Raw genomic sequence first — 72,089 nt, forward strand, 5'->3', positions numbered from 1 at the left:
ATGAAAATGAGATTTGGATAAGGCCAGAACTTAGTGAGGATGCTCACATTTGGCTGTTAAGAAGAATTAGTGATAATGATCAGCTTTTTAATGTAAAAACATGCAATTCTTTCATAAAACACTTCCAGGTGTGTTTAGCTATAGCTCTGTTAGGAAGGCATTTCCTTCAAGAATGACTTCGTTGTGCTACCTCACGGTGGATTTGTTGCTGCCTTCATGACCTGGAAAATACATTGCATTAACTCCCTTGACCAAAGAGAATGGTCCCTAGTTTCTACCTTCTATAGACCATGAAAGGCGGAAATGAATAAGAAAACCTGCTGCTTAAAGCAATTTTGCAAACAATGACTGTGGAATACAATACTTATTTCTAAGAGTAGGATAACCATTTTCATTAATTTTGCAGGAATTTTCCCTTTTGGGCCTACACAACAGTTACCAATTCTTTGTTCCTTTGTTAGCTTCCCCCAAATTGGGTTTCATTCTTAAAAATGCTATGCCTGTTGTTACCACCATATGAATAATTTTAGATCCCTATATTTTGCTGCAATCCAATGGAGAGAAAGTGAGGAAAAAAGGATTCCCCTGCTCCCACTTTTGGAACCCTCAGAAAACCCAAAAATGTTTGCCTTTATTTCTGAATAGGAAAACTAATTTCATGGCATTTAAAACACTATCAAAAAGGGGATATACTTGAAAAATATGTATCCAAAGGAAAAAGAAGAAACAGCATTTGAATTTCTTTACTATTCCATGGTTCCTACTGAAATCTGAAAATTAATTTCTTACTAATATTCCAGATAGTTTATCACAGACACAAGAAGACTTTTCTTTTGAAAACTGTGTGTATACCAAAAATGGAGAGTTTCCATTTCAATGAGCAGTAACATTTTGAAAAAAACAGACATAATTTTTCCTTTGTTTTTGGGAAAAAAAAAAAAATGTCCATTTGCATTACCATTTTGATATTTTTTTTTTTTTCAGTAGAATGAAAAAAACTAGCAACACAAAACGGCGGAAGAGTAAATAATTGAAAGCAAAGTGGAATTATAAATCAAAATGACAGAAAATTTAAGTATGTTAATTTGAAACATCTGTATGTTACTGAATTTTATTTTGCCAATGGAATTAGTTTGACAAAATTAAGTTTAATATTTTCTTTCCAAACACATTGATTTTGATAGAAATACTTTCTCATAGAACTCTTTTAAAATATAATTCTCTGACAATTTCTAACTCTTCTGGAGTTTACCACATCTTGATATAAGGAGAAAAAAATTTAAGTAGAATTAAAAACCATTGAGCAGCCTTTTTTTTTTTTTTATAAAAAGCTTATTCATATCTGTTCAGAATATTTTTTCCCCCTAAACTCAAGAGTTATTTAACCACTAAAGTAGCAATGTCTTTTCTATAGACCATAGAAGGTGTTCATTAGTTAGAATTTACATGGAGCTAGATAACCCATTACTCCTTGCTGACCATACTCTTTTAAAATTGTCATTATTTATTTAACCTTAAAAGTATGCAGTTTGCTTGATAGTCACACAGTCATTTATAGGAGAGAAGATTTTAGATGCTGTTCTTCTAAACAAAGACAATCACTAAAAGACACTAAGCTACTTAAATATTAACTGCTACTTCTTATTAAAAAAACTCCAAAACGTTAAAATAACAAATAACCTTAATGCATATATAAAAAGCATCTGATGTGTTACAGGTCAAACAGTAGGAACCACAGCCTTGCACTTCCACCAGGACACAATGATTTTTTTAAGGTTCATATTTTAACTTTCCAATGGAAAGAAGAAAAAAACTGTCTTCACGTTCAGACTATTTCACAAAATTAACATGTGTCCTTTTCCAAGTCTTCCTAAATCCTTACAAAGACAAGTCGTGGAATATGAATTTTCTAAGATTTCTTAAAAATAAACCATAAAAAATTGTTAAATGTAGGTTTCTTCCTGTACTATGGAGAGGCTGCTACTTTTTTTATTTCCCTCATTTCTTATCTTGCTTTGCCAACAGCTAGAACAACTAGTATTTCTCCAATTATACACTGTAATTCCCAGTCTTCAACTACGTACGCATCTCTTCACCTCACCTGCATCATTTCCTTCCTAAATTCTTTGGGTGCTTTGGGATGGAATTTCTTGAGTGCTGGATAAGATTCTTAAATCTGGGAGCCTATTCCCAAGTTATTGAAAAAACAGAAAGCAAAAAGCTCTTCTTCACTCTATCGAATCCATTTTTACTTAACTTAGATAACTACTCACAATTCTGTAGCGTTCATACTCTATTTCAGCTCAAGACAGAAAAATGTTTAAAGGCAGAATTGATTGAGTATTTTTCTTAAAAGGATTCTATACTGAAGTGATTCATCTTCTGGGGAAATGCTGTGGTATTTTCCCAAGAATTATATATGGTATTTATCAGAAAACGAAAATTCCACTACATGTACAATATATTAAATATTTATGGGATTTCAATGTATATGCATACATGACAAGTATAAATAGACAGCATCTTATATTTGTCTGAGAGGAGCAGACATCAAAGAAGGTCCTCAGCAGGACAGAGAAAGCTCTTTTCTGGCCCCTTGCTGTAGATGAAGCCATGATTTTTTTGTCCTGTAAATCTGTTTAGCCACCTACCGCAAACACTGCTATTATTTTTGGATTTGCCTTAACGCTCAATGACAAACACTTTTTCATATGCAAGCATTCTGCACATACAAGTTTAACTGGTTGATTATAGTGTCTTCATAAGTTTGTGGGGGATTATGACAGAATTGTAAGAAAGATGATTTGGAAAAGATATACAAGGCATTACTGGTTGATGGAAGATAGAGTATATGTAAATATTGTATATGATACTTTGAATAATGTTGAAGTACCTAAAGTAGGTTTAAAGCCTTTTTCTAAAAATGTATCAAAGAGAAAATGATTAATTGATGCAATATGTTTCAGAGATGCTGTACCTGACCTGGGAGACAAAGGCTAATCTAGATTCAAGTAACCTGGTAGAACTCTATTGACTTCCAGAACACCTTGACTTCATATCTTAGGGTTCTGTAGGGGTTTAATTGTTTATCTTCAACAGTGGAAAAATACCATCTTCCCATTATTCATTCATTGAAACTGAGCCATTAGAACATCATGGAAAACCTCAATGTTCAAAAAGTATTTGCTAATAAAGATGGAAGTTTTTATCAGCTAGTAACATGGAATTTAAGTTAGCTAAAAATATTTCACCACCCTTATTTTTTTCTTTCTTTTTCTTTTTTTTTTTTTTTAAATCAGCAGACCAAATATAATTATATTCCCTGGTTTTCAAAGTTTTTGAATCTATAGTTCTTTACTTCTGAAGTACACAGAAGTTTAATTTCCTCCTCCATTTCCTATTTTAGAATTTCTTTTGAAATGCAGCTTAGTACATTTTATGTTTTAATCTACATCCTGAGCTGAAGTAATTCAAGATAGAATTGAGCACTATCCTAAAATAAAGAAGTGTTCTTCTTAAGGTCTCTTTTGTTCTCTGTCTCTTTATTTCACTGAACCTGGAAACAGTCATGTGTGAATGAGATATAGTCTAATGAACCTGTACTTTTTAGTACTCAGAATTAAAAAGAAAGGTAAAAATACTAGTTAAGACAGTCTTTAGTTCAGAATTGATATTGAGACATACACTGTAAATAAGCAAAGACTGTTGTGTCATTTTTTGTAGAGTCTTTGCCCTGTTGATTAATTTCAAGAATATGTTGGTTAAACCCCAGAACTGTTTTATGGAAATTCTTTCATGACATTATCCATACCTGTTATCTGAACAGTTATTGTTGTTTTTTCCACTCTGATAAGAATTTGCAGTTGAGCTGATCCTGGATTGTCTAACTTAACCTTTATCAAATGGAGCCACCTTCAGGAAGGCCTGTGGATATGTGAATATTTGTCATTCTACATGTCCAGAGAAGCACCCTGGCATCTTCAGTTGTGAGAAATATTCAGGGACTTAAGACAAAAGAAAACAATGAGACACAGTTGCTAATCCATAACCATACTGCAGTATTTCATATATCATAACTCTGTGTTTATATGAATTACAGGAATTTTAAATTAAAATTCCACACACTTTGTTATTCCTTATTACCCAAGCTTTGCTTGTACAAACATAAATATAAATTCTTGAAGGAAATGGGATATAATACTAGACTTACACAAAAGGAAATTAAAAAATGTACATTTTTAAATGAGAGGTCAGGATTGTTTTCACAGTAAGAGCTTTTATGTTTTTACAGGCAGAAATAGTGAAATGGCATTCTATGTCTGCATAAATAATATACAGAAACTATTATGTTGATGGAGACAGTCGTTAATTATTTAATAGATTAATTTCTTCCTAAAGTCCAGCTGCTCCTGTGTTTCACAGAATGATCTCAATATTTAGATAGATGTTGCCTAAAAGAATAATTGTCATTAGCTCTTCCTTAACGGTTAGCTGTGAATGGCTTCTTGTGCCACTGAGTATCGTCATTGGATAGTGACTAAGGGCTATTTATCATGTAAAAACTTTCCCTGTTCACAGTTGATTTTCTTGGAACAAATGACTACTTCATGAAAACCTTTCATATTTGTCTTTCCAAGTAAAAATAACTAAAACTAGGAAAAAGGAGCTGAGAGGCACTGATGGGATAATACATGGTACCCTTCCTTAGCTACAAGAATGTAATTCTTTTTCTGTAGTTACAGTTAAAGAAAAATAACTTTTTCTTTATTTTTACCCCATAAAGGGACTGTGACTGACTTCCTGTAGCTTTAATCCTGTATTTGATGCCTGTATGCTGCAAGTTGGCATAATGTAAGGAAGAGCTGAAAAAGACAGAAAGAACAAGAATGGGGAAAAAAAGGTATCTAACCATAGGTATGGAAAACCAGTATCTCAGTCATTGTAAATGTGGCAAACAATAGGATTAATGGAAGACTTATAGCAATCCTGTAAATTAGAGGCCATCAGTATAGTCTGATTTCTTGCATCTGCAGGGAAATGGAGGAAGAAACTTGATCATCATTAATTTCTCAGTACTGTAAAACTGATGGAATTAAGAACACAGTAATATGAAAAAAAAAAGCCTTGGTTTAGCAGAATGTAGACCAGGGAATAGAGAGGAAGTTTTGAGTGATTTCCCAGAAATTATGGCCAAAAGGAATATCTGGTTGATATTCTCTGCTGTTCTTTATATTCTTGTTTTTCTATAGGGATGCTACAATGGACAAGACCTCATTGTATTAATCCCTATAGAAAGAGAACAAAAAGATGTTCTATAACTCTGAGTGTTTACAAACAAAATGTAGCTGAAAAACAAAGGCTAAGTAGAAGCAGAAAGAAAATGAGTCCAGTGAAATACTGAAACAAAGTTAATCAGAAACAAACAACAAAAAGGACAGTGACCTATGCAGGGTGTGGATTGCTGTTGCTATATGACCTGGGCACGCATTCTCTGCAGTACTGTACTGCATGAAAACTCATACTAGGACCTTTAACAGTCATTTCCAATGGAGGTGGTCAAACTTGAAGGAAGGACCATTCATGTCAGCACTGTCTGGCTTCCATATCAATTAAAAGTAATTAAAAAGGGAGAGAAGAATTTCTCAAAATCTTTCTTTAATTGATAAAAGAACAACAGATAGGTCTAAAAGCAACAGTTCCTTGTAGAGACAAGAGGATATGAAGAAACAGAATAAAACTGAACAGATGGAAACAACAGTGCCATCAGTACCAGAATGAGAGTATAACCGAAACATCTATTGAGTACTTTGCTGTTAGACTGAAATGCTCATAGAGTGCCGATTCAAGAGATAGATATCATATCTGAAACAACTACAAATATAAATGCAGATTTAATACCCAAGTACTTCAGAAAGTTATCTGTCTGTACAAAAATTGATCAGAAATTTGGTGTCATCTCTTTTTCATCCATTACATGTCAAACATTTCCATTTCATTATCATTGTATGTTTCATACAGATAGATCTCACAAAATAGTTATGAGCTGTATTACAGGTTTTAATGACTCATTTCCATACTTGTTTCCATTACCTGAGAAAAGAAGTAATAGCAAGTGTTCCACAACTGTTCCATCAAATACTGCAAAGCTTTCAGCAGAGGTCATGATAATAAAGTGAACATGGATGTAATCCAGTCCAGAAAGTAAGAAAAATAAATTCTTGACAATAAGTGTCCCAAATATCAGTCTGAAATGGCCAGTGAATTAGTTCATCTTGTGTGTCTGCTGTGCCTTGTTAAGTATTTAATTTTGTATTACATTGCTTTTTAGGTTTCTTCCTGAGATACACTATCAAATTATTTTATTCTGTTGGCAGAACATGTGTTTCTCTTGTTATTTGCACTTGAAATGTATGAGTACCTTAATTAACCTCTTGCTAAGTAAAGATGCTTTTCTTTGCTGATCAAGATTTCATTTATCTTCTACCCACAACAGAAAAAGGAAAATTCTGGCTTTAAAAATTTATGATCTGATTATTGCTATCAACAACAAAAAAGAAACATTAAAATAATAGAATTTTTCTTCAGTTCAGACTATTTTGTATGCTGTCTTCTTTACATCTCCAACATGCCATTGGAAGATACTCTCATGTCTTATGATACAATTAACCAGAAGTAATTTCATACAACACATTATTTTGCAACACATATTGACATTATAGTTATTCTGATGTTTCTTTTTGAGCAAGTGTCTTGCCCATGGGTGGTGACTCACTGAAAAGAAAGCACAGCCCGATACATTAGATACAAAGTACATTAGAGACAAAGCAGTATCTAATGTATGAATGAGCAATAAATTGAACAGAATTCATTCAAGGAAGACCTTCAGAAAAAACAGCACATAGAATGCCATAACTTATGTCACACATTATGTTCCAAGAGAACACATCACACATTACTGGAGTTTGAAATTTTACATAAAAAGAATGAACTCCCACCAACTCTTTTCTCCAATGGAAAGTAAATCTGTGCATGCATCACACTGACTAGAGATTTAAGCCTGGTTTATTAACAGAATTCTGTCCATCTGCCTCACCTAGTATGGGCCAATGGATTAAGCTCTTGTTCTGCAATATGGTGTCTAGATTCCTTTTCCATCCTACCAGACCGAGATCACAGTGTTGGGTCCATTTGTTACACATAAATAAAGACGTCTGAATTTTTATAGGTTCTTTAAAATATTACAGTTCTTCCCTGTCACCCTCACAGACAACTTTGCAGAGGGCTAAGTTCAAAAGAGTCATGAACAAGAGCAAACTGAGTCATTTAGTACATCTAGTACTGTGGCCTAGTGAAAGTAAATATATTTGCCAAAGTTTCTGCTGTCAAGATAGGTGGAAGTATTCCATGTAAAGGCACTTTGTACTTCCCAAACTTCAGCTTTTTTCAGATGAGATCAAGATATATTAAGAGGACTGATTCAGTGAATTTCCACCTGCCTCTTTCCCTCCACATCCCTTCTCCAAGCTCCAGAGCATTACCATTCAAAATCAACTGAACCTCAACTGGCTTAAGGTAATTACTTTAGATCTGAGTCACAAAAATGTACATAAAGTCTGGAAGAGGATCTCGTGGCCTCCTGACTTTGGCTCAGATACCCACATTCTGCCCAGGATATAGTTGAGCACCAAAACATTTTTCTGCATCTGGCCCATGTGTGCTTTTTGATAGAGCTGTCAGTACTTTAGCTGGAAGGGAACTGGAATTTTGAGATGACTGACGATGTGATAAAATGAATTTTGCAGTTTAACAGCTTAGCAATTCATCAATTTCCTGCAAAACCAAAACCATATAATTTTCTATGTATCACTTGCAGTTAAATAGGAAATGTAGACTTTATGGAAAACTGGCCATCTGAAAATTGTATAAACAATACTAAATGTTAGCCCTGCTGCTTTCCAAATGAAGGTAACTGCTTACCTTGACTGGGTAGCCTGTAACTAATAAAGAGCTAGTAAGGTGAAGCACAATGGGCTCAAGACAACAAGTAAAGTAGCATTCTCCTTTATGGATGATGGGAATTGCTCGTCCAGTTGAGACTACACAGTACCGACCTCCTACTTCCATGCCTTTCTGCCCTTGTTGCTGTTGAGAGACTCAAGAAAGGGAAGGGTATACAGAAAACTGATTTATCAGATGCCTTATTTGGGCAGACTAGATCCCTTCCTTGGTCACACCTGAAACTTTGAGCTGAATCCTGAGGGTTAATTAAATAGGAAGACTAAATAACTGATTTGTTCCTCAGTTAAATTCTTTGTGAAGATGTCATAGGGATTCCGGAGAGTTGGACTTTTAATTACAAAGGCTTAGAAATAATGTGGCTTATAATTCTCACAGAATCATTATTTCAGATGAGGTATCTGTCTTATTTTCTTCAACATATTGGTCATATTCCCTGATTTTTTTCATCTGAGTTCCTTCATAGAATGTGATGTTTTTTCCTGCACTCCTACATTCGCTGTTCCCCAGCCTCAGGCACACCATGTCCTTCATATCTCTCTCTGCATGTATATTTACTCTACACCAATCAATCAAAGAATCAAGTAATAACATCTTTCATAAACCCCCAGAATATCAGTACAAAATGCCACCAAAAAAATCTCACTAGACAAAATGAGTAGGTGTAATTTCTCTATCTGACAAACTATTTAGCTAGCCTGACCTTTATTAGAAGTAAATGATCATAACAGCCAGAGGAAGCCTGAAAAAATGTAATTTTTTCAATCAAATGAGTATGTAAGAGAGTAACAGGTGAACACCAGCTCTGCTGAAGTCATCAGCACTTCCAAACACTTTTTTTGCCTTTGTAAACAATCTGAAATAAAGATGTACAGGAAAATGCACTATTCAGCAGCTAACAAATGATTAAAACAGTCCTGAAAGGTCAGTATTTTATAGTTCCGTATGTTGCAGATTCTGGCAGGGAGAAGGTCTGTTTTAAATAGTATTGCTAATACTTATCACCCATAACCCTGAGTACTAAAGCAATAATATTTCTTAGCATAAACCTCATATAGTCTTGGGGTAGGTGAGGATGCTAGTGACGATCCTGAATCAGACATTATATAAACCTGAATATTTTTTTACTATTCATTCAAAAATACATATGAAAGAAGGTTAAGAACTATGTAGAACACCAAACATTCTTCTAATTGTTTTTTTTTTTCCATACAAAATGGAGTGGCTATCCATAGGCTTGTCATTATTGACTCTTCTGATTGGAATAAAGATAGGTTTCATTATATTAGCTTTATTTCCCTTGCTACTTCAGTTTGAGTGATTTTAGGCTAGAAGAAGCTGATAAAAGGAAGCTATGTAAACTTGCAAATCAAAGTATGACAATGCTCTATGGCTAAAGATTGGAGGGAAAATCTCCAAAGAGAAAACTCATTAACAATCCATAATCTTTGCAGAAGTGGGAGTTTTTCTGAAAAATAGGTACCAGTTAAATCTTCAGTTTAACTACTGAGTTAAGTGCAGGTGCACTTAATGATGTCTAATGAATGAATGGCTCTTTTCATGTAAGTGACTACATTAAGCTATCATTGTTGTCTGTCTCTTCCAGTACATATGCTACAAATACCACACTTTCTCTTAGAAAATGGATCAAAGTTTTTATTTAAATCAAAGACATTCTTCCTTTCTATGGAGCATTTCTGTGAGTAGTTATGAAGAACAGGTGAAAGATATGAGGAAATCAAATGACAGACATAGAAAAATAGATATTTTATTTCAAGGGCTGGAAGTAAGGTCCAACACAATAACGCTGAAAAAGTTAAATTGCACACTTCAGAAAGAATTCACTGAAGTTTTCTGGTCAGAATGTAGATGGAGTCCACCAAAAGTAGATTTTCTCATTTATATTTCCTCCTTTTCCTTTGCTTAGAGAAGGACAGAAGGTCCAGTAAGACTGATTATTTTCTAACTACCAAAGACCATAGTTGTGTTAATTTAAAAAAGAACAATTAGAAATAATACAAGCATATTTTGCTAATATTGTCACTAGTGGCTAATTTTATCCCCATAAAGAAAAAAGTTTTCAAGTTCACAGGAAGGCTTTTTTTTTTTCAATAGAGGAACAAAAAATTAATTTCAAATTTGGCAAAGTTCTATGTGATTAACTGGGGAAACAGTTTTTCTGGGTAGTGTATGTGAAAGCAGATCAAACCCTGCACAACCAAGTAGAATCATATACCATCATGTGCAAGAGTCCAGGCCAATATGCAGAGGATGGAAAAAGAAGAACACAAACTCAAGAGGGGTGATTTGCAGACATTTGTTGATGAAAATATGGAAGGGTTCACATTGTCAGAGTGGTATCTCCCAGGCAACCACTCCTTAAACAGAAATGACAACAAATACAAGGTGATGCTGCTATCTATGGCATATTGATAACATTCTATTTCTTTATTCATTTGCTTGGCTAAAACTTGTATTCCTGCCGGAAACATGAACATGGTTTGTAATTGCTCAATATTTAAGTATCTGGATATAGAATACAACTAGACTTCAACCAGCTGTATACAATCTACATCTTTATATTATAATTCCCCTAGAAATCTACAATCCAGTCCAAAATGTAAATGGAATAAAAAAGCACATATATTTATGGAATAATGAATATAATGTGTATATATGCATGTACATGTTTAAGCCCATATCTAAGATATAGATACATCTGAGATACAGATTTTTTTTTTTTTTTTCACTTATGTACATGCTTATCGTGGTTTAAGCCCAGCTGGTAACAAAGCACCATGAAGCTGCTTCCTCACTCCTCGACGCCCAGCCCTGGTGGGGTGAGCAGAAAATACAAAGAAATGTTTGTGGGTCGAGACAAGGACCGGGAGGCATCATTCACCACTTACGGTCTTGAGCAAAAGACAGACTCGACTTGGGGAAAAAACAAAATCAATTTAATTTACTACAAATCAAATCAAAACAAGGATAATGAGAAATAAAAACTAAATCTTAAAACACTTTCCCCCCACCACCCCCCCGCCTTCCCGGCTCAACTCCGCTCCCGGTTTTCTCTCCCTCCTCCCCCCAGCAGCACAGGGGGACGGGGAATGGGGGTTGGGGTCAGTTCCTCACACGTTGTCTCTGCTGCTCCTCCCTGCTCAGGGGGAGGACTCCTCACTCCTCTCCTGTTTCACCGTGGGGTCCCTCCCATGGGAGACAGTCATCCATGAACTTCTCTGGCATGAGGTCCTTCCCACGGGCTGCAGTTCTTCATGAACTTCCCTGGCATGGGTCCTTTCCATGGGCTGCAGTCCTTCAGTCACAGCCTGCTCCAGTGCGGGCTTTCCCACGGAGTCATGGCCGCCTTCAGGGGCATCCACCCACTCTGGTGTGGGCTCCTCCCTGGGCCGCAGGTGGGCATCTGCTCCCCTGCTCCCCTCCACGGCCTGGGGGGGGACAGCCTGCCGTCTCACCACGGGCTGCAGGGGCATCCCCTCCTCAGGCACACCTCCTCCCCTCCTTCTCTACTGTCCATGTTGCCGACAAAGATGTTAAACAGTGCTGCTCCCAATACCAACCCTTGAGGAACTCCATTCATCACTGCTCGCCACTTGAACATCGAGCCGTTGACCATAACTCTTTGACTGTGACCATCCAGCCAATTCCTTATTGACGGAGTGGTCCATCCATCAAATCCATGTCTCTCCAATCTAGAGACAATGATGTTGTGCAGGACAGTGTCAAATGCTTTGCACAAGTCCAGGTAGATGATGTCAGTTGCTCTTCCCTTATCCACCAATGCTGTAACCCCGTTGTAGAAGGCCACCAAATTTGTCAGGCACGATTTGCCCTTAGTGAAGCCCTGTTGGCTGTCGCCAATCACCTCCTTATTTTCCATGTGCCTTAGCATAGTTTCCAGGAGGATCCACTCCACGACCTTGCCAGGCACAGACATGAGACTGACTGGCCAGTAGATCTCCGGGTCTTCCTTTTTTCCCTTTTTTAAAAATGAGGGTTATGTTTCCCCTTTTCCAGGCAGTGGGACTTCCCCAGACTGCCATGACTTCTCAAATATGATGGATAGTGGCATAGCCACTTCATCCGCCAGTTCCTCAGGATCCACTGATGCATCTCATCAGGTGCCATGGACTTGTGCACCTTCAGGTTCCTTAGACGGTCTTGAACTTGATCCTCTCCTACAGTGGGTGGTTCTTCATTCTCCCAGTCCCTGCCTTTGCCTTCTGTGACTTGGGTGGTGTGGCTGGAGCACTTCATGGTGAAGGCTGAGGCAAAAAAGCTGTTGAGTACCTCAGCTTTCTCCATGTTCCGGGTAACCAGGTCTCCCGTTTCCTTCTGGAAAGGACCCACATTTTCCCTAGTCTTCCTTTTATCACCAGCGTACCTATAGAAGCTTTTCTTGTTGCCCTTGATATCCCTGGCCAAAGTTAATTCTATCAGGGCTTCAGCTTTCCTAACCTGATCACTGGCTGCTCAGACAATTTCTTTGTGTTCCTCCCAGGCTACCTGTCCTTGCTTCCACCCTCTGTAGGCTTCCTTTTTGTGTTTGAGTGTGTCCAGGAGCTCCTTGTTCATCCACGCAGGCCTCCCGGTGTTTTTGCCTGCCTTCCTCTTTGCTGGGATGCATCACTCCTGAGCTTGGAGGAGGTGACCCTTGAATATTAACCAGCTTTCTTGGTCCTCTCTTCCCTCCAGGGCTGTATCCCATGGTACTCTACCAAGCAGATCCCTGAAGTGGCCAAAGGCTGCTCTCCTGAAGTCCAGGGTAGTGAGCTTGCTGTGCACCCTCCTCGCTGCCCAAAGGATCTTGAACTCCACCATTTCATGGTTACTGCAGCCAAGGCTGCCCTTGAGCTTCACATTGCAGATGGGTTTTGAATACCTCTAAGGATGGAGATTCCACCACCTCCCTGGGCAACCTGTGCCAGTACTCAGTCACCCTCACAGTGAAAAAGTGTTTCCTAATTTCAGACAGAACCTCCTGTATTTCAGTTTGTGCCTCTGGTCTGTCACTGGGCACCACCAAAAGGAGCCTGGATTCATCTTCTTTGCACTCTTACTTCAGGTATTTATATATATTGATGAGAACCCCCTAGGCCTTCTCTTCTTGAGGCTGAACAGTCCCAGCTCTCCCAGCCTTTCCTCATAGGAGAGATGCTCCATCCCTTACTCATCTTTGTGGTCCTTCATTGGACTACCTCCAGTATGTCCATGTCTTTTCTTGTACTGAGGCGCCCAGAACTGGACACAATACTCCAGGTGTGGCCTCACCAGTGCTGACTAGAGGGGAAGGATCACCTCCTTCAACCTGCTGGCAATACTGTGCCTAATGCAGCCCAGGATACCATTTGCCTTCTTTATTGCAAGGGCACATTGCTGGCTCATGTAAGTATATACATACTTACATATGTATGTCCTGATTTATCCTGTTCTTGATAGAAACGAAAAAAAAAAAGATTAAAAAAATAAAATATTTTGAATCTTACATGGAATAATGTGCAGTATTTTTCTCTTCTTGAGATATAAGATTGTTTGGTATGCCCTTCCTGTTTTCAAAGTGCCAGTTCTTGTATGGAGATACATGTACCCTGGTTTTATTTCACCACATTTTTACTCACTGACACTATGAAGTTTAATAGCAGCTTTAATATTCAGTTTCAATAAAACAGGCTAAAATATCCTTTGGGGAATGGAAATCTAAAGGGAATAGTATGTAACTATCAAATTTTCAACCTTGCTGGAACTTGGAACTCAGCCCAGATTTATAGTGATTAATTCTCTGAATCTAAAAGTGCCTAAGTTTCACTTCAACTAAAATTAATGATTCTGATTCTCAATGAGACTTAGGAGCGTGCATCCAGTTTAAATTAAACCTAAACAGGAGTTAGGAGCCTAAGTGACTTTGTGAACCTGTGTGCAGGAATATGATGTAGAGACCAAGAAGGTGAAATCTCTCCCTACCTGTCTAAATGCCCCAGTGCCAAAGATGCTGTATTTATATTAGAAGACTTAGCAGATTGAAGTTCTACTACACCTTATATTTCAAGACATGCCAGCACCTCAGTTTATTCAAGGTTTAAAAACCTCTGTGTGCTTCTATCAAGATTCCCAACTTAGACTACCCCTGTGTAAGCTGTCAGTGCAAAACCCCTTATTCTGGTGAGTGAAACATGAACCAAGGAGCAAAAGACCTAAATTTTAGACTCTCAGCAGCAGGAGGGCCTTTGAACCCTGATCTTCTGCTCACTGGGAAAGTTTATCAGGACTACGACTAGAGAGAGGTTAATAAGAAAAAAAAAGCTTGATTCAAAGATGGTGCCAAAAGAGATGGTTCTTGGGTTTTTTAGATAATGATTGAGTAGAGGAGCCTGTAGAGCAGGAAGCCTGGGTGTTAAACTTCTTTTGTACACTTGGGCTTTTCACACTCACTGCCCCTAGGAGCCAGGATACTGTCCAAACTCACCTATTAGTCTTGTACAGGACCTCTGCAGCCCCACTAGGATGCCCATGCAGAAAGGAATGAAAGACACCTGGGGACAGGTAGACACTAGGCAAGGGTTAGCCTAGCTCTACAAGCAAAGGGTGGTAGTACTTATCTTGCAACCCTGGGTTACCATCTCTCTTTAAGGCAGAGAACCTAAGACTTTCTCACCACCAACAACCCCTTAGTAACTGCAACTGGACTTAACATCAGACTTTTTCCTTTTCTTCAAGGAGGATGATCTCACAGTTTATGCTAACTGGTAGCCTCTAAAGGTCTGACAGAAAACGATCTAATCCTAGCTTCTCTGAAAGCCTGATAGTTGATGCTATGGCAAACTCCACCTCTGTATGGTGAAGTTGTAGGTTCACAAAATTCCAAGCTGAGGTGAGTCTAGACCTCACTACTTCTGCTTTTTGCAAGGGTATTCCAACCAGAGGATTTTTATGTAAAAGATAAGGTCTGCTGCTAAAATTACATACACAACTAAGTTCTAAGTTGACTTCAGATTGACTTATTTCATAGATGTGCTTCACTGCATCTCAGGTAAACACCCAAATCTAAGCAAGTGGTGGATTTCCAGATACAATCCTTCCATCTATTCTTATTCCACACCTACCTATTTAGTATATAGATCTTTTGTATCCTCTTCAATAAATGTTTGACTTTCCCCACTGACTATGGAAGACTTGAAAACCTGACACATAAATTTTAATATCAGTCCAAAAGCCAGATGTTTCATTTTCAGCTGTGGTAATACTCAATGGGGGAAAATCTGAACTCAGAAACTTTTACTGTATGTGGAAACTTTCTCATATGTGACACGAGATAGTAATCTTATCTCAGTTCCTGGAAATTACACCTGCTCAAAAGTAACATACCTTTTGTTTCCCCTTTCTTCATAACTCTGTAAGAAAGGCCTATTCATTTTGCAAGTCTCAGAAAGATCAAGGGTGGATTGGATTTACAGGCTGTTTTTCAGCTGAGGAGATGAGACTTATGGAAAACAAATAAAAAATCCTCAGAAGCTAATGTTTTCAGACTGGAACCACTCACAAACAGTGAGTTTCCTTATTAACCCCCTTTGTAGTTCAGGTTTGCGTTTAATTCCATTGAGTGCAAGGCCAATGCTTTTGTTTTTTTCTTTTGACCTTTATGGTTTTAATAAATGAAGATCTGTCATGTGTTCTTCTAGCCAAATACAGTGCCCCCGGTGTAGAGGTGTGTAAGTTAATTAATTTCCATGCTTTAAAGTCAGGTGAGCCTAAACATCTGCTTTGATTCTATTTGACATACTACAAAGTATTCACAAAGTAACCAGCCGTGTCTCATGCCAGGCATTTCTTTCAAGTGGCTTTACAGAGTTTGCCTTGTGCGGAGTACGTGATGAAGGAAGGACACAGAATCTGGGTGGCTGCAGTAGTCAGAAACAATGCCCATGGTTGTCCAAATAAAATTGAACTAAATGGATGAAACAAATTTACAAATTTTTGTCCCACATCTGGCTGAAAACTCTGTAATATGGAGATTTCCCACAGTATGGATATACTGATTTTTATCTATTCCAAGGTACAGCTCCAATAAGAATTCATGGCAGCAACCCAAGCTGAAGTAAACTGGGTAGTCAGAGAGAAAGTATTATGAATTCCAGCATCCCAGACTGTTGCTCATATTTGGCCGAAGCCCTGTATTCCCTAGTGACCTTGTGAACAATATGTATTTCACAGGACAGGCAAAATGCCAGATCTCTGGTCATCATCATTATTATCTTCTTGCAGCTATGGGCCGGGGAAAAAAAAGCCTCTTGAATAATGTTACCTTTTCAAGATACAAGGCGGGGGCAACATCAAAAGCTTAGTGGGACATCCCAGCCTAGTTTAATGCTCCTGAGTAAGTATCTGAGTGTACCAGATAGAAACTGGAAATGAATGCAGAGACCTCAAAAATAGTCTTTTTAATCAGTTATTAGATAAGGTGTAGGTGTTTCAATATCTGAAATACCCTTAGTGAGCCATAGGAGTAAATCTACTCACAGGCAATTGTCTAGCTGCAGTAACAAAAGCAGCAACAGTGAAATAGCAGCAGACTGCCAGAGACGCAGAGTAACATGTTTCCCAGGATCTCTCGTGCCAGTGCTGGCATCCTGGAAAGCAAGGTTTCTGCTAATGTAAAGGGACAATATAGACCTGTGGCTACCTCTGAACTTTGGTCAGTCCATAAACAGGATTCAGTTTCCATCCCTCAGTTCTGTAACGATGTTAAGCCCTGGTCATTCCTTCAGCTTTGCCCCTTCCCTCCACACAGACAGCTCAGTCCTGTCTAGGCTCTTGCTCTTTAGAACAGCAAAATTCAGCTTGGTCTGCAGCGCGGAGAAGCTTAAACTGCTGGTGAACACTTTTTTTTTGTTTCACCCCAAATGAGTCTAATAGTTCTTTTATTCACTGCACAACACTTTTCTCTCCTCTCTCTTTTTTTCTTTTTCTTTTTTTTTTTTTGGTCATAAAGCATAGCAGCTTTGACAACTACATAATAACCCTAAGTGTTTAAAAGTGCTCATTACAGACTTCCTTTGGGAATTGCCAAGTTTTATTCCTACTACTCACTTACTGCCTTTAAACATTCAGTATCTTTTGATGAAAAGGGAGTATTTGAGGTAACGGGGGGGGAGGGCAAGAAAATTCTCTCCAACTTTCTTTGCAGCTGTCTCCAATTCATCAAGACACAATTACAACTTTTCACTTTGAGTGTTTGAAATTAGTTCTTTCTGCCATCAGAAATAAAAAAACAAGGATTCATATTACTAAACTTTACTGATATGATCAAGGGTTCCACAACAGGACCTTTATTTTTAAACAAAGCTCAGGAGACTTAGAAGAACCAGCTTCTCATACATCCTATGCTTCATCCTCCAGTCATTTTAGTGGCCCTTTGCTGGACTCTTCAGTGTCTCAGTATGCCTTTTGTACTCAGAGAGGAGAGGACCAGGCTGGACACTTTTCCAGGTGCAACTACATGAGTGTAAAATAAAGGGGAAACATCATGTCCTTCGACCGTCTGTCTGCCTACACACTTGCTAGTTCAGCTCACTACATATAGTACATTTCAGGACATGGTTTAGTGGGCATGGTGGTGTTGGGTTGATGGTTGGACTTGATGATCTTAAAGGTCTTTTCAACCTAAATGATTCTGTGATTCTATGATTCTATGTTTAGCCTTTACTGCTGCCAGGGCACACCGCTGACTCATGTCCACCAGGTCCCCAGGTCCTTTTCTGCAGATTTGCCACTGAGCCAGCCAGCTCACAGCCTGTGTCAGAGCACAGGGTGGTCCCAGCCCCAGTGCAGGACTTCACCTCTGGCACTATTGAACTTTATGTGGTTCTTGCTGGCCATTCCTCCAGCTTGCTGATGTTCCTCTGGATGGCACCCATGTCCTCCAGTGTACCACTTGCTCCCCCTGGAAGGAATGCTGGAAATGGCTTCTTACTTGTTTGAAAGAGACCATGTTTCTAATATTGAGGGCAGAAGGTACTGTTTGTCTGTATAGGCAGGTCTTGTCTTATGGGATGATTAATAGGTAGCTTCATTAAATAAGTCTTTTCTTGTTTGTGATTTGTTCATGCACTGGTTTTGTAAAATTCTGTTTTTTACTGTTAGGACTGTTAAGAGCAGCCAAATTAACAGACTTTAATACCCAGGAGTACTCCTTCCCGGTTGGCATGCTGGATGTGAGGCAGATGCTTTTCCCCACTCCCAGGTGTAGCCAACAGTGATACTTGTCATGGTTTAACCCCAGTCAGCAGCTAAGCACCACACAGCCATTCACTCACTCCCCACCCACCCAGTGGGATGGGGGAGTGTCGTGGTTTCAGCCCAGCCGGTAACAAAGGACCACGCAGCCGCTCGCTCACTCCTCCCGCCCCCCCTCCGGTGGGATAGGGAGGAGATGGAGAAGAGAAAAGGAAAAAAAAAAAATGGAACCTCGAGGGTTGAGATAAGGGCAGCTTACTGGGACAACACAAAAAAAAGAGAAGTTACAACAACAACGGTACTAATGAAAGAATATACAAAAAAAAAGTGATGCACAGTGGAACTGCTGACCACCCGGAACCCGATGCTCCGCCACTTCCCCCACCGAAAGTCCAGAGCCCTCCCCCCAGCCCGCTCCCCATTTATATACTGGGCATGATGTCACATGGTATGGAATAGCTCCTTGGCTAGTTCAGGTCGGCTGCCCCGGCTATGCCACCCCACCTCCCAGGTTCCTGTAAAAATTAACTCTATCCCAGCTGAACCCAGGACAGGGAGAAAATCGGGAAAAGAAATAAAACTCGTGGGTTGAGATAAGAACGGTTTAATAGAATATAAAAAGAAGAAACTAATAATGATAATGATAACACTAATAAAGTGACAGCAGTAATGATAAAAGGATTGGAATGTACAAATGACGCGCAGTGCAATTGCTCACCACCCGCCGATCAATGCCCAGTTAGTCCCCGAGTGGCGATTCCCCCTGCCCCCACTCCCCCCAGTTAATATACAGGATGTGACGTCACATGGTATGGAATACACCATTGGCCACTTTGGGTCAGCTGCCCCGGCTGTGTCTTGTGCCAACTTCTTGTGCCCCTCCAGCTTTCTCACTGGCTGGGCATGAGAAGCTGAGAAATCCTTGACATTAGTCTAAACGCTACTTAACAACAACTGAAAACATCAGTGTTATCAACATTCTTCTCATACTGAACTCAAAACATAACACCATACCAGCTACTAGGAAAACAATTAACTCTATCCCAGCTGAAACCAGGACAATACTGAACACATATTTCAAGGATGCAAATATGCCTTAGAAAGCTTTACCCAAGGACTGACCAGTCTATGCCTTTCAGTGGATGTCAGAGTAGAGATTTGCAGAACTAGCTGGTGCATTTGCAGAACAAGCACAGCACTGTGCATGGAGTCCTAAGAGTGTTAGCTTCCCAGCAAAGGCTAGTCAGTATAGGGGCATTGCTGAAACAACTGTTGCTATTTCTACAGTGATGGCTATACGGAGCCAGTTAAAGGACCCTTATGCACTACCTAATATATTGTGCATATTCCCTTACATTTTCTGCTTACATCCACTAGAACTGTCAAACATTCATTCCTGCAGCATGCTTTTGTGCCAATTATTTAACTATTAACTCTTATAAACCTACTGTTTAAAATGCTTTAGAATTTACAATTCTTTAAAATGTCCCACTGAAAGTAAATGCATCATCTTCATGCTTGAAGTAACCTCAGGGAAAGCAGTGACACCAGGACTTACCTTTAGCCAGGATTTCAGTTGCTCTCCAAAGTAAAAGAAATAATAGTCTTCTACCTAAATGCATAATGAAATGACATATCATCCCAGCTTAAATGTTACTGAATGTCTGTAAGAAGCACACTGCTTGTAACAGAGCTTTACTATTTAGACCATCTAGGATATATGCAATCTATGAAGATTAAATGGAATTTTAAAATTTTAAATCTAGGAGTCTCACCAAGCATTTCATCTGTAGTTTTATAATCTTTTCAATAATATACTTTTTTGTAATTCTAATTTCCTAAATAATAATTTTATTTTGTGATACAGAGAAGTGCATCATCTACGAGAACAATAGTAATAATTGTTATTATTATCTGAATATATTAGAAGTCAGCTTATATTCATATAAACACGAAAATTGTCTCTATTTTCATTAGAGTACCATGTCCCAAAATAACAGCTCAGGTAAAATTGCAAATGCTCAATATAAATAACTGTGTGGGTAATACAGAAGGTTTTGGTCATCGCACTAAAGCTAATAGAAAGCTGTTGGCACAGCTGGGTGGCTGTTGGATGTCTTGGAATAGTACCAGGAGGAATGATGTGCCTTTGACACAAGAGAAGCCTTTTTTTAATTAATAAGGTAATGAGCAAAAAGGTACTGCGATGTGTCAATCTGTAGCACTATTGACTTTGTTCAAAGAAATGGGATGATATTTTGACACTGTGATGAGCATATCTCAATTCAGCATATATCAAGGATTTGTACTGATACCAGTCATGATCAATCAAGTCACTGTGACCCTAAAAGGCTTTGACAAAATATTTGGAAAGTCATTGTGACCCTTTTGGTATTTTAAATACATGAAAATATAAGGTAATTGAAGTTTAAGCAGACAAAAAGGTAGACAAATTGTATTGCATAGCATGTAAATGTGCACAAACTGCATAAATGCATCCATTAGAGGTCTTGTAATATCAAAAGGAATTTTTGACAAATGGTTCTTTAATATTTTTAATATACTTTTGGCAATACTTACATTTAACACCTGTTAGTCATTTTATTTTGCCATCTTAAGGAAGTTATGAGTGTAAAACAGAAAACAAACAGGCAATAAGGCTTTGCTTTCAGGAGCAATGAAAATAATTATCTTTGTCACTGATTCAGTGAAATTAATCTTGCACCTTAAATTCATGAATACTCTTCCCAGTAACCAAAGAGAAATGGGACTCATGAAGCTTAGTAAAACTTAGAAAATGCTTTTGTTTCATTAGATTGTTTCTGTTCATACTGATTAATTATCAAAATTTTGCTAATGGACTTTACCTGGGTTATCCAAGTAAAATCCCTAATTCATTAGCAAAACACTTCAAAAAAGAATGAACCAGGGAACTGGTTAATTAAAACCATTAACAACTCAACAGTATTCAGATAAATAGCAAAGGGGTTTCCACATGTGAAAATAACTTTAACGTGCCATCTTAACCCACCTCTTAACAGTAATGCAAAAATTGTTGCCTCATTCTAGTTCTTCAGGGCCCATGCAACAGTGATCTAAGTACCCTGACAGTGAGCAGCCTTCACAGAGTTATCTTTTAGGAATTATGCTGGGTAAAGTACAATCAACTATTTTATCTATCGTGACACTTAATAAAACACAGGTTTATTTCAAGCTCCATTTTCTGCAGTACAGCTTGTCAGTCATGTTAGATTATGGTACTCTTGAAAATGTCAAACAGAAATTTGAATATGCCTGAGGCATGTCACATGCTAAAAGGTTTCCATCATGAGCCTTTCATAATAGCTGTGTTTTTTTCTTAGAACAAAATTTAACTATTACTTTAAGACTTCAGAATGCCCTCTTTAATCCTGAAATTAGTCAGCTGTGCCATAGCTGCACGTTCCTTCCACCCTTATGACAATTAAAATGAACATGTATTGTATAAGTAATTACCTATTTCTATGAAAATACTGTGCATCTCTTAACATGAAATGGAGTGCAAGCATCAGTTTGTATTGTCACTTCAGATTATCTCAGATTCATTGAGTCAATATAATCTGATGAACTGTGGTATCTGATATCCACCATCTGTGAAGCTATTGCACTTATTTAAAATGCTGCCTTCTCTTCTCTTTCATCCAGGAAATATATTCCTTCTATTGTCAGTACATGTTGACACTTGTACAAATAAGTCAGATGGGTTTTGGGAACTTTTCGTTCAATCACTTTGCTTTTGCAGAATCTTTGAAACCTCTTGGGTATCCAGATTTTAGAAGCCAAACCTCTTGGCTGGATTTAGAAGAAGAAAGCTCAGCTATTACCACAGCCTGCTGGAATTTCCATGCTCTCACATGCTCAGGACTAGACTGCAGGTGCTTAGATCCAGTTTATTAGAGCTAGGAGAGTTAAAACCAGCTCCCAGAGCATCTGGGAAAAAGTATTTAGCAATGTGCGCTTCCTGACAGTGTTGCCACTCCTAGGAGTTGACCCCCCAAGACTAGCATGTGCTCCTCCAGGATCACTGGTGACCTCTCTGTACCCACTCTTTCAGATGTGGTTGGTTGTTTTGCAGAGCAGCCCAGCAGCGACTCAAACAACTGGGCCAGGAAGGCCCTTCTTACTGAGTAAAAGTAAGAGTATCAAAAAAAAAAAAGTATCAAAGTAAGAGACAGAATTTCCATGTTATAATTTAACATACTAATTAAGCACACATTTAACTGTAAGTACATGATGGATCCTAAGGGCTTAGGTGTAGCTTCCTAAATGGGAATGTTATCACTTAATTCTTTGCAGCTTTTCCTTGTTTAAAATTTCTTGTTTTCTTGTTGCTTTCTGGTAGTTGACAAATCTATTAGTGAATTACAGTAAATGTATAAGCATCAACTGTTGATCTGTCATAGTGATCAGTAGATGTTACTTTTATCAATGATGTCATACACCTGCATTTTAAAGCAAAATCCCTTGTCCAGTTCCTAGTCGAGGCAGTATCCATTAATCTATTCATTGCAATTAAACTATTCCTCATTTTTTTCCACCTTTTTGCCTTACCTTGTTGTCCTTGATAACCCTTAAACATGTCAACTCCAGCTGAGCTTTGGCTTTTGTTGGGGCATTCACCCTTGAGGTGAATTAAATGCATGTTTGTGCTTAAATGTAAAAAAAAATCACTGAACAGTACATCGGACAGAGTCCTACCACCATAAATGGATCTACAAGGAGTCTGCAAAGATGCATCATGAGCCAATTCCTTATACACACTTACACCTGCACCAATCATGACCATCAGCATCAGCCACCTCAACCCAGTTTTGGGTCCATCCCTCAGCCCAGTTTTGCTGCCCAAGGGTGGGCCCTGAGTGCTTGCATTCCAGGATTGCTACAAGACAATGCCTTGGTTGTTTCCTATCTCATCACTAAGGGAAACTTCACTCCTTTACATGAATTCATTCTGTCTCTGGCATTCCTACTTCCAGACAGGTTAGCCTGTTCTGTAGATGGGCCTTCTTGCCCTCTGTGCTAGATCATTCCTTGGTCACAAATTACCACTACTGAGCAGTTGTAATTTTAATTTCCTTTTCACTTTCCTAACAACTCCTGTCCAGTCTTCTTCAGGCTAGAAAAGAGACATCTGGTGGGTGGGGTCTTAATGGCAGCCTTCCAATACTTATAAGGATGTTATCAGGAAGATGGAGCAAGGCTTTTCACAGCAGTGCATTATGGGATGATGAGTGACAATGGGCATAAACTGAAACAAGAGAGGTTCAGACCGGATATAAGGAAAAGTCCATTAGGTCAGTCAAGCAATGAAACAGTTTGCCAGAAAGGTTGTTCGGTCTCCATCCTTGGAGGTTTTCAAAATCTGACAGGATAAAATCTTAAGCAACATGGTCTGATCTCACAGCTGACCACGCTGTGAGCAGGAGGTTGGGTTAGAGACCTCCAGAGATCCCTTTCAATATGAAATATATTATGATGCCATGATACTGTGTAAAAATAAATCATAGAATCATAGAATGCTTTGGGTTGAAAGGGACCTTAAAGATCATCTAGTTCCAACCACCCTGCGATGGGCAGGGACACCTTCCACTAGACCAGGTTGCTCAAAGCCCCATCCAATCTGGCCTTGAACACTTCCAGGATGGGGCATCCACAACTTCTCTGGGCAACCTGTTCCAGTGCCTCACCACCCTCACAGTAAAATTTTTTTTCCTAATATCTAATCTAAATCTAACCTCTTTCAGTTCAAAACCATTACCCCTCATCCTATCACTACAGTCCCTGTTAAAGAGTCCCTCCCCGTCTTTTCTGTAGGCCCCCTTTAGGTACTGGAAGGCTGCTATAAGGTCTCCCCGAAGCCTTCTCTTCTCCAGGCTGAACAACCTCAACTCTGTCAGCCTGTCCTCATAGGGGAAGTTGTCCAGCCCTCTGACCATCTTTGTGGCCCTCCTCTGGACTCGCTCCAACAAGTCCATGTCTTTCTTATGCTGGGGGCCCCAGAGGTCTCTTGAGTGCAACCATCCAGCCAATTCCTTATTCACGGAGTGGTCCATCCATCAAATCCATGTCCCTCCAATTTAGAGACAATGATGTTGTGCAGGACAGTGTCAAAAGCTTTGCACAAGTCCAGGCGGATGACGTCAGTTGCTCTTCCCTTACCCACCAATGCTGTAACCCCGTTGTAGAAGGCCACCAAATTTGTTGGGTGCAATTTTCCCTTAGTGAAGCCCTGTTGGCTGTCATCAATCACCTCCTTATTTTCCATGTGCCTTAGCATAGTTTCCAGGAGTACTTTCTGGTTGGGTGGCCTGTAGTAGACCCCCACTATAATGTCACCTGTCCCTGCCCTCCCTTTAATTCTGATCCATAAGCTCTCGGTTGGCTCCTCATCCATCCCCAGGGAAAGCTCCATGCACCCCAGCTGGTCATTGACATAGAGCATGACATCCCCTCCTTGTCTCCCTTGCCTGTCCTTCCTAAAGAGCCTGTATCCTTCCATTCCAACACTCCAGCCATAGAAGCCATCCCACCACATGTCCGTGATGCCAATGAGATCATAGCCCTGCGGGTGTGTGCACATCTCTAACTCCTCTTGTTTTAACCCCATGCTACGTGCGTTTGCATAGAGGCATTTAAGTTGGACCCCTGATGAAGCTGACTTACTGGCTGGAATTCCTTTGTGCTGCTCTTCAGGTGCTCTCCTGCTGACCTGTTATCCCTCCCCAGGCTCTGGGCATCTATTGCTGACACTAGCATATATATATAAAGATCAGATATGGAGATAATCTATATTTCTGTTCTTTCAGAATACATGAGAATCCCAGATGTGGGGTATTTGAGTTCCAGGATGTGGTAGCTGACTTCCAAAGGACTTTAATGGAACTCCTTGATATCTCAGATATATATTTGGGAATATAATATAACCCTGAAATCTTGAAATGAAATCTTCTCATTCAAGGTCTCACTTTTTTTTGTATTAACCAATGGCCACTTCTGACTAAATTTTTGCTTCTTCTAGAGGAATACTGTACCTGCTCTCTCCCTCCTTCCAGGCTCACTGTTTCTGCTACAGAAATTTATAAGAAAAAAAAAAACCCCAACAAAACAACCAGAATCTTTTCATCCCTGAATATTTAACTAGTACAAAAAAATTGGTTCCTTATGTATGCCTCCTATTAAAGAAGTGCTTAAAATTCTTCAAACACTGTGTATTCAGTTTGATCTTTCAGAGGAGTATTATGACAAGAAAATCTACACTATTGACAATGTTCATTAATTTTCTTAACACCTCGCTTAAATTCCCTCACCTGGGTAACGAGAAAATAGCCAGTGAGTGTTCTGATCTACACATAAGTCCAGCAGCTGCTGACAAGGAGGAAAGAGGATGTTTTGGAAAAACTGAACTTGGTGTGCACTGTCTCTGAGATCTTCAGGATTGCTCCCAGATAACTGTGGACAAAACATTGTCTGAGCCTAAAAAACCTTTTTAATGACAGTGATTTTATATATCTTCATGACATTTAATCAGTTTATTTATCTTTTGGTTGTATAAAGATCTGTAATGGTCCTCTACTCTGTAGAACAGCATTCCTTCTTTTCCTATTGCAATACAAATATAGCCTCTCTGCAACAGTATTTCTATGCTATATGTTCCTGTAGCTTGCTTTTTTCTTCTTCTTTCACATCACTACAATGAACAGTTAGAAGGCTAGTCTTTATTTTCATGCATCCCAGCATGAAAACTAGTCTTTATTTTCTTTATGTTTTTCACTCAGAATGAACATTTTAGTTACATTTATTTTCTCGTGCTTTATTCATGGAGGAAAACATCTGTCTTAAGACTGAAGTGTGTCTTGGTCACAGTTCTAGCGCTTGAGTCAACAGCTTAAGAGACAGTCTTTTGGTAGGAAGGTTAAATTTGCAGAGTCTGCCTGAATGAAGGTAGGGAAAAGTATGTTTGTGTAACTGTTGAAGTCATGAGATGTTATAACTCTGACCATACTAGGTTTGGGGGGTTTTTGTAGAAAGAAGAACATGAGGTAGAGGGGAAAAAAGTTTAGTTAGAGAGGCAAATATCCAGGGAGTCTCCAATCCAAAGTCTAATTATGGGCATGGAAAGACTAACTTTATATTAAAAATGAAATACAACAATAGATTATGCACCTCATTATAGCATTTGAACATGTCACTGCAAGAAAAGAAGACAAGACAGTAAAAGATGACCCTTGAGGTCCTGTATTTCAAAAATCTTTACTAAAAATATATATCCAAGGCAGGGGTGGGAGGCACAAAGAAAGTCTTGATGCTCTGGAAAAAATGGGTGATATCATGTGGTATGAGTGAAAGGTGTTTGGAAAACAATTTGGATTTAAGGTGATTGTCTCATTTTCACAAAGCAGCCTGGGCTCAGTGTACATACACATAAAACCAAGCAGTAATATTTATTTTCCCCTTGGTGGAAATGAAAAATTCAAAACACTCTTAACAGTTACTATCTTTTAAGTCTTTAATATCTTAGTAAGACTGTTAAGTAAGCTGATAGATCAAAATATTGATCAGTAATGTAAAAGGTTCTGGGTTTGATTTTGTGCTTTCTCAGAGAATAACTGCATATTCATTTCTTAAAGTGTCTTCATGTTTAATATTAAATACCATCAGACCATGGACTTTTATTCTTCCCTCTGCACTGCTTTACCGTATAAAATTCTAAAGCCAGCCAGATCCAGGAAGGCATATAGGTCTCACAGAAGGTTCCTGGTGGATTTCATGCCTTGTGACTCATATTTGAGCTAGTTAGATGCCTTCTTGCACCTGAGGTTGATGTCCTTGGACTCTGAAGATTCTGCAGTGTAGACATCAGCATCCAGGGTAAGGACTGCAGCTTCTTACAATACAGTAAATAAACATTTTGAAAGTGCCATTCTTCAGAAATTGTAACTACATCTTAAATTAGGTTTGTCAGACAGATAAGATGAATCATCTTCTTGTTCCTGTTTGTCTACATTGACTGTAGAAAGGGCCCGGATGACTTAAAGGAGAGGCCTGTTTTTAGGTTAAAGTTGGATGCAATAAATCCAACCCTTGCAGCTTTATCTTTATCTTGTCTTTATCTGAGAGGCAAGATATCCAGCTCCTAACTTGAATCCCACATTCAACTACGAACTAGGTAGAGCAGTGGGGGTTTTTTAAAATACATTAAGATCCTTGGATGAAAGGGACCACAGAAGTGCAAAGCTATTATCATCTTTGACTACACGTCTGCAGCTCCTTATAACATATTTGCTGTTATTATTTCTAATGTCATTGCTCTTTTTGTCTCAGACGACATCTTTGATGTTAATGTGATTTACTGTCTAATGTTATTTTACTTAATGTGCATGTCTGTGTGCTACCTTTTAAAAATAACTGATTGATTTCATGGTGGTGTTTGATCAGTGTTCTTTTGTCAATAGCTAAACTATTAACTTTCTCAAAGTTAATTTTACGAGAAATAGTTTTCTAAATTCTTTCTTCATGCCTGTCTGTGTTGACCTATTAAGACAATCTATATTATCATCAAAGTATATTCTGAAAAGTCTGTCATGACTTCAGGCTAGACTGGGACAGAAGTTACAGTGAGCAGAATGAGTTTTTCACTATATCTTCAACTAGATATTTCAACTTGCTTTGAAACTGAATTTATGCCAGATAAGACAAAAGGCTGAACATCTTGAAATGCTTTCAGTGCACAAAGAATGCTCTGTAAGGACAGAGTACTCACTTCAATATTTTGCCCTGGTGTTCATTTCCCATAGCATTTATTGGGTTTTATGTAACTTTTAAAATATTCTCACAGTAACTGCTATTTGAAAACTAAAAGAATGATGGTTTTATCCAAACATATCAGTAATTTTCAATACTTTTAATGTATGGGACACTAGCTATTTTCAGGTAAGCTATGAGTGTTTATAGAGACTTCATATACACAGGATGCTATACAGAATATATTAATTTTTTTTTCCTTTTTGATATTAGTTCTGAATTCCATAAAAATATTTCACAAAGTGTCAAGAATATATAAATCCAAAGCTGTAAATAACAAAGTTGTATTTATGATTGTTAAGAATTTGACAATATGCATCACTGCCCAGTAGTGGATAGAAATTTTTTAGAGAACTACTTAAGAGTTAAGTACCGAGTTTTTGAAGTATTTACTTTAACCTTGCCAAGGATGCTACAGTACTGCCATTTAATATATTGTTGTACTTTAGCACAGATTGCTAGAGTTTGCTGCAATATAGAATTTCTATTCTTCAGAATAATTGGATTTTATTTTTAATGACCTGTGTCCTCCAAACTGGGACAAAAGGTCAAAATAAATTAAAAAAAAAAAAAAAGACATAAAGAGAATTCTGGTTCTGAAAATGTAATTTTTTTTTTTTTAGCTTGAATTTGTCAGGCAGATTCCCAAACTTCAGATACTTGAAAAGGCAGGCAGATTGGAGAGGTGAATGTTTGAGGTGCCAGGAAACTCCTGAGTGAGCTCCTGCACACTGTTTCATTCCCAGAGGGCTGGATAGCCAGTGACGTAGGTGTCTGTGGGGAGATGTTTCCATGATGGCCAAGGAAAAACATCAGAAGGCCAAACAAGCAGCTAACCTGCTTTCAATCAAGGTTCAGAAATATGCATGCATCCCCATAGGACCCTTTAATTCAATCATACTATTATTATGCTACAGTGGGAAATGTTGAATGAGTATTGCGTTTTGATCTTTGAAAGAGACCTTTATGATTTCTGAAGCAAGAGAGACAGGTTCCATCCTTTTTGCACTATGAAAACTGTGAAGTTCTTTACCAGCCATGGAGACATGAAAATACTTACTATTCACATAGCACTGTCCGATCCTTAAGTCATTACCAAAGTCAACATCCAACCTAACCTGAAGACACATTACTCACATTTTACATGTAGAAGGAACTCAACAGAGCAATGGAATCTGGTAATGCCTCAGTTGCAGCATTTATTGTCCTTTCAGATGAAAAAGTTACAAATATACCATGATTGGATGAGTGAATGCTGAAATCTCTTGGCCATATTTGAGCATCTGTCGAGCTCCAGAATGACTAAGTATGTTTCATCGTCCAAAAAAAGCCCCCACCATCCAATACAGAAAGATTGTCTCCAGGAAAAACAGCAACTAAGCAAAATGAAAATGCAATGTTTGGGGTACTGCTTATGTCCTAAAATAATGCAATACCCAATATTTTGCCTTCAGAGAAGCGAGTCAGGAGCTAGATGAGCCAATGAGCAATCTTTCATTCAAACTGGCTTTCATTCTCCAGGTTGCTGACGAGGTCAAACATGCTCACTTGCCCAGGTTTTCAAGAGCACTGAGTGATGGCAGACACATTCTTATGGTGGACACGTTCATTGGCACCTTTTCAATGTGGAAAGAGCTACGTGTAGCTCCAGTTAGAAAATGCTGTATCAATCCATAAAGACATTGGGACCTGGAGTCACAGCAGGGAGTAGCAAGGAGGAAAAATGGCTTCAGGACATTTGCAAAACAGTAGGGCAGTCTCTTCAGCTTGCTAATATTTTGAGAAAATTTACAAGAAAAATACAACTTGGAAGTAGTGTAGTGCAGAAGCCAATGACTTAGGTCTTTAAAATTAGACTTGATGATTAATTTCCAAGCATCAGGGCCTGGTTTCACCCTGTCTAACTTTACACTGAATAAGTGCCTAAATAAGTATCATAATTTCTTATAGGTTACCCCTAAACTCAGTGGGAAAATGGGAAACATTTCAGCTGCTTCAGCCTGCTTCTCTGATTGCAGCATAAGTATAGGATCATCCTAATTTAGGATGCTAATCGAGGTTTCTCATACAAGAGTGTAACACTGGGTAGATTAATCCAGGTTTTTGTTCCCACTATGGATTTCATACCTACATGTCACATAGCTACCTATGCTTCATATACAGCACACAGAAAGAGATAATGTCTCAGAAGGGTAGTTTAAAAATATCAAAGGTTATGAGAGGAACTGCTAAACAACAATGAAGGTCACATAAAGCCACACTAGAGGAGATGGTGACGGTGCCACCACAACACAAAGATGAGAGACCACATCTGTGTTCCCAGCTTGAGAAGACTCAAGCCCATGTCCTCTGCTTCCTGGCAGAATGTCCCATCCATCAGGGTGCAGAAAGGGCAGCAGGGCTGGGGAAAGGGGGCTTCACCCAGGTTCTCATGTCCTGGAGTCAACAGAAAGCCAAGCCAGGAAAATCTTGATGGCAGAAGAGCAAAAACAAACCAGAAACTCTAGCTCACTGACTACACTGCAGCTCCGTCAGAGGTCACTTGCAGAAGTGGATAAAAACTGACGGGTGGGAAAGGATTTCTGCTTCCTCCAACTGTCATCCAGAACTTTGCATAATTTTATTAATTAAACCAGAGTCCAAAAAAAGACTCTGCAATGCAGAATTATGCTAATAGCATAGGGACAGAGGGACCTCCTCATACTTTTGGTATGCAGCAGCCATTTTTCAGTGCTCTCAAACCACAGGGTGCTGAGTAATGAGGACCTGAAGATTGGCAGCATTTGCCAACACTGTGCCTTAAGTTTGATTTACGTTTCCTTCACTTCAGAAATAAAGGGAATTTGACAGTGATAAATGGTGACAATGTACCAAGGTCTGATTTCTTCTGGAATTCTCTTTGTTCTGTAGACTATTGTGAGAAAAACTGCAATTATACAGGTTTTAAACCTTGCCTACAGTGAACAGCCTTTTTGAATATTAATGAGAACACACGCAAAAACTAAAATTTCAGGCAGAAGTTATGACTGGGCTAAAATGAAAGAAAATAACTCTTTTGCTACAAACAATGAACAAGCTGACCATCTTCCATGGCTTGTAATAAATAAATCAAATAAGCAAATGTAATAGATGACTGATTTAAAAAATATTATTTAGGAATAAGTAGAAAACCCAGGTAAATAAGTTTATATTATACAGTGTGATATATTACTCCTACTAGCAAAATGAACCATGAGAAAGAGTTTTCTACAAAAAGCAGGTTCATATGCTAAGCAGGCATCATGACATTGAATCAGGGCAGCAATGGCACGTTGCACATAGCAGCAAACTTGCTTGTGGTAGTGTCACAGGTTAGGGCCGCTATATGAGCTACACCAGCTCATTTAGTCTCTTTGCTTTTCCTACAGCTATAGACCCTGGGATTCCAAGTGGCTATTTGGTGAAACTACCAAGAATATCAATTTCATGCAGCAGCTGCAGAGAGCCCTGGGTTTACATTTCCTTTCAGAAGAGCTGGAATTACTTTTTTGTGAAATTTCATAAATTTTTATTTCAGTGTGATTTGGACCGGAGAGGTAGTCCTGCTTTTTAGCCAGCTATAGCCTGTAATGGCACTTTGGAATACATCAATATTTTCTTTGCTTTTTACCAGTACAAGCAACATAAGGTTTTGAAGGATATGAAGGATAATGTAGGTTAAACAGCTTATTCCCATGCCATTTATTGAATAATATCCTGTAAAAATGTTTGATTTATTATAGAGATGTTATGCAGTCTTATTCATTTATTTTATTTATACCATTTTGTTAATCCTTGGTTACTATGAATGAATACAAAAGGTAGTTTGGGCATCTGTATTTTAATGTTGACATGATTACATGTGACTACAGTGAGTGAAGTCAAGGGAAAAATGTTGTTGATATTAAACAAAAGAGAAATTCCTCTAGCAACATCTGGGATAAAGTGAAGATTGCATAACTTAGAGCTGCCCATGGTCACATTGAATTTTCATTCTGTCTGCTAAAAACACTTGATCATCCTGTAGTGAAGTCTGTGAATCCTGCTGGGCTCTGCAGAGTCGCTATAGAAATATTTAGACATTTGTCAGCATGCTTCATGGAGCCCAAGATCTAAATCCCACAGAGACCCCCCTGCACTGTGATTACCATGTTCTGCAACTCATTGTAATACAGACAACCAGATATTTTTTGTTACTTCACGTGACTTTAATAATGCTGATGGAGTTTCATGTGGCATATACCTGTAGATGTCAATAGCTGCACTGAAACTTGTCTTTCTAGAGCACACTCATTTATATTTTGCAATATTAGGACCTATTTCCCTGGCTTTGGCCCAACAAGTTGTGTTTTTGTAGGGAAAATCCCATTTTCCTTTTTTTTTTTTTTTCCATTTTGGAACCATTTTATGAAAGTACACCGTTTCTGAAATTAGTACTGTACCATGAAATTAAAAGAAAGGGAAAAGTATCATGGAGGGAAAAATAAATATTTCATATGATGAAAACACAAGAAATTTTGAATCAAGACATAAATAAAGCCCTGAAAATAAATCTGAGACAGCTATTTTGTAGTGTAAACCCAGGCACTTTGTTGGTGCTATTAAAATAATTTTTTCATGGTCCTTGGTTGAAGAGCTAATTTGTTCCTTTCTAGGGAACCACAAGCAATGGGGTAGAAAGGAAGGATGGAGAGGGATAAAATTCAGTGATGCAAAGCATGCTGTGCATAGTGCTTTATACTTTGGTGGGTTGTGTAGCTTGTTAGTTTAAGGCATGACAGCAAAACTTAATCCCTCAGTGGACACCGGAGGGAGGTTGCTCCTTTTATATTACTTAGCAAAACACCTTGAAAGAAACCCCAAAGGTACTCCAAGGGCCACTGAAGTTAATCATGAGAACCATATGAACAGTCAGTCTGCTCCAACCAATCTGCTCCAGACCCACTCTTAAACCTTTTGGCTTCACTGTGCCAGGAAAAAGCAGATATATCCCACTCCTGCATGGGAGCTGAGGAATGCGTGAAGGGGAGGCCTCACGTTGTTATTCTTTCCCTCACATCAGTGAAGAGGAGATGGAGAGCCTTTGAGCTGACTAAAAGTGCAAAGAGGCATCAGATTTACATGTTGAGGAAGGACAGAAGTCCCAGGAGGGTTGCTGGGTGGTTTTACTTGTGGGGTGGTTTTACTTACTCTAACATGAAATTGAGACAGTCAACACTGGAGGTGCTTCCGCAAAGCAAGTTTGTATTAAAAGGACAAGAAAAATTGGCAATTGTACTCAGCAACATAACATTTTCATATTGACTCAGTTCTCTCTACATTTCTCATAAAACATGCCAGAATTCACTTTTTTGTGAAAAACTCAAACCTGTTGAACTGTACTTATATATTCTAACCCTGGGGCTAGGAAATGTCCAATAATGAACAGGTTGGTGGTAAGCTAATGTCGTGGTTTAACCCCAGCCAGCAACTAAGCACCACGCAGCTGCTCACTCACTTCCCCCGCCCTCAGTGGGATGGGGAAGAGAAGCAGGAAAAGAAGTAAAACTCATGGGTTGAGATAAGAACGGTTTAATAGAACAGAAAAGAAGAAACTAATAATGATAATGATAACACTAATAAAATGACAATAGTAATAATAAAACTATTGGAATATGCAAGTGATGCGCAGTGCAATTGCTCACCACCTGCCAATCGACACCCAGCCAGTCCCTAAGTGGCAATCCCCCCACACCCACTCCCCCCAGTTTATATACCAGATGTGACGTCACACGGTATGGAATACACCGTTGGCCACTTTGGGTCAGCTGCCCTGGCTGTGTCCCTTCCCAACTTCTTCTGCTCCTCCAGCTTTCTCGCTGGCTGGGTATGAGAAGCTGAAAAATCCTTGACTTGAGACTCAACATTACTAAGCAACAACTGAAAACATCAGTGTTATCAACATTCTCATACCTAACTCAAAAACATAGCACTGTACAGCTACTAGGAAGACAATTAACTCTATCCCAGGCGAAACCAGGACAGCTAACAAGAAAGTTTCCTTAATAACCTGTTGCCTCAGTGCTTGATTTCTTCAGCAGTTATTCATAGTCAAGGAGCCAGCTTTGTGTAGTGTCTGATCAGCAATAGGCAGACGTAAGTCTTCTGCATTACATGGGAACCAGTTTCTCACTGGTTTTAAATGTACAGTACTCTTAGATACTCTTCTAGTGGCTACAAAAGGAGGACGAGGAGCAGGGATGATAAATCTCGTTACTCTTTTTGGATGGAAGATGGAAGAGATCAGAGTCAAGCTTGCTGAGGAGAGAGATCTGCTAACGAACACTCTGTCTGAGGGGCTCTGGAGCACCTGAAATAGCCCTCAGTGCCTTCATGTGGAACCTACCTCCTCTCCATACACTTCGCACATTTGTAAACACTGACATTTGGACACCTCTGTTTAGCTGTGTTAAACTCCCTTCTTCAACATAGAAGCTTAATGCCATTGTAAATATTTAACAGCACCTCTCTGGGCCTTCAGCAGCCTCCCAGTAGGATTCAGGCCCTCCACTCATCCAGCCTCAGGGAGGTTACTACGTTACAGCACTTGAATTGTGCCTCTTGCAGCTGGTGGGCTGAAATACTTGCTGATCCCATTAGCTGTATTGACCATTGACTGATCACTCGTGAACGCTGACGTCTTTTTCTAGTTGTCCACACACACATCTGTAATGCCACGTGAAATGCCCTAGGATGTGAGAGCTGTCTGGATGGGACTGACATATATGACCCAGGACTTGTGGGAAATCAGCTGGAGACCAGGTGAGCTTCCTGATGCAGAGCAAGTGACACAATGCAACTGGGTATGGGCTCTGAATCATGCTTTCAGGTGCCTTCATGGGGAGCTAAACCCCACAAGACTTGGCAAGGAAGAAAACAATGACATCATTATTCAAATATCTTTTGGTGTCCTTTCATGCTTACTGGAAAATTAGAGTCTGATCAGCAGGCTCTGAGAACACCCTCATTTTAGATGCACAGTTTTGTACTAAAGATTGGTATCTCTGAGTAGCAAAGCATTTTTGCAAGGAACTACCTGATCTTTTATTTGAAATTTTTAGTCCACATTGATATTAACATGAAGGGATTCTGTCTAAAAATATATTTCAAAGTTTCTAGTGTGGCTTATTCAGAATTGCAAAATTAATGAGATCAGCAATACATACTGCAGGATGGAATATCTTTAATTGAAATGAATATTAATAATTTTTCTTTTCAAGTAAGTGTTTGAGAAAGTCTTTGACTTATTCCTTTTGTATATGTCAAGCTGACCAGAAAGCAGAAAAGCCTTTGGTCAAAAACTCTGGGTCAAATCCAACTCAGAGTGTTATATAAAAAGGTAATACCCACTTATTCCCTCTTTCTTCTGTAGTTCAACTACAATTTGCCTGGAGGCCTGATCTCAAATTATTTGGTTCTTTGCTTTTTGAATCTGTGTCTAGATGAATGTATGATGGTTTTTTTTATTTTGAACTAGGATGCGTTGTTCAGATAAATTGAGTTGTTTTCCTGCTCAACATTTTAGAATTATTTTTTTTTTTAATGTTCTCAGAGCCCTCTAGGCACTGGAACAAATTGATGAAAAGTAAATTATTAACGTACATTCAGTCAGGCATATCTAATCAGCCCAATTTAAAGTCATTATGTCTTATATAAACAAGTACTGTATATATTTAAATATTTACCATAACAGTTTACGGAGTGACTAGGATGCAGAATACCCAGTCTGTTTTAAAGAGTATCTGAAATGGTGTATACAATTCCAGCAGCTATCAATTCAAGGTCTCTAGAAAGGGAACAATGAATAGGTGGAGAACAAATTTATTTATGGTAAATTGGGTTGTGGTGGCTCAAAAAGGTTGTAATGATCTGTTGTGATAATGAGGTTAAAAAGCTTATTCCTCTCAGGGCATTTCATTTTTCATTTGAACCTTATCAATCACTTTTTCCAAAATGTGCTTAATGACTGGGTGAGAAGCTAGAGAGCATGTAGCGCTTCTTCCTCATTTGTTAAAGTTTACTTGTGACTAACACTGGGTCAAATAAACAGAAAGAAATGAACTGTGTGATAGGATTGTGGAAAGATGCCCGTATTTTAAAATTTGGCAAAAATTTCTCAGTTATATATTCTAGGAAAGCATACCAGGGCCAACATTTTGTCCTTAGAAAGATACTGCAAGGAAACATGAATACAGATGTAAAACTGCTAATACTTTCTTTGAGGTCCTCTTCAGAAACCATATTTCTTCAGAAGAGGTTTAAACCTGTAGAAAGGATATTATGCCAATGAGATCTTCCAAGGAAGGAAACCAAAGCTAATAGAAGCTATAACAAGTCAATGCTAGAATCCTCTTCCATTTCTCTCTGTGAAATTCACTACTTCAAAAATATTTTTGAAAATGTTAGTTAAATTTTAATTTTTATATATCAGCTTTAAAAGTGAAACAGAAAAAACAAGTATGTTTGTTTTGCGTTTGGGAGAATCCCTCTTGGATCCTTCTTTTCCCAATTCCATTTTGGTTTCTTTTTTCTTACCTTTATTTTCTCCTAAACAAGGGATGGAAAAGTTAAAAAAAAATAAAAGGAAATTAATAGAAAACTGTTAAATACTTTTTATAATTTTCAAACTGACAAAAAGTTGAAAATTATTGAAGTGGAATACCTAACGTATAAAATTATTTCTTCAATAAAAACACAGTTTTCAGTCAAATCATGTTTTTTCTTTTTTTCTACAATCATTTACCTCTCTTGAAATACCTAAGAGCTTACCATTATTTAAATATTCCTAACATAAAATCTAACACAGAAACAGAATGAGAAATCACTATTAAAAATAAATTTATATACTGGTCTCAAAATGAAGCTTTAAAAACCTCTTTTCAAAGAGTCTATAAACCTAAGAAAGATAGGTATTCATGGAATATTGCTAATATCTCTGCAACCGTGAGTTTTACACATGGTGTAAATCAAGATATCAAAAAGATTTTATGCGAAAGTATAAAATAGTAAAAAGGGATGTGAACCTTCAGATTTATGAGAGATTGCTAACATGAAGGAACTGAAAGGCTGGCAACACATCAACAGCTATCCTTTGCTTTCCAAGTGCTATTAAAAAGATAGAGCAAATGACATGCCTAAATAAATACAGCACACACTAGAAGGAAGACCTCTACCACATAGGATAGGATTATGTTTTGCATTAGGTGACTTTGCTTAGTCAATAAGAAAAAACTTTTCATGCTGAAATGTGGCAGCAGCTAATCAAAATATTGCAAGCTCTCAGACTGATGTATCAGCTTCATATTCAAATTGTAGGAGAGTATAATTATTAAAAGACATTTTTCAAAGATACTAGTGAAAATAATATTCTTATATGTCTGTTCTTCTCATTAATGGGACATGACATACATTTCTTCCACTGTCTTCAGGGTTTATCTGGGATTGTATGGTTAAACCTGCAGGTTCTAACTCTAATACTTTCTCTTCCCTGTATTTTCATATGCAGGTACTTGCTTTTATCATTTAAGTACCCTGTTTGTATTTTAAGTAATTGTTGATTGAAAATAAAAGTGTTAGTAAATAGTATCCCAATTTAAGAAAACATTTTTGTAATTTTTTGTTTTAAGCCATCATCAGCAAATCATACTCAAGTGTCTGAAGTTCTAAATTCTTTTCTATGTTCATCTTTGCACTATTTTTCTGTAAAGAAAAATAAAACTTTTGACACTTTTGAAACAGTACCTGTTAACTTAGTTTATGTACTACAACATACAGAAGCAGTAGTATTTTAGACACCTTAAACCATAGAAAAAAAGAAGCTGGCTTTGGATTTCATGTTATGAGAAAGAAAATACACATCCTAGAGATTTTAGAGTGGTTGGGAAGGACTTCTTTCACCTAAAAGCTCTGAGAATTATTTTTGTAGGATAATAAGGCCTTTCCTATGGAACATGGAGGAATGGATGTAGCTCTGGAGCGAGATTCATGCCATTTGCCTTAGCTACCTATTTAATCTCCTGCTGGAAATGTCCATCCTCCTCCTGTAGAAAGTTCCCAAATGATGTGGCTTAGACTTGGTTAGCTGAAATGATTTTATTTACTGCTTTTCATTTTTATGGTGTTTTGTGGTTTTTTTTTTTTTTTTAAGCAAGAACTGAGTAAAGATATCTATGAGATACAAAGATGAGAGCATTTTTTGCTTTGCGAAGTAAATTAGTGGCATTAGTAAGATTTAGCCCATATTGGGAAGTAAATAGTTGTAGTGACTTGCAGTTTATGGAATTGAAAGAGATTTCTGAACACCACCTATTTTGTATATTTTTTGGTGGATGCTTTTCTGAATTCTAAATTTATGTGTGACCACGTTTTAAATTAATGTTTCAGTGACAATAAAAAACATGTTGTGATATTTATAGAATGGTTGGCTGTGAAGAGGTTCATGAATTTCTTCCTTGGCCAGAGTTAACAAACTCTCCTGTGCTCTGCCACACCTACAAGAGATTAGAGACTTGAAAGGATACTTGGAGGGGGAAATTTCAATTGTTTCTGAAGCCAGATCAGGTAACAGGAAAGCATAAATAGAGACAGTCTTTGGAAATGTCTTTGAAGTCTTATAATGGTAAAATATCCTTGTTAACCTAGAAAGTTCAACTTGAGCAAGTAAAGAGCTACTCTGAAAGCTTTCAAAAACAAGCACATCTCTCGACCAACAGTAAAAAGACTTTAAACAATTCTTTCGGGCGACTATTTTACTAGTGTCGTGGTTAAACCCCAGCCAGCAACTAAGCACCACGCAGCCGCTCACTCACTCCCTCCCCACCCAGTGGGATGGGGAGGAAATTGGGAAAAAGAAGCAAAACCCGCGGGTTGAGATAAGAACGGTTTAATAGAACAAAAAAGAAGAAACTAATAATGATAATGATAACACTAATAAAATGACAATAGTAATAATAAAAGGATTGGAATGTACAAATGATGCGCAGTGCAATTGCTCACCACCCGCCGACCGACACCCAGCCAGTCCCTGAGCGGCGATTCCCCGCCCCCACTTCCCTGTTCCTATACTGGATGTGACATCACATGGTATGGAATACCCCGTTGGCCAGTTTGGGTCAGGTGCCCTGGCTGTGTCCTGTGCCAACTTCTTGTGCCCCTCCAGCTTTCTCGCTGGCTGGGCATGAGAAGCTGAAAAATCCTTGACATTAGTCTAAACACTACTTAGCAACAACCGAAAACATCAGTGTGTTAGCAACAGTTTTCGCATACTGAACTCAAAACGTAGCACTGTACCAGCTACTAGGAAGACAGTTAACTCTATCCCAGCTGAAACCAGGACAGCTAGGCACCAAGAGCTTACATTAATATTAGAGATCTGTGGAAGGTGACTGGGTCCCACCTGTAATTTCCTGTAAACTCATGAGTGTTACAAACTACCCAGAAATCACAGATCAGAAGCAGAATAAGTGCAAGGTCTGTTTGTTCTCCAAATGAGGTACCTGAGAGACAGACATAAGGCTTGACACCAAACATTTCAGAGTAAGTCATTTCTGCTAGACCAAGTAGGCTGTGTGCCTGTGGAATAATAAAAAGCACTGCAGTTTCTCTCCTCATATTTCTGTCTCTTGTTTACTAACAAAACATGAGAAAGAATTAAACATTAGACTGGCAAAACTGAGTTTCTAATTGCCTTGAGAGTTTGTGCATCAATCTTACCAAGAGAATTATTATAATCTCAGTCAATTCTTTCAGGTTACTTGGACAGGGCATTCAATGTCTTAAAACAAGTCACTCTGACAAGCACAGCAAAATTAAACACACACAAAAATGAGCAATGCTGCTGAGGGGAAAAATGTAATTTCATAATTTCAAATTTAAAGCTACATTTCATTCCCTTGGAAAAAGACAGGTCTGTGGGTCCTTAATGGGTGAAACAAAAACCAAAAAAAAGCTGATATTACAACTCCTTTGGAAGGCTAAAGGCCAGTTTAGATTAACCCCAAAAGCTTTATTTTTTAGGCAGGGTCCAAAGAAAATATGATGCATGTAAGTCTCACTTTAAAAATGCACTCCTTGTCATATTTTCTCTGCCAGAAAAAACAATTAAACTTACTCTTGTAACCCAGCTAGTGGGAGCCCATCCGCTGAAAGTATCTGAGCAAATCTGGCAGGAAAGGTAAGAAAGGTTGTTTAGCTGTGGGTTGTATTGTGTTTTCATTCCCTCTGCATCATTGAAAGGAGTGTTTGGAGGTTTCTGCCTTGGAAGATCAGAAAGCTGACAGTGGAAGTGGAGGAAGTACATTCATTACCATATTTTTGTAAGGTCATTTGTTCTTGTATTCTTCCTACAGTTCTTGAGGTGCACAGATGAAACACTGGTGTGGTTCTCTGCTTATCCATACCTTTTTGCAGTGCCAGCCCTCAAGGAATATGCAAAAACACCTTTCACAGCCCTTGTACTTATCAGGTGGCAGTAGCTCTGTTTTTTTTCCCAAGTCCCTATTTTATACCACTGACAAAAGGTGTGGGAATGGAAAATAAAGAGAAGAACTAGGGTAGTGGTGGGAAATATATTCCCTTTCATACATGCTGTAAACATGCATAAAAACTGGGAAAAATTAGGTCTTACAGTAGTAATTCTTCCATCTATTAGAAGAAAAGAAAAGACAATGCAGTACCTGGACTGTGAAGGGATTACATGTAAGTTTTATACATTTAACTTGAGAATTATTAACATTTTTTAGATCCAGAAGACTTTTAGTTATGAGAGTTGAATAAAATGTACTAATATTTGGTCTCACTCCAAGTTATTCGGAAAGTGGTTACTTGTCCAATAGTTTCAGCTGGGAAACAGACTAGCGGATCACAACTCTTGCTATTAAAACAGGCTGGATGAACTCAGTATATTTCCTGAGTGGGCTGACTGATTGTTTCTAGTGAGGCAAAGGACTGATCCTAAAGGAGACTTGGAGCCACGTTGTGTTCCCCTATTTGTTATAGAGACTGAGGGTGCACAGAGCCTCCAGCTAAACAGAAGAGGAGACTATGAAGAAACGATGTGGGACCTTATGCTCTGCCAGCTACTACTAACGTGATAGTTTGCTTTGCCCAAAGAAAATTTGTAGCTCACTTCCCCAAGACACCAGATCTGAATTTTAAAAACTAATTTTAGAGGGTCAGCTCCATTGGGTCTCCAACAAGCTCCCAGTGCAGGACAGCAGATTGCAAACAGCTCATTCAGAGCCTGGACTTCCCTGGAAGGAAAGGGAGACTGTTGCCAAAGAGTGAAACTAATAAATGCCAAATAGCGAATGCTCAAAGAACATAAGCCTTTCTACACAGGACTCTGAACTAATGTCAGTGGCCTCTCCCTCCTCCTGCACACCTGGTATTTCCCCTAGAACAACTGTCTTATGTTGCTGCAGACAAAATTTTCTGAATACAAGAGAAAGAAGTGTTAGCAAATTATCTGAAAGATATCTTTCCTTATTTTTTTTTCTTTTTGCTTTCTTACATATTTTCAGACAACATTCCCTAACTGTATTCCCTTCTGCAAATACTTGAATACCTGCACTTATAGCAGGACTTAGGTACTATTAGTTGAAGGAAAAATTAATCATTCAACCAGGTCTTGCTGGTTCTAATACAGGGGGATTTGCACCATCCACCAGCAAAGATGGTTATGACCTCCAAACCCATGAGTTGAGCTAAATTTCTCCCTATTGTTTCTATTATAGTCACAAAACTTCCCAAACTTGGTATATCCAATTAATAGTTCTCCTTTAATTAAAAAGGTCTACCTGAAATGTTCCTCACTTGCTGTGGAAGGTTTGTCCCATGATAACTTGCATTTGAGTGTGAGGAAGCAATCAATCAAAAATTAATCTCTAGCAGCCATAGATTAGTGGAGGCAAATTAAATGAAAACAAGTTGTCTTTTGAGTGAAGAAAACTGCTAAAAATGCAGCTTTTCAGACAGAACAAGAAACAGCATGCTCATTTTAAGATAAGATATTTTGTAAAATGTTTGAGAAGTCTAACAATTATTTTTTTCTGTATTAACACAGCAATATATGCTACAGGATGCAATGCAAGTGTAATGCCTAGGTAATCTATAATCAGTGTCACAATTTGGTATAAATGTGAATGCTGGAGCATTGTCTCCCTTGCAGTTATAATTATGACAAGATTTCAATACAAAATTTCTATATATAATTGGAAAAATACATACTAATTCTACTTCCTAGATGTAATTCTTTTAAAGGATTTTTATCTATCCTGAACACCTTGCAAGATAGTCATTGGTTTCCTGATGAGGCACAGAGGAGTTCAACATTTAAAACAAATGTTCATACTTTTAGATTTAATTTATAAATATAATAAATACCTTCTTATAATCCAATAGACAAATAAACACCTTATAAATACTAATGCTAAAAAAAATCTAGCATACATCTGTATGGTGAATGAAAACTGGAAGCTGATTCTCTTTTATTATTGTTTAACTTCCCTGTTGCCCCTTCTGGCTGATCTAGGAGATGTGGTAAGCTTTAAGATACATTTTCAGGCTGTCCTTAAAGCATTCTATGCTTTTTTTTGCCTTGGTCTTTAGTAGTACTGATAGACTGTAGGCTGCTCAGTCCTCTGAGTTGGAGGACCATGACTACAGGAACAATGATTTTTCATTTGTGGGAACTGGAATTGTAAGGGACAGGTTGTGTCAGTTAAAAGCTCATAAATCCATGAACCCTGATGGGATTCATCCCAGAGTACTGAAGTAGCTAGCAGAAGTTACAGCAGAACCCCTCTCAATCATCTACCAAAGGTCTTAGGAATGTGGGGAGGTCTGCAGCTGCATTCTGGAGTGCATTAAACACAGTATAACCAGCCAGTAAAGAGAGGTGACTATCCGGCTGTATTTAGGGTTAGTGTGACCTCACCTCGAGTACTGTGTGCAGTTTAACTTAAGAATTTAATTTAACAATTTAAGAAGGATGTGAAGGTCCTTGAATGCGTTCAGAGGAGGGCAACAAAGCTGGTGAAAGGGCTGGAAGGCATGTCCTCTGAGGAGCGGCTAGGGACTCTGGGGTTGTCTAGTTTGGAGAAGAGGAGGCTGAGGGGTGACCTCATTGCTCTCTCCAGCTTCCTGAGGAAGGGATGTGGAGAGGGAGGTGCTGAGCTCTTCTCCCTGGGATCCAGTGATAGGACATGTGGGAATGGTTCACAGCTGCATCAGGGAGGTTTAGACTGGACATCAGGAAGCATTTCTTTACTGAGAGGGTGGTCAAACACTGGAACAGGCTTCCTACAGAGGTGGTCAATTCCCCAAGCCTGTCAGTGTTTAGGAGGCGTTTGGACAATGCCCTTGATAACATGCTTTAGCTTCTGGTCAGCCCTGAAGTGGTCAGGCAGTTGGACTAGATGATCATTGTAGGTCCCTTCCAACTGACATAGCCTACTCTACTTTACTCTACTCTATTCACTCATGTTTGAATTGCCAATTGGCCTTTGACAGAAAAAAGCTGATTGTAAAAATTCTTTCTGGGAACATGGACACTTCATGGACACTACACTATTGCCAGAAAAGGAGGATATTCTTCAGTGTTTGGGACAGAGTCATGCCATTAGACATGCAGTTCTGATGCATGCTGAATTACAGAAACTGTGGGATATGTAATTTTAGGGAAAGATTAAGGTTGCCTGTCTGCCTCTTCTCAGAAAAATATCATATTATGTTGTCACAGAAACTGTACTTTATCAATACATACAAACCTTGCAGGCAGTAAAAATGGTCTTGCCCTTGGTAATATCGAAAAGTACAAAGCTGTAGAGAAAACCAGGTAGATATCAACAATACCTCTTTAGTTTGTCTCATGCTCCTTAAGACCTTGGTTCTCTACAGTAGATTTTAGATCCAGCCAAAAAAGCCCCAGTATCTGCCATCAGGCAGAGCTTGAAGGGTTCTCTTGGAATCAATGGCAAAATACTCTGCATTTAGAATCAGTTGCCTGAGGTAATGTGATTTCTGTTGCTACTAATGTATATAGTGTTTATGCACATACATCAAGCCATAAGGTGTATATGGTTTGTTTAGTTTTTAAGTCAACAATACCAATTCATAGGCAGTTCTTAGATAAGAAAAGCAGCATGAAAAGTTAATTATTCCTGCATGCTAATAAGTTTATAAATTGGTAGAAAAAAGTACTTCCTTTATGCAGTACGGGAAAACAATTTTTTCCAGAAATGTTTTATCTGTAGAAACTCCAAGACCCAAGAAGCAGAACTTCAAAGATAATTAGGTACTTAATCAACCAGTCAGCTGCCTGAGAGAGGCAGAAGCTCTTAAGATCTTCTTCTCACTGAAAGTTAACTGTCTAAAAGTTAGAATTTACTTTAAGCAAACCATGACAGATCTTTCCATTGCCAACGGAGGTGATGAGGCACCCCTGGAGGGCTGTTCATCTTACCTGTCCGACAGACCTTTCTCAGTATGGGAGGAGTCTTCCTGTGGAGCCTTTTATTTATTTTTTCCCTTTCATTGACTATAAAGGAAACTTTTTAGCAGATGATAGATTAATTGACTCAAACCTTGAGCCAGCCTAATTAATGCCAGGTCTTACCAAATTAAATTTTTTGTCCAATTCCTGGATATCTTGGAAAAAAATAAAATCCTCCACATGTCAGTATGCAAGCAGTTTGTGGAAACTATTAACTACAAAAGACAAGTTTTCTCAGAGAGGCAGCCAGGCATTGCCAACACAAACCAGGAATTAAATGAAGAGTAAAATGATACAACTTTGGTAAGTATGCAACTAGTGGGGGTCTGAAATGTTACCCTCTCTTTTGACCTCCGCTCACAATATTTTGCTTTTTGTCAGTGCCCTTGTAAGACCTGTGTTCAACTCTCTGCTCTAAACAAGGAACAACAAAGCCATTATCATGACTCTGTCAAGACAGCTGTAAAGGATGTATCCAGTTCTGGCAAGACCTATGCATAGCTGGAAGATTAAGTCCACAGTTCCACATTTTCCCAGGTAATTGATTAATTACTTTGTGTTTCATCAGTATTTTGGAAAAATAATCAGTTATTTCTCACTCTCCTGGTTTTCCTCCATGCGATCTCAGATTTTATTAAGAGGGACCAATTTAGTCAAAAACTAATCTCTCAAAGCAGTAGATAAGAACAAGCAAATAGGAAGCATGTAAAATATATTCAAGAAATAAGAATTTTACTGAAATTAAATTTGTCCTGAACAGCCAGAGATCTCTTCATGAAGTCATATTTTTTCCCATGTTTAAAAATAATCTATGCATAAATTGGTCTGTATTACATTCAGGAAAAAAATGCATCCTGTTGTATCTTTAATAAGATTCCTGCTAACTTTCACAATATCGCGTTATTGCAAGCAGCACAGAAATGCAATTCTGTTTATGCAACATTGAAGAAACATCAATGTCAGATTGAACAAATGAATAAGTATATTATAATGAGATCTGACTTCTCATTAGTTAAAATGAATATAATGTTTAGTTATTTGAAAACGTGTCTTTCCAAATGTTTGATCTTTTTGTTGATAGTACTGATGATTTAAGCATATATTTATTTCTGTGTGACAATTATAAATAGCTGTTGTGGGTTAACCCCAGTGGGCAGCTGAGCCACTCACTTCCCCCTCTAGCCCCGGTGGAACAGGGGAAGAGAAAAGGAAGAACAAAAGCAAGAAAACTTGGGGGTCAAGATGAAAATAAAAATAAAAATTTTCTAATAAGTGAAGGAGAAGTGGAATAAGAGAGAAGAAAACCAAATAAAACAAGCGATGCAAAAGCAATCATTCACCATCTCTTATGTGTAGATGGATGGACAGCCAGTTCCCAAGCAAAAGATGGCTAACCCTCCTAAAAACCCCCTCTTTTCCCTTTTATTGCTGATCACGATGTTATATGGTATGGAATATCTGTTTGATTAGTTGGGATCACCTGCCCAGTTGTGCCTCCTCCCAAGCTATTGTGCACCCCCTAGTCTACTCACTGGTGGGGAGCAGAGTGGGAAAAAAAGAAGGACTTGATGCTGTGCAAACACTGTTCAGCAAAAGCTATCACATTAGTGTGTTATCAGTGCTGTTCTGGTCAAAAATCTAAAACACAGGACCATATGAGCTGCTATGAAGAAAATTAGCTCTATCTTAGCCAGGCCAAGTACAACAGTCAAACTGTCAACATCTCTTCTTAAATGTATGTACTCAGGGTTTAGGACTACTATATATGATAATAACTTTGAAACAAAAGATAATGCAATGCAATACATAAATACATGCAGAAATTACTTCAATGTAAGGTTATCACTATTTGTGATCTGTTTGACAATATGCAAACTGATTCCCAAAGCATCAATATCAACAGGTCAACTTAAATGACATTACAAAATTGACATTACAAAGAACCTTTTTATGTCAAGTATCTGTTATGGAAGATTTCAAAACCAACCAAAAATACTATTTTAACTTGCCACTTGGAACTTGAAATTATGAAAAATTCAGGTTTTAATGTAAAAAAAAATAAAATTATTCTTTGAATGATGAAACGATCAACTGTGTGAAAAGCACACCAGTTTGGTTAAGTGTAACAGTGACCTGTGTCTGACAACATTTAGACCAAACTATAACTTTCAAGAAAATTTGGCAAGTTTTTAGGGTATCTAGAAGATTTTTGTGACATCAAGTAAAAGTTTTGTGTTTGTGTTTCACAACAGAAGCAGACTGTTTAAAAAAGCTTTTGGTTTAGGTGCATATAAATATTTTCGCAGCAAAAATTTTGACATCTAACATGACAAGAATTGCCAAGATCAACATGTTCTTCCCCATATGGAAAAATCCCCTACGGTTCCTATAGCAGAGCTGAAGAAAAACTACATATCCGTGGTATCATCAAAACAAGTGGTTCAATGGTTGCTGGAGCAAAGAAATCCATGTCTGTGCTGGATGTGTGCCTCGAAGTTGATTGCTGTTGAACTGTGAGCTTACCACTGAAGTTTCCAATGTCTGAGGCATTCAGAAAGCATCTCTTCAAGGACCTGTGTGGATTATCTGATGTTTATGCAGGAATGAATTCACACTGGAGACGCCCCACAAAGAGCTGGGATTTTCTGAGGGCTCCTTCTTTGCCTTGACCTTTTTCACTAAATCTTACTTGAGACACCTACTCCTGTGGCACATGTGGAATAAATTGGCCCACAGGGTAACAGACTGACTAGGGAAATTGACTCCATCCCAGCCAAACCCAGTACACCTAGTGAAGGAACAAACAGGCAAATGCATGTACAATATAATCCCTAAGCTAAGCTAAACATTGCTTTGCCTGTCTAGATTCAGAATGAGATGTCTAAAATTTCCTAAAGTCTAAACTTTTCACTAGCTTTGTATAAACTGCACCAAGTGGTAAACAGCAGACCGAGAAGGCATCCGGGAGAAAATGGGCTTATCTGTCCTAATTTATGCATCTAAAGGTTAGGTTTATAAATCTGCACTAGCTATTTAAGCTTCTTCTATAGTCAGTGGAGAAAAATAAGTATGTCCAGATGGCAACTTATTTTATCCAAAGTATCTGTGATAGATTTAAGGCCTACTAAAATAGCAGAAAAAATCCCTCTGGATTCAATTATCTTTGGCTCTGATGTTAAAACATAGGTTAGAATTATTTTAGACCCAGAATGGAGAGAAATAAATGTATCTTCTTGCCATGTGAGTTTTCATTGCCATACACCATTATTTGCATAGTAAATGCAAAGAAACAATACAAAAATTTTGCAGATGTATGTACAGAATTAAGAATGTATTCAAACATAAAATGGGAATCAGTAAGAAGGCTTTTCTGATACTCTAGAAACCTGTTTTTTAGAGAACTGAAGACAATATGTTATTTAACACAGTGCTTGTAACTATTACAATAACATATTACATATCCTGCAAACTTTTAATACCTGAAAGTACAAAGAAAAAGTGTTATACTGGATGACAAGAGCAACAAGGTCTCTCTGTTGGGATTTAATGCCTATAAAACAGGTATAATTTATTTTTTCCTCCTTCAGTAAAGGTTTTGTATTTTGGAAAAGTGTAATGTTCTGACATTTGTATTGAAATCAGGAAGGTGACCCTGTGACTAAGTAAGTTAAATAGCCAACCTGACAGAAATGTAATAAGCCTCTTGTGGTTGTTGCCAGGTTGGGAAAAGTACAATTTATAATCTCAACAATGATACGAACACACGTAAGATCTATCATTCGTCTTCAGTAAAAAGGTGGCAGACATAATAGGGGCTACGATCAATGTACTAAAATAGTAATTATTTCCTTATGTTAAAGCCAACTCAATTGATCATATTATTTTATTTTACATATCTAGAACTGACAAGGCAAGTCATAGGATTTGGAAGTGTAATTTCAGATCTGGCAATAAAATGGCTGGCAATTAAAAATGAAGTATGTAGATTATGAATAACTTCATAATACTTATTATTCTTAATACTTATTATGAAGTTAGATTCAGATTGAACAGGACTAAATAAACATTCTACATTGTTAGGTATATCTCTGTCCAGACACTGCAAAATTTGTCATGGAAGTCTCAGGCTTATCAGAACAGAATGTGAGACATAAGATACGTATATTTAAACAGGTACGACACACGGCAATAGACAAAACTGGTTAACAACTTCTTAATTGTCTTCATGCATAACACAGCCTGGCAAAGTGGACATCCTGGTATCAATAAACACTACCTCAGAGAACGCAGCAGGCATATCTCCTTCTTATGTATCTTTTTCATCTTATATGATCTACTTTATGTATTTGTTTACTTGAAATTTCCCAGTGTAGGTTTATTTAACTAACTAGAGCACTGAATACTTACATCCTGTATTGGGGGGGTGGACTAGATGTCCTTTAGAGGTCCCTTCCCACCCAAACCATTCTATGATTCTATGATTCTATTTTAGATGAACTTACTTATCTACTTACTGCTTCCTTATTGCTTCTTAGCGCTCTGTTAGAAGTGCAACATAACCTTGCAAGTGACCTTGTTTTACAAAACTAAAAGCATTTCTAGAAAAAGACCCAAACTTCCTAAATTAATTAATCTTTCTTTTCTAAACACCACAATTTTTCTCTAAGGTAGGAATGTGACTTCCAACATCTGCATACCCATACATTAATCTACTTGGGTCAAGAAAATTTTTCCTCCCTCTTTTACAAAACTGAAGTGTCGAAAGCATCAAGAATAACAGAGTTATTCTAGGGCATCTTTGCCTGTTTTGCCAAAGGTAATTAAACTGTCTTGCTTCAGCCTCTATTTCCTAGTAACAATGTTTCACTTGATTTTCCACAGAAAACTATCTGACAAAGGGCTTGGAGGAGGGAGCATTCCCTTAGGTGTAACACCCATCTCTGTCCCCAGATACCTATCGGAAAAAACAGCAGAAGCCATGAGGACTCTGGAGATGGATCTGGACATTTGTTCTACAGATTATACATGCTGATGGCCTCCCCCAAAAATTCAAGTGCCCCCATACTTTTTAGGTATAGATCTCCAGACTAAATCAGAAACCTTTCAGGTTTGCCCTTGGCCACTGAGCAGGGAGGCAGAAACATCTAAATGAAGAAAGGTTCTATTTTGTTATAACTTTGTGTTTTTCTTAATGATTATAACCCATATTAAAATCAAGAAGCTCATTTGATTGCCTATTTTAGATAGTATCTTCTGATGTTGACATTCACCACTTATTCATGTGTTATTAACACAAAAAAAGCAATTTACTGAATATTAAAAACTACAAAATGAAAAAAACAAACTTACGAAAGAAAGGGTAAATGAAGGCCTCATCCTGGAATTTTTTTCTTTGCAAGCTATCTTTTCTTATCTTTATAGAATAAAAAGAATCTATCTATATATATCCTTTTGAGAGGCAGATAGAATTTTCTAAGACCTTATGAAAGGCAATGAGTTGGACAAAGTGGAAAAGACAGTAGAAGGAGGTTTTTTGTACTAGCTAGGAAATGAGACTTGATGACTGGATCTTTTCACCTTGGTATAGACTGAAGTCAAGCTGTCCAGTTGTGTAATAGACATAGCAATATTCTATATTATGCCACAAATCTGATAAACAGTGTTCACAGTCTGCTGATGAAATGAAACAGCTGACAGCCATTAAAATCCAGGAGAGGCAAAGGTCTTCTGAATCAATGAGATTTTTGCATACCCAAATTTGAATACAGGGGTGCATGCTGATTTGTAATGCTTACACACTGGTTAAGGTTAAAAATTAACACCTAAACCTCCAATATATTTGGGTATAAACACATGGAACTGTGTTTATGCATGTGGGTGAAAACTATAAATACAAGTATAATCTATTTATACGTATAAACATTTATATAAAAATGTATTTATTGTTTTTATATATATATACATATACATGCACAACTGTAATTACAAGATTGGCAAACTCATGCTAGTGCTGCCATGCTGTTACTGGACTGGATTTGCAGTATCCCTAATGGTGAAAAATGAGGTTGCTAACAGACTAGACCTTGGTTTTGAGGATCACGTCATTGGAGTTTGTCATAAATCCTGCAATACTCTACTTTGATTTTTTAACTTTATGTGCATCAAGGCCTGACTAACTGAGGGTGAGAGGTAAAGCCTGTTGCGGGATAAGGAGCAGAGAAAGAAATAATCTTTGGGGTGGTCCTAACTATTACACCATCTTTACACAATTATAAGTGGAATAAGAGGCCATTATAAAATATTGGACTGCCTTCTGGCCAGCAAATGATTCTTTTTTAATGATCCAAGAATTACATTAATTGTTTGAGTGCACTGGGTATCACAGGTATTTTTTATTAGCTACATGGCTGTCAGACACTAAGTGAAACTTGAAAATGTATTGATCAAATAATTTTACATACTCCCAGGGGTTTAGTTATGCTTCTTTTCACCTCTCTTTCAGACTGATCCAAGTGTGGGTAGTGTTGGGGTTCCTCCACTAATAAACTATTTTCTAGTATTTCTTTAATGGATGCTGTTGTTTCCTTTGAGCCAGTATTTGTTAATTACTAGTGTTAAATGGAAATGTGCTGTCATCCCAGAAGTTGCAGCTACTGCAGCAGAAGGACAGCAGATTCTTTGGAAGACCTGCAAAATTAAGATCTTGGCTACTTTAAGCCCTACATGTCCCATGACATTTTCCCAAGCACAGAGAGGCCTTGGCTTGGTTGTCCAGCTGAACTGCAAACATGTAATGAGATTTAGCCTAATTAAAATTCATCTGTAGCTTCAGTCTGCCATGTACAGCAACATCTTTGTCTGCAGTGTATAAAAATAATAAAATATTTAGCTTTAAATCTTGTATTTTGCATAAACTTCAGGATAGGTATGTTTTTTAGCAAGGGAAACTCTGGCTGTATTTAAGGTGTTGGCAATATTCCCTGTTAATTCAACAATTTTCAGTTTATTGTATGGTCCCCAGTTCAACATATTTTCCCCTTCAGGAAAATACTTAGACATGTGGTCAGGTACAGCCAACTTAAGCATAGTTAAAAGCATTTAAGCACTGTTCAGAGATATGTTTGCATTGAAGCTGTAAACAGAAGATAGACTGGGAGAAACGCACATTGTGGTAAATTATTGCATCCACACTAAGTGCAGACAATAAAATCTGCACTGACTTTAAACAAAACAAAAATCTGGGGGAAAAGGTGCATATACTATAAAACATTTGAAGTAAATTCTAAGCAGGTGGACTACATAGCAATAAGGCGTCAAGACTTGACATTTATTACACCTACTTGAGTTTTGCTTTGAATATTTCCACCTTCCCCTCTCCCAGGCTCCACCAAAAGAGTGCTTGAATTTTGCTCATCATTAACTTGATGTTTGAAAAAACCTGTCATTTCCTTAGTGTTTTTTGTTTAGTGTATAACAAAACAGGGATTTTGCACCCATGTTTGTAAAGGGCATAGTGCTAGATGAGCACAACACAAATTCACATTTATCAATGCTTCTCGATATAGTTTATAGGCAATATGTTTTCTGCAAGATCCCTCAGCAACACCAGAGGCCAACGGAAGCTGTTGCTGTTAAAGTTGAAATATGCTTAAGCAAAGCAAGGTCAGATGTTGCTGGCAGCACATTTCTTCACAAGTACTGTTGCTAGCAAGCTAGAAAAAGTTGGAGACCACTGACTGAAACAGAAATCTAATTTTTTAAAATGTAATCTCCTCTGCTTCAGTACCTATTTCGGGATCCCTTCCAACTAATGGACTATCAAGACAAAGAAAGGCAAAGAATTTGTTCAAGGTCTCAAACCTCAATTATGAGACCAGTCTTCTGCTGATTAAATGTGATCCAATTTTGTCATCTTAACCTAGACTCATATTTGCTATCTAGTAGTTTAGAAGTACAATCAGAACATTACAGAATTAATGACTGCAGGAAGTTTGATGAAATTCAAGATAATGGTACACAGCTGGTGTTTGGCAGTGACAGTTGTTTTGTTCCATCTGATCATGTATAATATAACATACTGCATGCAGAGGTAAAAAAACCTTAAACTTTACATCTTTAAGACATTTTACTGATATTTGGTATACTGGGCGTTAGTTTTTAAACCTGCTATACAAATTCACTCAAAAATAAAATGCAGAGTCTTTACCTATTCTCTTTCACAGCATGACCATACATTTGCCACTTGACAGGCAAATTAAGAAAAATATCTCATTTATATGCTTTAGCAAAGGTATGTGAGCCTCTGGGCTGTCTCAGAATAACAGGAAATAGAAACTTGACTGCTGTGATCACAATAGAAAAACAACAGGTTGAAGTCTGGTCTAATGTCATAGTACCAGGAAATATTAAATTCCATAAAGTTTAAACACCTGTGCTGCTGTAGGGTACTATTAAAGCCTTTTCTTTACTGCTGACTGCATTCAGCAAACTTTCACGTGTCTGTAGATCACCTCATTAAAATGCAGACCAGGACTACAGACCTTTGCGAGATGGATAAAGGGGAGGCACAGATTTAAAAAAAAAAAAAAGTGATCGATGACATGAGTAGCACAAGTATTATAGTAGCAGCTGAAGAGAACAAGAACTCATTTGAAATAAGAATATGCTACTGCTTTCAGTATTGTGAAGGACTATACAAAAAAGCAGAAATTCTTTTGTTTATTTATTTTTTTTTAAACAGAACACAGATATCTTTCCTCCTCCTATCCTAATGAAAAATTTTCACTACATAGATGCATCTAAAGATGGATTTAGGTAATTACAGCTTTAGGAAGGCTGCTATCTTGTATGCACATATAGCTAACCTATGCTAGGATTTTACATGGGATGCACAACCGTACATATAAAAATTAAGGCAATCTAAGTCTTCACTAAGATATAATTAACACAGTTAATGAAATAGTTGTCTGTTTAGCTTCTCTCCCTGTTGGCCATCTGTGTGCAATGTTGTACAGAGAGCCCTCTGCCCTGCCCCTTTTCTCCAGACAAGACTGCTGTGACCTGCTGTACGAACTTCTGTGTAAGTGTGCTGCGCTTGTCACTTTATTCTAACTTGACAAGTCAGATGAACACATGAGAGAAAGCTGTTGCTATCCTTCTGCACAGGAGGCAAACTGAAGCACAGAAATATTAAGTAGCTAATGTAAAATTTCACAAAAAAACTGTGGCTGGCAGGATCTAAATACAGATCACGAAACCTTGATACCCTGGCTCCCCTGCAGGACCATTCTCTCTGCCGGTCCCCATAAGTTCTAAGATGCTTTGATGTGCTGCTCTTGCTAAGGGAAATAACAAAACAACATTAATATACATTGAACAAATTTATTCTGGGTTCAGTAAGGTTCAGTCAGGAAATAAACTTCCACAGGAGTTCAGATCTGAATTCAATAAAACTTTTATGAAATGCTATAAGGAGCACCAAGAAAAAAAATAAGGGCTTTTGATAGTAGAATAACTGGCTGTCCTGGTTTCAGCTGGGATAGAGTTAACTGTCTTCCTAGTAGCTGGTACAGTGCTATGTTTTGAGTTCAGTATGTGAAGAATGTTGATAACACTGATGTTTTCAGTTGTTGCTCAGTAGTGTTTAGACTAATGTCAAGGATTTTTCAGCTTCTCATGCCCAGCCAGTGAGAAAGCTGGAGGGGCACAAGAAGTTGGCACAGGACACAGCCAGGGCACCTGACCCAAACTGGCCAACGGGGTATTCCATACCATGTGACGTCACATCCAGTATAGGAACAGGGAAGTGGGGGCAGGGATTCGCCGCTCGGGGACTGGCTGGGTGTCGGTCGGCGGGTGGTGAGCAATTGCACTGCGCATCATTTGTACATTCCAATCCTTTCATTATTTCTGTTGTCATTTTATTAGTGTTATCATTATCATTATTAGTTTCTTCTTTTTCTGTTCTATTAAACCGTTCTTATCTCAACCCACGGGTTTTGCTTCTTTTCCCAATTTTCTCCCCCATCCCACTGGGTGGGGGGGAGTGAGTGAGCAGCTGCGTGGTGTTTAGTTGCTGGCTGGGGTTAAACCACGACACTGGCTTTTTCAAGATCTATTTTTTTCCCACCTCCATTGCTTCCCAAAAGTGGTATAATAAGGTCTCCGCTCAAAGTAATTAAAGCTTCTAATTAATGGGAGAAAATCACATTTACATATGGTATCACTCCCAATTTCAATTAATTGCTCTAGACAAGAATTTATTCCAAATTCTCTTTCTGAGAACGTGCAAAAGTCTTTACTAATTAGTCATTTTTTTCAAACATGATATCCTGACAGAAAAAGGGAATTGGTATTATTCTAGCACCAGATAGCAACCAAAGTTTAAAGGAAAGAATGTGCACATGGCAAATCTTTCAGATCTGTGAGTGAGTTTAGCTATCAGTAACAATTCTGTCATTTTTCAGATAATTCTTGAACTGAGAACCTGGATCTGCTCCTGGAAATCACAATGTTTTTCCTGGTGATTTAAAACAGAAAGTGAATTTTTTGTATTTATATAGCTACCTATATCATAACACTTATTTACTTTCCATGAGGTCCCTGGAAACATTCTAAAATCATTTCTCAACAAAATAGTATCAGCTCTCTGCACCTGTGGACAAGCTGCCTTTACAGGTGGTTGTAAATAGGACATGCTCATATTTTGAGGGATCATCCTTTCTGCTTAACAAAATGAACATGTGACATGCAAAGATGAATTTGTTACTGGGTTTGGTTCTTTTTTCAGCAAGAAAACTGAAAATAACCCCTCACCAATCATAAATCCCCCTGCATATTCAGGCAATCCTTATTCATGGATGGAATTTCACTGGGAGGCAGACCAATGTAATAAATACCCTTTTCTGGCACTGCTTATTCAAGACTAACAGACTCATTCACATAACTTTGGTTCTGGGCTTGCAATTAACTGAATTTGATTGAAGCCCCATTATTTTCTAGCTGTGCAGTTTCTCAAAGAAAGACTGATTAGTGGTGATCTGTGATATATTTTTTACTTCTGATTCATGTTCGGCCCAGGATAAAATTCACTAGAAGCTGTTACTAAGCAATGGTTGTAGAAGACTGAGTAGAAGTTAAGGATCTGTCTGCTTTTAAACCCCTCAAAAAGCATCCATCACATCTCTGACACCTGAATATTCTTTGACAATCTGCCCCTAAGCATGTAACTCTTCCCTGATTAACAGACTACAACTAGTTTTCTGATCTAAAGTAATCACCCTAAATTGCACCATAGTCAGTGGTGAGAATGGGATATCACCTAAAATGAGATTAATCTACCACTGCCCTATTTAGGTTAAGGGAGGCTCGTGTGTTCAGTTTAGGCTTTGGCCTTTAAATTACATAAGATAAATTTTTATTTGAGACTACATCTGTTCCACTACTGTATCCATAAACTAAATAGTGCCAACCATCTGGACTGTTTAATTATTACAACAGTCCCTGGCACAGCATCGTCCCTGGGCAAATCACACTTTCCCAAATGGTTTCTGGAAAGATTCTGGGCTACGATGGGCCAGGAACCATCCTTAATAGAAATTCTGCATGTAGCATATCTTGTTTTGGAGGGTGAAAGAATTTAGTAGCATGGATGTGGCCTGCCTATGCCAGCTGGCCCAGGGAATAGGTCCCAGCACTGCTTAGCTCACTAGTATAGATGTAGCCTCAGCCCACAGGCCAGTTCTAAAGAAGCGCTTAAATGACCCCCCCAGGCTGAGTACTACAACGACAGTTGGCCTGCTTGTGACACTTCCTCATGCGGCCCAAGCTGCTGTTGACCTTCTTTGCCATGAGATCACACTGCTGGCTCTTGGTCACCACCTTGTCAAATCACAATCCCCAAGTCCTTTTCTGTAAAGCTGCTTTCCAACTGGTTGGCCCCCAGCCTGTCCCAGTGCCTGGGGTTATTCCTTCCTAGGTGCAGGACTTTGCAGTTTCCTTTATTTCAGGAGATTCCAGTTTGTCTAATTCTCCAGCCTACCAAGGTCCCTCTGAATGGCAGCAAAACCCTGTGGTGTATCAACAACTCCTCTGAGTTTTGTATCATTTGCAAAATTGCTGAGGTACATTCTGTCCCAAACTCCAAGTCATTAATGAAGATGTTAAATAGTACTGGCTCCAGTACTGACCCCTGAAGTGCACCACTGGTGACTAGACTTCAGCTTGACTTTATGCTGTTGATCACAACCCTTTGAGCCCAGCAGTTCAGTCTACCTCACTGTCCACTTACCTAGTCTGCTCTTCGTCAGTTTGTCTGTGAGGATGTTACGGCAAACAGTGTCAAAAGCCTTAATACAGTCAGGATAAAACATAAACTTCTCTCCCTTCCTCCACCAGGCCAGCTATCTCATCATGGAGGGCTATCAGCTTGGTTAAGCATGATTTCCCTTTCATATACCCATGCTGACTACTACCAATCACCTCCTAGTCCCTTGTATATCTGCTCCATCACCTTCCCAGGAATCAATTTGAGGTTGACCAGCCTCTAGTCCCTGGATAGCATTCAAAAAACTTTGCTGCTAGATGAACACTCACTGTCTGTGAAAAAGGGCCTTCCACTTGGGTCATTATCTGCTCATGCAATTCATCTATCTGCCTACCCATCAGACTTTTACTGTAATTTTTGAAACTGGTTTTGGCACGTTGACAAAAGGGTAGTAATTATAAGTTGCGTGGAAATCAGCTCTGTTAACATTTTTGTTTAAAGAATTGCTACTGAGGTTGGCAGAACCTGACCCATCAGTCAGGACCTTGTCATTTCAAAGTAGCTATGGCACATGCCAAAAACCAGCAGGAAGCAAGCCAGAGAAGGTAGGCAGCAGATAAGGGGGACACAGGTATATTAGGAGCAAAATTTGTAGGAGGGAGTTTGTCATTAGAATTACAGAGGAGTTTAGGTTGCACAGTGAGGAATATAGGGTACATACAACACAGTTGCCATGCGTATATAGGCCATCATGTACGACTAGGACTGCTTCTCATAGAACAAACTGTTGTGATAAAAGTGGCTGATGCTGAAGTGTTTGTGCTGCAGTGAATGCTAGTACTTGCTCAATGCAGACCCTTCAGCAGAAAAAGGCATCACAGCACCTGATTTCTCATTGTCAGTTGTTTTCCTGCCTTACTACAGAGCTGGGTGACTTTGAGCATGGCTAGATGTAAAACTAGGTATGAAAAATGGGCTTTCAACTCTAACAGTTAGATGCTTTGAGAGTTCACGCACATCCAAGTTTAGGAATTCACATAAAAAATGTTCATGGAATACAACTTTGGGCATAGAAATGTAACATTCACTTAAGTTTTATTGTATATGCCTTTATCTTTTGTCTTCTCCTTTTTTTTTTTTTTTTTTAATCTCACCTCAATATCATGAACTACAGTAGATTGATACTTTCAGTAAAAATGTCCATTAAACAGACCTGGAACTGTATTTCATAAACCTCATGCCATTGACGTCTAGCTTTAAATTATTTAAAACAAAAGAGCCAGACTAAAACCATCAAACTTTAGCAAATATATTGCAGTAGGTAAGTAATTTGGAAAGCTTTCCTTTTCTTTCATAAATGTATACACAAGTTAAAGCACAACTTTTAAAAGTGTAATTTAGTTCTTCTAGTTGTTCATTAGTTAAAATTTGATTGGTGGCTATAATCAGACAGTTTAATGCCTTTTAATTTTTCAATATCTCTCACAAGGGATGAGATCTCTTACCCTCCCTTCAAAGTAAACAGCTTCTCTTATATTCATTTGCAAATGCACTTCCTAAGACAGGGAGGTTGGAGCTGCATAATGCCACACTGCAAGCCACTTAGGGGCAATCAATTAGTACTGGTGGTTGAAGGGACTGTATTATATCTATGTATCTTCTATTATATCTACTAAGTATCTAGTTTCTCCCCAGCTGGTACAGTTCTCTTTCTGTACTGGAAATTTTCAACATGCAAAATTGCTGCTGCAATCCAAGAAAGTTCTGCTTATGGAAAGCCTGATCAAACCCTGCACACAAGGATAATAACACATCATAATAACATGGTACATACATAACAGTAGCATTATACTAATAGTAACTAATTCAGACCATATTTATAGCAGTCTCTGAAAAAAAGATTGAAGTGCAATTTTGATAGTGGCCAAGTTCTAGGCATGCAGTTCCATGGTACTTTGGAACTATCAAGCTCACATACAATTAATAATAAATTTCTGGCACTTACTTTCTTTGATGTCCAGAATTTTGAGAAAAAGAGGAGGAAGGAGGCAACCCTTACTTTTCTCTTCAGCAGTTTTCTCTGTCTCTCTTCCTTCTTTTATTTCATACATTCTTGCTGGCCTTTTAAACCTGGTTCACTGCACCCAACAATGTTCCTCAGGATGATGCTGTCAGCTGGGAAAAAAAGAGAGGCTAGGAGGTGAATGCAAACAAATGACATTTGCTTGCATGGCTTGTAAAATGTGAACAACCTTCTTTTACTTGTCTTACTTGTATGGCTTGGAAATCAAAAGCGAAGACATGAATGTGGCAAAGTGAAGGAGGAAAAATATTGTAGGTACAGTTGTAACTGATCAAAGAGCCTGTCTGTTGCTGACACCAGCTGGCAGTAAGTGCAGAAATCCTGTTTAAAGCACTAAAGATTCTGAAATAATTATGCAGGTATACAAGTTAGTTCTTAGGAGTTGGAGAACATTTGTGATGCAGAGCAAGAATTCATTCCTAATCAATGCTGCAATAACTAAAGAATGCCAGGAGACAACCTGACCCAGTAGAGGGTATGAAAATGTCTCTGTATAAGGGTGCAGTCTTGGGACCAGAGGTAAATAATGGCCTGTTATCAGAGGATGCAGAACAGGTTATCTTAAGCCACAGAATTTTTAAATCAATTATATTAGCACATTTGTCCTAGGATTTGTTTCTTCCCAGACTGTCTGTAAATGGGGATGTGTTTTGCCCAGCAACAGGAAGCACCATCTCTTACATTTGTTTTACACTGTTTAACTAAAGTAATTGGAAAATATTATGCACCATATGCTACTTCGTTTCAATGAATTATAAAATGTACAGAAGCACAGGCATAGCAATGACTAACAGTTAGCCTTGTTTCAATGAACGCAGATCCTGGCACGCTGAAATAGAATGATATCAATGCTGCCTGGCTAGGATTCCTTACATCATTAACACCAGTGGAGGAGTAGGATGTTATTAACATTTCAGAGGAGGAACTAGATTTCTCTTTTGGTAGTAGATGCAATCCTGAAATAACACCTCCTTATTTACCAGCATATTAAAACTAGCTGTTTATCTTGTTATACCCTTGGCCTTTGTTTCACACTGAAGTTAAACGATTATCTACCATGCCATCTTCACTGCCGTTCTGTAACCTGCTCCTTTATTTTAATATAAATATTCTGAGGCATTTGACTGCAACTAGCTTACAAGTAATAAAGCCTGTCTTTATGTGGCTGTTCACATCATGACTCGGTGGCCCAAAAGTCTTTGTCCTATCTTTATTGGGCATTGTCCTATGCTCCCTTTCAATTAATTTGTAAAAAGAGGCTTTGGCCAGCAACTAATTCCTATACTGCCTTTGGGAAGCACACAAAATGGATGTAGAGTTTCATTCCTATTATATTTTGAGCTCTAGTAATTAGCTAGTTATTTATCAGTTGAAGAATTATATATCTACTTTCATACAGTGCTAACCTAATTTGAATGTTGTGTGTTTCACCATCTCCACTCCTCATCCCATTTGCCTGGTAGGCACATTGTTCACGCGAGAATTGTTTCATTAAGGAAGACAGGAAAAACAAATACTTATTTAGGAAGGATATGAAACAGTGCTTACATCTAAACATAATTGGAAAGTATACATTAATACTTCAAAAGAAAAATTCTGTTTATCTGTAGAAAAATAATGGTAGTCCATCATTTGCCCAACCGCAACTGGAACTTGGAGTATCTGGCACCTATTTGTAATCTGATCTAGACAATTAGAAGTGAAGGCATCCAGGATTGGATTATAAAATATCTATTTTGGCACTGTATATAATTATATGTATGTTTGTGTATTTATATATAATATGTATAATTTAAAAAACCTGTATGTTGTCCTTTTCAAAAATACTTGTCTACAATGTTGTCTGTAGAAACACACATCTGCCACATAGGTATTTTTGACATTTTTATTTTTCTTCCTCAGATTCTTCAGAAGAAAAGAACAGAGAAGCCCTTTCTGATGTTTTGAGCCCTTTCCTACTGTCCATTTCAAGTCAGATATGTTATTTACCCTTTCCATAAGAAGCTTTTACAACCTCATCTCCCTTAAAAGAGCAAACCAAAAGACATTAGCAGAGCAAACTGGAAAGACTGAGCAGTGGGGATGATACCTGGTCACCGTCTAATTTTCATGTGGCTGTACCAGCAATTTTTTTCTGTCACAGCTGACATTCTTTGTGTTAGGTTGCAGTGAAAAGCTAGCCCAAGGAAGGTGGGAGATGAAAGGTGGGAAACAGCCAGAGACAAATAGAGGAAAACCAATTCCATTCCTCAAGATCCAAACAAGTAAAACCCTTCTATCCAGACTTAAAATACATGAAAGTTGAAACAGCGACCTTACTCATTCCTCTTTTATAGAACTACAAACCAATATGCTCTTCTGTAATTGCCTTTAAAAAATTCTGTGCTTTCTTGTTAGTTTGAGAGAATAAATTGCTTCAGAGCTCTCTCCCCTCTTCCTTTTTATAGTTTGTTCTTCTATTTTTTCACCTATGACTGCAAACTTCAAGTGATGTGAAATATGTGACTCTGAAAGTGACAGGGGAATAATTTCTTTGGTGATTGGCTTAAAAGAGAAAAAAAATTATGAGCACTGAGAGTCAAGGCTAGCTCCCTGTTTCAGGGGACTACTTTTCCCTGTAGTACAAGCAGTATTTCTATGAGCTTTATTTCTTTTCCAAGAGAGCCCAAGGGGTCAGCAGAAACTGGTAGCTGATGTTAAATTGCATTTCAAAACCTTAAGCTTCCTGTGCTAAAGATTCATCATTTCTGTGGAAACTTTGGTTCCCTCTAGCAACATTATACATCACTCTGGCTAGCACTGCGGCAAACTGCCAAAGGTACTGAAAAAATGCAGCATTAAGTGTGTTGTATATTCACACATTTTGCTGTGGCGAAAATCAATACTGACAACTCTTCTTTCAGAGGCCAGAAATTCCTCTGAAAATGCTTTCAGTGCAGGTCTCCAAAGACCATGTAATTGCTTATACCTTTGGTAGATTTGAGCGTGATGCATATTCCTACTAACAGGGCAGGAGAGGAAGCAATGCTGTATTTTCTAGGGTAGCGGGTAACAGTGTACTGATTGCTTCTGATTGCATCAGGAGACACAAGACCCAATCTGTGACACTATTTAGCAACAAACAAAAAGATACGACTATGTATCGCCAGAAAAGTAAAGGCTTTAACACTCCCCACACACAAACAGACTCACCTCCCATATTGCAGCTATACAGCTCAGGGAAAAAGGGATGATTAAGATGAGTACAGGAGGTAGGAGTCCTCAGACTGATCCTGACTCACATTTCCGCAGTGTGAGCATCGGGTGAGTAACAGCAAAGCTGGACTTGGATGTCAGAGAGTTCAGCTTCACGGGCAGAGTGATGGAGCCGTGACCACCCCTCCAGCTTCAGGGTTCTTGTGCCAGCTTCTCTAATCTTTCTGCACAAAAGCACTAGCACTGGAAGCATGAGTTAAGATGAGAAAACATCCCATCACCATTCCTTGCACGCCCAAGCATATGTTCAGGGACTTGCCATTTTATATCACACCTTGGTATCTCAGTAGCTCAAACTAATCCATAATTTTGAGGCAGAAATAGAGTCCCCTGTGACTGGTTCAGATGATTGTATATTTCAGCTGATCATTTGTTCTCTTGTGATTTCTAAGTAACATTTATCTTAATATCCCTTTGGCAATCCTGCTCTTTCTATCCAGCATGATTTTATGCAGGCTTGTATAAGCATATGGTCTTCTGCATCTGATCTCTGATGATTAACCGTGCCTTCATTTGCATTTTACTTGTATCAGGATGATGTGTGAATTTCTACTTTATCCAAATAAGATTATGAAATTGGGTAGTACCAGAGAGACAATGTAGTTATATTAATGATGAGTGTGTGCTGGAAGCAGGGAGGGTATTAAGCTAATTCTCCCTATAGAAAAGAGATCATAATTGTGAGGCTTCTTGTTGATCTCTGATTTTTTTTCTTGTCTCCCTTTGCTAGACTAGAGGTGGCAAAAGGCAAATTCACAAACATGAAACATTTATTATTATCTTGTGGTTTCTGGTTGAAATTGGCAAATTTACAAGTGATAAATCACCTTATTTTGGTATTCTACTGGAGAATTAGACTATTAAACAGGCCTTTTACTGTACTGAGAGAACTTCTGACTATTCTGGGAAACCGGAAAAATTGGAGGAAAAAATACAAGGAAATAAATATATATTTTATGTGTGCATGTGTACATACAATTATATGGTGTATGAATTTTATATATATTTTTAAAAAAACATAAAAAACATTTTGGTTCTGATTCAAATCCTGGTCCTTTCTGTTTCAGTCGGTCAGGGAGATGTCAGTAATACTGTAATGCTATAGATTTTATTGGAAAACAGCCTGGTTTAAGCAGATGCCATTGTTTTCCAAGAGTACAAGCATCTATTATTTCATGAATAAATGCTGCTACTTAGGTCACTATCACCATCTCTTCTTAATTTTTGAGATTTGGGTCAGTCCTGCTAATTGCCCATGTTCATGCTCTTCATAAAAGGCAAATTCAATGTTGTCAAATGTCCTTGGGATTTGTCCAGCTCTCTTTTCTGTTCCCATTCAGTCACACACAGCTATGAAGGATGTAGATGATCTTAGCAGATCCAGGTGCCTCCTCAGTGACATCAATTATTGAGCTGCTGTTCTCCCTGGAGTTGCATTTGCTTTTTTGCTGACTGACAAGAAAAGTCTTGGCGTGCTTTAGCCTCTTGATTCCTTGATCATAAATCTGAGTACTCAAGGCATCATGGGCCTGTACCTTGTTATTAGAGATACACAGTAGTGACACCTGTAAGAACATATATTCACCTAATAAGGCTGAGCACATACAGAATTACACAAACAGATGCAAGGAGCAATCTGAAGAAGTTTCCAGTAATTGGTTATAGCTGTCTTCTTATTCTTTCTCTCCTCCCACTCTACAGCATGTAATATAAGTTTATTCATATTCCAGGTAAATAATAAAGATTGTGAAAATAACTCAACTGGAAGAGATTTTTTTTTTAATTTTTTTTTTTAATTAAAGGGCGTTGCAAAGCTCCTTTTGCCAGGAAATTGCTTGTAATGTTGCTATGTGTGCATATTATTTACAGCACATTTGTTTCAAGAAGTAAAAAGTTTATATTGCTCTATAAGTACATCCTAAGACACTGAGTGCTATTTGTCACAAATATGTGCTGTCAAGAAAGGCATCTCAACACAAAGGAACAGGAGCAGTTGTGCTAAATTTTTTGTGGTACATGTACATCCTGTCATTTGTTATGGAGAAATAATAACGGCACAAAAGAGCAACTCCAGCAGACAGTGATGAACTGTCAGGGCTGGAGACACTGTGAATGAATGAACTACTGCTTGTTTTCTGGAGTTACTGCTGTGTATGCCGTTATATTAGTTTGGCTGAACAAGTCTGACATAAAGATTGATGCCACTTACTGGCTGTGGAGCCCCTCTGAAAAACAGTTCTCAGTCTCTTGCAGGAGGAAGCCTGCATTCCAGTGAATTGCTCCATATATTTGGTGAGGCATGACATACGCTTTACAGAGGTCTGATGTACATCTGCATGTTTCTCCACGGTCATTCCTTCAATGCCTTATTTCAGAATGACTTCATTTTATTTGCTGTTCAAAGTCCTAGAGAAGATTAAAGAAATGTAAAGGCTGGTTCTTCAAGCATATAGTCATTTTAAGAATGAGAATAATTTCCTCTGCCTTCAGTGGCGCTATTCACATAGCTAATGTTAAATAATGTACTCTTGCTCATCTGGACCTTTTTGTGAGCGTTCCTCAATTTTCACTGAAGTTAGTGTGAACTTTTACATTACATTTGATAAAGCTTTGGATAAAGCCTTCATATACATATTAGGAAATTAATGTCTGCTAATTGCAAAGCTTTCAAAGTACCATAGAGGCTCATAGTGATCTTAAAGCTGATCAACTTTGAGATAATTATCAGTCTCGGTAAATTTATGTTAAACGCTTGGTACAAACAATGCATCAAACAATAGGATTTTTACCTGAGGAGAGTGTGGAATTAAGTCCAAATTTAGATTCCCCATCTCTGGGAGAAAGAGTTCAAATATATGTCTCAAACTGCCTGAAAAGCTGGAGAAATTTAAACCATGTCTCATTTGTCAGATCTGAAAAGAGATTAAATCTTATTAAGTTTTGATTGATATTACACTAGTCAGTTCATCTTAGATTAGTTTCTCTGAGTTAGAAAACTCACACTTTGTAAATTCATTTTATTATCAATGCAACACCACAGGGCAGTCATCCTTTATACTGACATTAAAAAACGGAATGTGGTGAAATATGTACTGAACACTATAATTGGGATTTTTTTTTAAAAATCCATTTTTATTGTTTTATTAAATAAATCAACCTTAATTCAGATATCTGCATGCAATAAAATAATTTTTCAAATGATGGCAGACAACTATAAAAATTAGCTCAATATTATAGGTTTTTTTACACCAAGTTTTCTTTAAAGAGAAATTAGAAAACATTGGTTTTGGATTCTAGTATGTATTTTGCAGCTTAAACTCTATTTATGTTACAAGTAAAAAATGTTCTTGATTTATTGAGAGTTTATTTTACTTGTAAAGTATTCTAATGAGGACTTTTCTGTACATCTCCCAGGAAAACAAATTTTCTATTTTAGGTAAGATTGATGTTTCATTTCAAGTTTCAAGATAGTAAAAAGCTACTTTCTCCATACAGGAAAATTCTATAAATAACATGAATAAAGTAACAGAATTATTTTTCTTTTGAAATGTATATACTATCTATATTTTTTTTTCTAGTTTCACTATTTAAATTATAGCATCTTGGAAAAATGTTACTTTTCCAGAAGAATTATTTGCCTAAGCTGTACAGCACACATGAAATCATTTAAAATGTCATCTTGCAGTATTGTGTTTCTGCATTTGGTCTATGTACCACCTGAGGAAGCTGGAATTAGATACCCTATCACTGTGTAAAATAAGGCTATTACAACATATTTATTACAATTCTTTATCAAAAAATATATTAATAATTATTTGTTTTCTTTAGATTTACAGTTATGAGATTACTAACATTAACTTTATCACATTTTATTGCATATTATTACTCCTGCAGTCTACAAATTTTTTTAATCAAGATAATTTTTGTTAATAATATAGATGTGTGTGCTGGTTTTGGCATTGAGTACTTCAGCCTTTTCCTCATTCTTTGTCGCTATGTTTCCCCCCACATCCAATAAAGGATGGAGATTCTCCTTAGCCCTCCTTTTGTTGCTAAGGTATTTGTAGAAACACTTTTTATTGTCTCTTATGGCAGTGGCCAGATTAAGTTCTAGCTGGGCTTTGACCCTTCTAATTTTCTCCATGCATAACGTCACGACATCCTCGGAGTCCTCCTGAGCCACCCCGCCCTCCTTCCGAAGGCCATAAACTCTCCTTTTTTTCCTGAGTTCCAGCCAAAGCTCTCCCTTCAGCCAGGCCGGTCTTCTTCCCCACCAGCTCGTCTTCCGGCACATGGGGACGGCCTGCTCCTGTGCCTTTGAGATTTCCTTTTTGAAGAATGTCCAGCCTTCCTGGACTCCTTTGCCCCTCAGGACTGCCTCCCAAGGGCCTCTGTCGACCAGTGTCCTAAACAGGCCAAAGTCTGCCCTCTGGAAGTCCAAGGCAGCAGCTCTGCTGACCCCCCTCCTTACTTCTCCAAGAATCGAAAACTCGATCATTTCGTGATCGCTCTGCCCAAGACGGCCTCCAGCCATCACATCACCCACAAGTCCTTCTCTGTTCGCAAACAAGAGGTCCAGTGGGATGCCTTCCTTAGCTGGCGCCCTCACCAGCTGTGTCAAGAAGTTATCTTCCACGCTCTCCAGGAACCTCCTAGACTGCTGCTTCTCTGCTGTACTGTATTTCCAGCAGACATCTCATAAGTTGAAGTCCCCCACGAGAACAAGGGCTAGCGATCGTGAGACTTCTTCCAGCTGCTGATAGAATATTTTGTCTGCCTCTTCATCCTGGGTGGGTGGTCTATAACAGACTCCCACCATGGTATCTGCCTTGTTGGCCTTCCCCTGATTCTTACCCATAAACACTCAACCCTATCATCACCATCATTAAGCTCTAGACAGTCAAAACACTCCCCAAAATACAGGGCGACCCCACCGCCTCTGCTTCCTTGCCTATCCCTTCTGAAGAGTTTATAGCCATCCATCACAACACTCCAGCTGTGCGAGTTAAGACCCATTTTGCATCATGAGTGCTCTACCGTCTTTATGATATTCAGTTGCCTGAACATAGGCATTCAGTACAGTTTAATCGCCTAGAGTCCTGACAGGATTTTCCCAGGCCCCTCCAAGCCCCTCCTAGTCTGACAGAAGTGACGCACATAGCATTAGATGCCTATTTTTACACAAATTAAATCAACCCCAAGAGTAAGATTAATTTAATGTACCTCTGGGCATTTAAACTAGACTAGGTAACTAGTCTAACCTGGTCACATAGACAGTAGTTGGTAGAGAAACAGGGAACTTGCGTGGGAGACTCATACCATCTGAACATATGTACTTTAGAAGGGTGGGAAGAATTCCCTTTCTCTCTCCAGGGACCACTGAGGGAACTCAAACTCCTAAATTAGACCAATTTTAGGTAGCTAAGCTTAGGGGAGATCAATCTCTCCCTGAGCGACTGATAAACCAGTATTCTGATCTAACCTGATCCGATCCAATCCAATCCGATCCGATCTAATCTAATCTAATCTAATCTAATCTATTTTAACCAAATCTTCGTGTTCCCTGGTGGTCTAGTGGTTAGGATTCGGCGCTCTCACCGCCGCGGCCCGGGTTCGATTCCCGGTCAGGGAAACGGCCCTTCCTTGGAGCCCAGTGTGTGGGCCATGAGGAACAGGCAATGGGAAATGGGGTGCATCCCATTGTATCTATTTCTCATAACTGCAATCCCTTCTTACCAAAATTTATGACTTAAACCGTCTTTATATCCAACATACAGATTTATATATTCTCATTAACTACTGTCCCTGAACAGATAGATAGTATTCTCCCATTCCATGGGCTTCCACCACTCCCCCAAATCTTTATAAGACCAGGCCGTGACTTAGGCCACAGCTGGCAAGATGGGTGCTCAGCACAGGAGAAGCAGCGTGTTCAAGTGTTGGGTGCCAAGACCAGCTTCCTTTGGGTCCAGTTGCCCGGTTCCTTGTGAAGCTCACTCTGCATGGGCTCAGGTCGCTCCTGCTACATTACTTCTTACAACATACATCACAGGTTATTTCTCCCCCAAGGTTAAATTTCCTTGAGGCACACACTGGATCTCCCCATCTTTCTGCATTCGCCACCAAGTACACTCAGGTCCTTGAGCGAAGACAATCCCACGAATGGATTTGACTTTTCTCAAGGGAGGAGCAACCCACACCACCTTCCCCAGCCACTTCCCTATGTGCATGCACTTGTGCTGGTTTTGGCTGGGATAGAGTTAATTTTCTTCACAGTAGCTAGTATGGGGCTATGTTTCAGATTTGTGCTGAAAACAGTGTTGATAATGCAGGGGTGTTTTGGTTATTGCTGAGCAGTGCTTACACAGCATCAAGGTATTTTCTGCTCCTCAGACTACCCCCCGCCCCACCAGCGAGGAGGCTGGGGGTGCACAAGCAGTTGGGAGGGGACACAGCTGGCACAGCTGACCCCAAGTGACCAAAGGGATAGTCCATGTCATACGATGTCATGTTCAGCACTACAAAGCTGGGGGAAGAAGAAGGAAGGGGAGGAGTCTGAGGAGCAGACTTATGCATGGACCTGACCATGGAGGCCATCACACAGGTCACCCATGAATGTGAAACATGTGCTGCAATCAAGCAAGCCACATGAGTAAAGTCTCCCTGGAATAGAGGACAGTGGCTGGGTTTTTGATATGGTGAGGCCTGGCAAATTGACTATATTGGACCACTGTCCAAACACACCAAGGCAAGCACTGCATACTCAACGTGGTGGAAGCAACTACTGTATGGCTAGAAACATAACCTGTAAACCGTGCCACTGCCCAAAACACCATCTTAGGCCTTGAAAGGCAAATTTGTGTGACATGGTACCCAGAAAGAATTGAGTCAGACAGTGGGACTCTTTTACAAAATAAACTCCTAACCTCCTGGGCCAAGAAACATGACATTGACTAGGTGTATCACATCATGCATAAGCCTCTGGAAAAACTAAGAGATATAAAGATATAATGGACTCTTAAAGACTATGTTGAAAGCATTGGGCAATGGGGCATGGAAGCACTAGAATATAAATTTAGCAAAAGCCACTTCGCTGGTGTCCTGGGTTCAGCTGGGATAGAGTTAATTTTTACAGGAACCTGGGAGGTGGGGGGGCATAGCCATGGCAGCTGACCTGAACTAGCCAAGGAGCTATTCCATACCATGTGACATCATGCCCAGTATATAAATGGGGAGCGGGCTGGGGGGAGGGCTCTGGACTTTCGGTGGGGGAAGTGGCGGAGCATCGGGTTCCGGGTGGTCAGCAGTTCCACTGTGCATCACTTTTTTTTTGTATATTCTTTCATTAGTACCGTTGTTGTTGTAACTTCTCTTTTTTTTGTGTTGTCCCAGTAAGCTGCCCTTATCTCAACCCTCAAGGTTCCATTTTTTTTTTTTCCTTTTCTCTTCTCCATCTCCTCCCTATCCCACCGGAGGGGGGGCGGGAGGAGTGAGCGAGCGGCTGCATGGTCCTTTGTTACCGGCTGGGCTGAAACCACGACAGCTGGTTAACAGCGGAGGATCTGCTAACCATCCTGGTCCTGTCCAAACATAAATTCTACATACTGTGGGAGGAGATACAGTCCCTGTAGTGCTGCCATGGTTTAACCGCAGACGGCAGCTAAGCACCACACAGCCACTCACTCGCTCCCCCACCAATGGGATGGGGGAGAGAATCGGAAGCATAAAAGTGAGAAAACCCGTGGGTTGAGATAAAGACAGTTTAATAGGTAAAGCAAAAGCCACACACGCAATCAAAGCAAAACAAGGAATTCATTCACCACCTCCCATGGGCAGACAGGTGTTCAGCCATCTCCAGGAAAGCAGGGCTCCATCATGTGTAACAGTTACTTGGGAAGATGAACGCCATCACTGCAAACATCCTCCCCTTCCTTCTTCTTCCCCCAGCTTTGTAGTGCTGAACATGACATCGTATGACATGGACTATCCCTTTGGTCACTTGGGGTCAGCTGTGCCAGCTGTGTCCCCTCCCAACTGCTTGTGCACCCCCAGCCTCCTCGCTGGTGGGGCGGGGGGTAGTCTGAGGAGCAGAAAATACCTTGATGCTGTGTAAGCACTGCTCAGCAATAACCAAAACACCCCTGCATTATCAACACTGTTTTCAGCACAAATCTGAAACATAGCCCCATACTAGCTACTGTGAAGAAAATTAACTCTATCCCAGCCAAAACCAGCACAAGTGCATGCACATAGGGAAGTGGCTGGGGAAGGTGGTGTGGGTTGCTCCTCCCTTGAGAAAAGTCAAATCCATTCGTGGGATTGTCTTCGCTCAAGGACCTGAGTGTACTTGGTGGCGAATGCAGAAAGATGGGGAGATCCAGTGTGTGCCTCAAGGAAATTTAACCTTGGGGGAGAAATAACCTGTGATGTATGTTGTAAGAAGTAATGTAGCAGGAGCGACCTGAGCCCATGCAGAGTGAGCTTCACAAGGAACCGGGCAACTGGACCCAAAGGAAGCTGGTCTTGGCACCCAACACTTGAACACGCTGCTTCTCCTGTGCTGAGCACCCATCTTGCCAGCTGTGGCCTTGCCAGCTGTGGCCTAAGTCACGGCCTGGTCTTATAAAGATTTGGGGGAGTGGTGGAAGCCCATGGAATGGGAGAATACTATCTATCTGTTCAGGGACAGTAGTTAATGAGAATATATAAATCTGTATGTTGGATATAAAGACGGTTTAAGTCATAAATTTTGGTAAGAAGGGATTGCAGTTATGAGAAATAGATACAATGGGATGCACCCCATTTCCCATTGCCTGTTCCTCATGGCCCACACACTGGGCTCCAAGGAAGGGCCGTTTCCCTGACCGGGAATCGAACCCGGGCCGCGGCGGTGAGAGCGCCGAATCCTAACCACTAGACCACCAGGGAACACGAAGATTTGGTTAAAATAGATTAGATTAGATTAGATTAGATTAGATCGGATCGGATTGGATTGGATCGGATCAGGTTAGATCAGAATACTGGTTTATCAGTCGCTCAGGGAGAGATTGATCTCCCCTAAGCTTAGCTACCTAAAATTGGTCTAATTTAGGAGTTTGAGTTCCCTCAGTGGTCCCTGGAGAGAGAAAGGGAATTCTTCCCACCCTTCTAAAGTACATATGTTCAGATGGTATGAGTCTCCCACGCAAGTTCCCTGTTTCTCTACCAACTACTGTCTATGTGACCAGGTTAGACTAGTTACCTAGTCTAGTTTAAATGCCCAGAGGTACATTAAATTAATCTTACTCTTGGGGTTGATTTAATTTGTGTAAAAATAGGCATCTAATGCTATGTGCGTCACTTCTGTCAGACTAGGAGGGGCTTGGAGGGGCCTGGGAAAATCCTGTCAGGACTCTAGGCGATTAAACTGTACTGAATGCCTATGTTCAGGCAACTGAATATCATAAAGACGGTAGAGCACTCATGATGCAAAATGGGTCTTAACTCGCACAGCTGGAGTGTTGTGATGGATGGCTATAAACTCTTCAGAAGGGATAGGCAAGGAAGCAGAGGCGGTGGGGTCGCCCTGTATTTTGGGGAGTGTTTTGACTGTCTAGAGCTTAATGATGGTGATGATAGGGTTGAGTGTTTATGGGTAAGAATCAGGGGAAGGCCAACAAGGCAGATACCATGGTGGGAGTCTGTTATAGACCACCCACCCAGGATGAAGAGGCAGACAAAATATTCTATCAGCAGCTGGAAGAAGTCTCACGATCGCTAGCCCTTGTTCTCGTGGGGGACTTCAACTTATGAGATGTCTGCTGGAAATACAGTACAGCAGAGAAGCAGCA

At 38.8% G+C, this 72,089-nt stretch overlaps 1 long non-coding RNA gene and 2 other non-coding genes across 3 annotated transcripts; 1 reads left to right on the forward strand and 2 right to left on the reverse strand.

Moving 5' to 3' along the window:
• Window positions 1-3,823: 3,823 nt before the first annotated feature.
• On the reverse strand, window positions 3,824-59,252 carry LOC128152052 (uncharacterized). The gene is made up of 3 exons (XR_008238523.1): window positions 59,193-59,252; window positions 58,927-59,096; window positions 3,824-3,924 (listed from the first exon to the last, which is right to left on the reverse strand). It is a non-coding gene; the product is annotated as an uncharacterized LOC128152052 (long non-coding RNA).
• Window positions 59,253-67,819: 8,567 nt separating this feature from the next.
• TRNAE-CUC (transfer RNA glutamic acid (anticodon CUC)) lies at window positions 67,820-67,891 on the forward strand. Its single transcript has one exon. It is a non-coding gene; the product is annotated as a tRNA-Glu (tRNA).
• Window positions 67,892-71,115: 3,224 nt separating this feature from the next.
• On the reverse strand, window positions 71,116-71,187 carry TRNAE-CUC (transfer RNA glutamic acid (anticodon CUC)). Its single transcript has one exon. It is a non-coding gene; the product is annotated as a tRNA-Glu (tRNA).
• Between the last annotated feature and the right edge of the window lie 902 nt (window positions 71,188-72,089).

This window comes from Harpia harpyja, chromosome 15 (genome assembly GCF_026419915.1).
Source record: "Harpia harpyja isolate bHarHar1 chromosome 15, bHarHar1 primary haplotype, whole genome shotgun sequence".
NCBI classification, from domain to species: domain Eukaryota; kingdom Metazoa; phylum Chordata; class Aves; order Accipitriformes; family Accipitridae; genus Harpia; species Harpia harpyja.